Source organism: Salvelinus namaycush, chromosome 9 (assembly GCF_016432855.1).
Source record: "Salvelinus namaycush isolate Seneca chromosome 9, SaNama_1.0, whole genome shotgun sequence".
NCBI classification, from domain to species: Eukaryota; Metazoa; Chordata; class Actinopteri; order Salmoniformes; family Salmonidae; genus Salvelinus; species Salvelinus namaycush.
The window spans coordinates 5,468,911-5,540,999 of NC_052315.1; the positions used below are offsets into that span (position 1 = coordinate 5,468,911).

The 72,089-nt window shown below is 42.0% G+C and overlaps 1 protein-coding gene and 1 non-coding gene across 2 annotated transcripts; both read left to right on the top strand.

Annotated features, from left to right (window-relative positions):
• The first annotated feature begins 18,070 nt into the window (after positions 1 to 18,070).
• Positions 18,071 to 31,921, top strand: LOC120053341 (neuromedin-U receptor 1-like). Its single transcript, XM_039000464.1, has 2 exons — positions 18,071 to 18,179; positions 30,077 to 31,921. Exons 1-2 carry the CDS (start codon positions 18,155 to 18,157, stop codon positions 30,436 to 30,438), a joined length of 387 nt encoding a protein of 128 aa, XP_038856392.1. The 5' UTR covers positions 18,071 to 18,154; the 3' UTR covers positions 30,439 to 31,921.
• Positions 31,922 to 70,528: 38,607 nt separating this feature from the next.
• Positions 70,529 to 70,581, top strand: LOC120054219. Its single transcript, XR_005477590.1, has one exon. It is a non-coding gene; the product is annotated as a U7 small nuclear RNA (small nuclear RNA).
• The last annotated feature ends 1,508 nt before the right edge of the window (positions 70,582 to 72,089 follow it).

Here is a 72,089-nt window from a genome sequence, read left to right on the forward strand (position 1 = left end):
CATGACCAGCCAGAGCCGTCATCCAGCCATGACCAGCCAGAGCCGTCATCCAGCCATGACCAGCCAGAGCCGTCATCCAGCCATGACCAGCCAGAGCCGTCATCCAGCCAGAGCCGTCATCCAGCCATGACCAGCCAGAGCCGTCATCCAGCCATGACCAGCCAGAGCCGTCATCCAGCCAGGATCCGCCAGAGCCAGCCAGCCAGGATCCGCCAGAGCCAGCCAGCCAGGATCCGCCATCCAGTCCGGTGCTGCCGTCCCTCAGTCCGGAGCTGCCGTCCCTCAGTCCGGAGCTGCCGTCCCTCAGTCCGGAGCTGCCGTCCCTCAGTCCGGAGCTGCCCCTTATCCCGGTGCTGCTCCTTATCCCGGTGATGCTCCTTATCCCGGTGATGCCCCTTAATTTAGGTGGGGTTATTTGGAGGGTGGTCATTGTGAGGGGGATAAAGAAGCGGGGATTTATTATGGTGGGATGGGGACCACGCCCAGAGCCTGAGCCGCCACCGTGGACAGATGCCCACCCAGACCCTCCCCTAGACTTTTGGTGGTGCGTCCGGAGTTCGCACCTTGAGGGGGGGGTTCTGTCACGTTCCTGACCTGTTTTCTGTTAATTTTGTATGTGTTTAGTTGGTCAGGGCGTGAGTTGGGGTGGGCATTCTATGTTTTATGTTTCTATGTTTAGGTTAGTGGTAATTAGCCTTATATGGTTCTCAATCAGGGACAGGTGTTTGACGTTTCCTCTGATTGAGAACCATATAAAGGTAGGCTGTTCACACTGTTTGTTTGTGGGTGATTGTCTTCCGTGTTTGTGTCTGTGCACCACACGGGACTGTTTCGTTTGTTCGTTCGTTTGTGTAGTCTGTACCTGTTCATGCGTTCTTCGAGTTATATGTAAGTTCTCATAGTTCAGGTCTGTCTACGTTCGTTTTGTTATTTTGTAATCATTTCAAGTGTTCTTCGTGTTTCGTCTTTTTCTTTAATAAACGTAATTATGGATTCAACACATGCTGCGCTTTGGTCCAATCCCTACTCCTCCTCTTCGTCCGAAGAGGAGGAGGACAACCGTTACAGATGGAGATAGATAAGATAAATAGATATAGATAGATAAGCCTAAAGACCTGACTAATATGTCCTGTGTAATCTATTTGATGATGTCTGTTAAGCATCTTTATAGCTGTTCGTTGAAAATACCCATCATATCCAGTTCTATTCCTTATCATTTCCTTTGGGAAGTATTTAAAGGAAAGAACCAATACACAATATATGCTCTTCAAACAGACTCATATATTGAAGATGAGATGGGGGGAAACCACTGCTCCGATAGATAAATGAATTAATTTAGCATGGTAGTATCATTATGACAGTCCGTTTGTCATTCAAAGTAATGTTAAGAAGGTTCCAACAACACTAGACTACTGACATAACCCCTCATACTAGACTACTGACATAACCCCTCACACTAGACTACTGTTATAACCCCTCACACTAGACTACTGACATAACCCCTCACACTAGACTACTGACATAACCCCTCACACTAGACTACTGTAACACCATATCCCCTGACATAACTCCTCACACAAGACTACTGTCATAACCCCTCACACTAGACTACTGACATAACCCCTCACACTAGACTACTATCATAACCCCTCACACTAGACTACTGGCATAACCCCTCACACTAGACTACTGTAACACCATTTCCCCTGACATAACTCCTCACACAAGACTACTGTCATAACCCCTCACACTAGACTACTGACATAACCCCTCACACTAGACTACTGACATAACCCCTCACACTAGAATACTGACATAACCCCTCACACTAGACTACTGATATAACCCCTCACACTAGACTACTGACATAACCCCTCACACTAGACTACTGACATAACCCCTCACACTAGACTACTGACATAACCCCTCACACTAGACTACTGACATAACCCCTCACACTAGACTACTGTCATAACCCCTCACACTAGACTACTGACATAAATCCTCACACTAGACTACTGACATAACTCCTCACACTAGACTACAACACTGTCTCCCCTGATATAACCCCTCACACTAGACTACTGTCATAACCCCTCACACTAGACTACTGACATAACCCCTCACACTAGACTACTGACATAACCCCTCACACTAGACTATAATCATAACCCCTCACACTAGACTACTGACATAAATCCTCACACTAGACTACTGATATAACCCCTCACACTAGACTACTGTCATAACCCCTCACACTAGACTACTGCTATAACCCCTCACACTAGACTGCTGTAACACTGTTTCCCCTACTATAACCCCTCACCCTAGACTACTATCATAACCCCTCACACTAGACTACTGACATAACCCCTCATACTAGACTACTGTAAAACCGGTTCCCCTGACATAACCCCTCACACTAGACTACTGACATAACCCCTCACACTAGACTACTATCATAACCCCTCACACTAGACTATAATCATAACCCCTCACACTAGACTACTGTCATAACCCCTCACACTAGACTATTGTCATAACCCCTCACACTAGACTACTGACATAACCCCTCACACTAGACTACTGTTATAACCCCTCACACTAGACTACTGACATAACCCCTCACACTAGACTACTGTCATAACCCCTCACACTAGACTACTGACATAACCCCTCACACTAGACTACTGTCATAACCCCTCACACTAGACTATTGTCATAACCCCTCACACTAGACTACTGACATAACCCCTCACACTAGACTACTGTTATAACCCCTCACACTAGACTACTGACATAACCCCTCACACTAGACTACTGTTATAACCCCTCACACTAGACTACTGTTATAACCCCTCACACTAGACTATTATCATAACCCCTCACACTAGACTACTGACATAACCCCTCACACTAGACTACTGTTATAACCCCTCACACTAGACTACTGACATAACCCCTCACACTAGACTACTGTCATAACCCCTCACACTAGACTACTGTTATAACCCCTCACACTAGACTATTATCATAACCCCTCACACTAGACTACTGACATAACCCCTCACACTAGACTACTGACATAACCCCTCACACTAGACTATAATCATAACCCCTCACACTAGACTACTGCTATAACCCCTCACACTAGACTACTGACATAACCCCTCAAACTAGACTACTGTTATAACCCCTCACACTAGACTACTAACATAACCCCTCACACTAGACTACTGACATAACCCCTCACACTAGACTACTATCATAACTCCTCACACTAGACTACTGACATAACCCCTCACACTAGACTACTGACATAACCCCTCACACTAGACTACTGACATAACCCCTCACACTAGACTATAATCATAACCCCTCACACTAGACTACTGCTATAACCCCTCACACTAGACTACTGACATAACCCCTCAAACTAGACTACTGTTATAACCCCTCACACTAGACTACTAACATAACCCCTCACACTAGACTACTGACATAACCCCTCACACTAGACTACTATCATAACTCCTCACACTAGACTACTGACATAACCCCTCACACTAGACTACTGACATAACCCCTCACACTAGACTACTGTCATAACCCCTCAAACTAGACTACTGTCATAACCCCTCACACTAGACTACTGTCATAACCCCTCACAATAGACTACTGACATAACCCCTCACACTAGACTACTGTCATAACCCCTCACACTAGACTACTGATATAACCCCTCACACTAGACTACTATCATAACCCCTCACACTAGACTACTGTCATAACCCCTCACACTAGACTACTGTCATAACCCCTCACACTAGACTACTGACATAACCCCTCACACTAGACTACTGTCATAACCCCTCACACTAGACTACTGACATAACCCCTCACACTAGACTACTGATATAACCCCTCACACTAGACTACTGACATAACCCCTCACACTAGACTACTGTTATAACCCCTCACACTAGACTACTGACATAACCCCTCACACTAGACTACTGTCATAACCCCTCACACTAGACTACTGTTATAACCCCTCACACTAGACTACTGACATAACCCCTCACACTAGACTACTGTCATAACCCCTCACACTAGACTACTGTTATAACCCCTCACACTAGACTATTATCATAACCCCTCACACTAGACTACTGACATAACCCCTCACACTAGACTACTGACATAACCCCTCACACTAGACTATAATCATAACCCCTCACACTAGACTACTGCTATAACCCCTCACACTAGACTACTGACATAACCCCTCAAACTAGACTACTGTTATAACCCCTCACACTAGACTACTAACATAACCCCTCACACTAGACTACTGACATAACCCCTCACACTAGACTACTATCATAACTCCTCACACTAGACTACTGACATAACCCCTCACACTAGACTACTGACATAACCCCTCACACTAGACTACTGACATAACTCCTCACACTAGACTACTGATATAACCCCTCACACTAGACTACTGACATAAACCCTCACACTAGACTACTGTCATAACCCTCACACTAGACTACTGTCATAACCCCTCACACTAGACTACTGTCATAACCCCTCACACTAGACTACTGTCATAACCCCTCACACTAGACTACTGATATAACCCCTCACACTAGACTACTATCATAACCCCTCACACTAGACTACTGTCATAACCCCTCACACTAGACTACTGTCATAACCCCTCACACTAGACTACTGACATAACCCCTCACACTAGACTACTGTCATAACCCCTCACACTAGACTACTGACATAACCCCTCACACTAGACTACTGATATAACCCCTCACACTAGACTACTGACATAACCCCTCACACTAGACTACTGTTATAACCCCTCACACTAGACTACTGACATAACCCCTCACACTAGACTACTGTCATAATCCCTCACACTAGACTACTGTTATAACCCCTCACACTAGACTACTGACATAACCCCTCACACTAGACTACTGTCATAACCCCTCACACTAGACTACTGTTATAACCCCTCACACTAGACTATTATCATAACCCCTCACACTAGACTACTGACATAACCCCTCACACTAGACTACTGACATAACCCCTCACACTAGACTATAATCATAACCCCTCACACTAGACTACTGCTATAACCCCTCACACTAGACTACTGTCATAACCCCTCACACTAGACTACTGTCATAACCCCTCACACTAGACTACTGTCATAACCCCTCACACTAGACTACTGTCATAACCCCTCACACTAGACTACTGATATAACCCCTCACACTAGACTACTATCATAACCCCTCACACTAGACTACTGTCATAACCCCTCACACTAGACTACTGTCATAACCCCTCACACTAGACTACTGACATAACCCCTCACACTAGACTACTGTCATAACCCCTCACACTAGACTACTGACATAACCCCTCACACTAGACTACTGATATAACCCCTCACACTAGACTACTGACATAACCCCTCACACTAGACTACTGTTATAACCCCTCACACTAGACTACTGACATAACCCCTCACACTAGACTACTGTCATAACCCCTCACACTAGACTACTGTTATAACCCCTCACACTAGACTACTGACATAACCCCTCACACTAGACTACTGTCATAACCCCTCACACTAGACTACTGTTATAACCCCTCACACTAGACTATTATCATAACCCCTCACACTAGACTACTGACATAACCCCTCACACTAGACTACTGACATAACCCCTCACACTAGACTATAATCATAACCCCTCACACTAGACTACTGCTATAACCCCTCACACTAGACTACTGTCATAACCCCTCACACTAGACTACTGACATAACCCCTCACACTAGACTACTGATATAACCCCTCACACTAGACTACTATCATAACCCCTCACACTAGACTACTGTCATAACCCCTCACACTAGACTACTGTCATAACCCCTCACACTAGACTACTGACATAACCCCTCACACTAGACTACTGTCATAACCCCTCACACTAGACTACTGACATAACCCCTCACACTAGACTACTGATATAACCCCTCACACTAGACTACTGACATAACCCCTCACACTAGACTACTGTTATAACCCCTCACACTAGACTACTGACATAACCCCTCACACTAGACTACTGTCATAACCCCTCACACTAGACTACTGTTATAACCCCTCACACTAGACTACTGACATAACCCCTCACACTAGACTACTGTCATAACCCCTCACACTAGACTACTGTTATAACCCCTCACACTAGACTATTATCATAACCCCTCACACTAGACTACTGACATAACCCCTCACACTAGACTACTGACATAACCCCTCACACTAGACTATAATCATAACCCCTCACACTAGACTACTGCTATAACCCCTCACACTAGACTACTGACATAACCCCTCAAACTAGACTACTGTTATAACCCCTCACACTAGACTAATAACATAACCCCTCACACTAGACTACTGACATAACCCCTCACACTAGACTACTATCATAACTCCTCACACTAGACTACTGACATAACCCCTCACACTAGACTACTGACATAATCCCTCACACTAGACTACTGACATAACCCCTCACACTAGACTACTGATATAACCCCTCACACTAGACTACTGACATAACCCCTCACACTAGACTACTGTCATAACCCCTCACACTAGACTACTGTCATAACCCCTCACACTAGACTACTGTCATAACCCCTCACACTAGACTACTGACATAACCCCTCACACTAGACTACTGTCATAACCCCTCACACTAGACTACTGATATAACCCCTCACACTAGACTACTATCATAACCCCTCACACTAGACTACTGTCATAACCCCTCACACTAGACTACTGTCATAACCCCTCACACTAGACTACTGACATAACCCCTCACACTAGACTACTGTCATAACCCCTCACACTAGACAACTGACATAACCCCTCACACTAGACTACTGATATAACCCCTCACACTAGACTACTGACATAACCCCTCACACTAGACTACTGACATAACCCCTCACACTAGACTACTGATATAACCCCTCACACTAGACTACTGACATAACCCCTCACACTAGTCTACTGACATAACCCCTCACACTAGACTACTGTCATAACCCCTCACACTAGACTACTGCTATAACCCCTCACACTAGACTACTGTAACACTGTTTCCCCTACTATAACCCCTCACACTAGACTACTATCATAACCCCTCATACTAGACTACTGTAACACCGTTTCCCCTGACATAACCCCTCACACTAGACTACTATCATAACCCCTCACACTAGACTACTGACATAACCCCTCACAATAGACTACTGACATAACCCCTCACACTAGACTACTGACATAACCCCTCACACTAGACTACTGACATAACCCCTCACACTAGACTACTGTTATAACCCCTCACACTAGACTACTGACATAACCCCTCACACTAGACTACTGTCATAACCCCTCACACTAGACTACTGTTATAACCCCTCACACTAGACTACTGACATAACCCCTCACACTAGACTACTGTCATAACCCCTCACACTAGACTACTGTTATAACCCCTCACACTTAGACTAGTATCATAACCCCTCACACTAGACTACTGACATAACCCCTCACACTAGACTACTGACATAACCCCTCACACTAGACTATAATCATAACCCCTCACACTAGACTACTGCTATAACCCCTACACCTAGACTACTGACATAACCCCTCAAACTAGACTACTGTTATAACCCCTCACACTAGACTACTAACATAACCCCTCACACTAGACTACTGACATAACCCCTCACACTAGACTACTATTATAACTCCTCACACTAGACTACTGACATAACCCCTCACACTAGACTACTGACATAACCCCTCACACTAGACTACTGACATAACCCCTCACACTAGACTACTGATATAACCCCTCACACTAGACTACTGACATAACCCCTCACACTAGACTACTGTCATAACCCCTCACACTAGACTACTGTCATAACCCCTCACACTAGACTACTGTCATAACCCCTCACACTAGACTACTGACATAACCCCTCACACTAGACTACTGTCATAACCCCTCACACTAGACTACTGATATAACCCCTCACACTAGACTACTATCATAACCCCTCACACTAGACTACTGTCATAACCCCTCACACAAGACTACTGTCATAACCCCTCACACTAGACTACTGACATAACCCCTCACACTAGACTACTGTCATAACCCCTCACACTAGACTACTGACATAACCCCTCACACTAGACTACTGATATAACCCCTCACACTAGACTACTGACATAACCCCTCACACTAGACTACTGACATAACCCCTCACACTAGACTACTGATATAACCCCTCACACTAGACTACTGACATAACCCCTCACACTAGTCTACTGACATAACCCCTCACACTAGACTACTGTCATAACCCTCACACTAGACTACTGCTATAACCCTCACACTAGACTACTGTAACACTGTTTCCCCTACTATAACCCCTCACACTAGACTACTATCATAACCCATCACACTAGACTACTGACATAACCCCTCATACTAGACTACTGTAACACCGTTTCCCTGACATACCCCTCACACTAGACTACTATCATAACCCCTCACACTAGACTACTGGACATAACCCCTCACAATAGACTACTGACTAACCACTCACACTAGACTACGGTCATAACCCCTCCACACTAGATACTGCTTCATAACCCCTCACACTAGACTACTGAACATAACCCCTCACACTAGACTACTGACTAACCCCTCACACATAGACTATGACATAACCCCTCACACTAGACTACTGATCATAACCCTTCACACTAGACTACTGACATAACCCATCACACTAGACTACTGTCATAACCCCTCACACTAGATACTGTATCATAACCCCTCACACTAGACTACTGACATAACCCCCTCACACTACTAGACTACTGACATAACCCCTCACACTAGATACTGACATAACCCCTCACACTAGACTACTGACATAACCCCTCACACTAGACTACTCTTATACCACCTCACACTAGACTACTGCCATAAACCCCTCACACTAGACTACTGACATAACCCCTCACACTAGACTACTGGTTATAACCCTCACACTAGACTACTGTATATAACCCCTCACACTAGACTACTGACATAACCCCTCACCACTAGACTACTGTTATAACCCCTCACACTAGACATACTGACATAACCCCTCACACTAGACTACTATCATAACCCCTCACACTAACTACTGACATAACCCCTCACACTAGACTACTGTCATAACCCCTCACACTAGACTCAATAACTACGTGACATAACCCTCACACTAGACTGCTATCATCCCCTCACACTAGACTACTTGACATAACCCTCAACTAGACTACTGACATACCCCTCACACTAGACTACTGACATTAACCCCTCACACTAGACTACTATCATAACCCCTCACACTAGACTACTACATACCTCACACTAGACTATACTCATAACCCCTCACACTAGACTATGCTATCATAACCCTCACACTAGACCTACTGACATAACCCCTCACACTAACTACGACATAACCCCCTCACACTAGACTACTGACATAACCCCTCACACTAGACTACTGACATAACCCCTCACACTAGACTACTGTTATAACCCCTCACACTAGACATAACCCCTCACACTAGACTACTGTTATAACCCCTCACACTAGACTACTGTTATAACCCCTCACACTAGACTACTGTTATAACCCCTCACACTAGACTACTGACAAACCCCTCACACTAGACTACTGTATAAAACCCCTCACACTAGACTACTGACATAACACCCTCACACTGACTACTACAACCCCTCACACTAGACTACTGACATAACCCCTCACATAGACTACTGTCATAACCCCTCACACTAGACTACTGACATAACCCCTCACACTAGACTACTGCATAACCCTCACACTAGACTCTGACATAACCCTCACACTAACTACTGCATAACCCCTCCACTAGACTACTGCCATAACCCCTCACTACCTACTACTATCACTAACCCCTCAAACTAGACTACTGACATAAACCCCTCACACCTAGACTACTGACATAAATCCTCACACTAGACTACTGAATAACCCCTCACACTAGACTACTGCATAACCCTCACACTAGACTACTGTAACACGTTTCCCCTACATATACCCCTCACACTAGACTACTATCATAACCCCTCACAACTAGACTACTGACATAACCCCTCATACTAGACTACTGTAACACTTCCCCTGACAAACCCTCACACTAGACTACTGACATAACCCCTCACAGCTAGACTATAATCATAACCCCTCACACTAGACTACTTCTCATAACCCCTCACACTAGACTACTGTCTAACCCCTCACACTAGACTACTGACATAACCCCTCCACACTAGACCTACTGTTATAACCCCTCACACTAGACTACTGACATAACCCCTCACACTAGACTACTGTCATAACCCTCACACTAGACTACTGTCATAACCCTCACACTAGACTACTGACATAACCCCTCACACTAGACTACTGTCATAACCCCTCACACTAGACTACTGTTATAACCCCTCACACTAGACTACTGTTATAACCCCTCACACTAGACTACTGTTTAACCCCTCCACACTAGACTACTAACATAACCACTCACACTAGACTACTGACATAACCCCTCACCACTAGACTACTAATCATAACCCCTCACACTAGACTACTGACTTAACCCCTCACACTAGACTACTGACATACCCCTCACACTAGACTACTGACATAACCCCTCACACTAGACTACTGATATAACCCCTCACCTAGACTATGTCATACCCCCCTCACACTAACTACTGCTATAACCCCTCACACTAGACTACTGTAACACTGTTTCCCTACTATAACCCTCACACTAGACTACTATCATAACCCCTCACCTAGACTACTGACATAACCCCTCATACTAGACTAAACTGTACACCCTTCCCTGACATAACCCCTCACACTAGACTACTGACATAACCCCTCACACTAGACTATAATCATAACCCCTCACACTAGACTACTGTCATAACCCCTCACACTAGACTACTGTCTTAACCCCTCACACTAGACTACTAACATAACCCCTCACACTAGACTACTGTTATAACCCCTCACACTAGACTACTGACATAACCCCTCACACTAGACTACTGATATAACCCCTCACACTAGACTACTGACATAACCCTCACACTAGACTACTGTCATAACCCCTCACACTAGACTACTGTTATAACCCCTCACACTAGACTACTGTTATAACCCCTCACACTAGACTACTGTTATAACCCCTCACACTAGACTACTGACATAACCCCTCACACTAGACTACTGACATAACCCCTCACACTAGACTATAATCATGACCCCTCACACTAGACTACTGCTATAACCCCTCACACTAGACTACTGTTATAACCCCTCACACTAGACTACTAACATAACCCCTCACACTAGACTACTATCATAACCCCTCACACTAGACTACTGACATAACCCCTCACACTAGACTACTGACATAACCCCTCACACTAGACTACTGACATAAACCCCTCACACTAGACTACTGACATAACCCCTCACACTAGACTACTGACATAACCCCTCACACTAGACTACTGACATAACCCCTCACACTAGACTACTGACATAACCCCTCACACTAGACTACTGTTATAACCCCTCACACTAGACTACTGATATAACCCCTCACACTAGACTACTGTCATAACCCCTCACACTAGACTACTGACATAACCCCTTACACTAGACTACTGTCATAACCCCTCACACTAGACTACTGCTATAACCCCTCACACTAGACTACTGTTATAACCCCTCACACTAGACTACTGTTATAACCCCTCACACTAGACTATTGACATAACCCCTCACACTAGACTACTGACATAACCCCTCACACTAGACTATAATCATAACCCCTCACACTAGACTACTGCTATAACCCCTCACACTAGACTACTGACATAACCCCTCACACTAGACTACTGACATAACCCCTCACACAAGACTACTGTCATAACCCCTCACACTAGACTACTGACGTAACCCCTCACACTAGACTACTGTCATAACCCCTCACACTAGACTACTGTTATAACCCCTCACACTAGACTACTGTTATAACCCCCACACTAGACTACTGTTATAACCCCTCACACTAGACTACTGACATAACCCCTCACACTAGACTACTGACATAACCCCTCACACTAGACTATAATCATAACCCCTCACACTAGACTACTGCTATAACCCCTCACACTAGACTACTGACATAACCCCTCACACTAGACTACTGACATAACCCCTCACACTAGACTACTGTCATAACCCCTCACATTAGACTACTAACATAACCCCTCACACTAGACTACTGCTATAACCCCTCACACTAGACTACTATCATAACCCTCACACTAGACTACTGACATAACCCCTCACACTAGACTACTGACATAACCCCTCACACTAGACTACTGACATAACCCCTCACACTAGACTACTGACATAACCCCTCACACTAGACTACTGACATAACCCCTCACACTAGACTACTGACATAACCCCTCACACTAGACTACTGACATAACCCCTCACACTAGACTACTGTTATAACCCCTCACACTAGACTACTGATATAACCCCTCACACTAGACTACTGTCATAACCCCTCACACTAGACTACTGACATAACCCCTCACACTAGACTACTGTCATAACCCCTCACACTAGACTACTGATATAACCCCTCACACTAGACTAGTATCATAACCCCTCACACTAGACTACTGTCATAACCCCTCACACTAGACTACTGACATAACCCCTCACACTAGACTACTGACATAACCCCTCACACTAGACTACTGTCATAACCCCTCACACTAGACTACTGACATAACCCCTCACACTAGACTACTGATATAACCCCTCACACTAGACTACTGACATAACCCCTCACACTAGACTACTGACATAACCCCTCACACTAGACTACTGATATAACCCCTCACACTAGACTACTGACATAACCCCTCACACTAGACTACTGACATAACCCCTCACACTAGACTACTGATATAACCCCTCACACTAGACTACTGACATAACCCCTCACACTAGACTACTGATATAACCCCTCACACTAGACTACTGACATAACCCCTCACACTAGACTACTGTCATAACCCCTCACACTAGACTACTGTTATAACCCCTCACACTAGACTACTGTTATAACCCCTCACACTAGACTACTGTTATAACCCCTCACACTAGACTACTGACATAACCCCTCACACTAGACTACTGACATAACCCCTCACACTAGACTATAATCATAACCCCTCACACTAGACTACTGCTATAACCCCTCACACTAGACTACTGTTATAACCCCTCACACTAGACTACTAACATAACCCCTCACACTAGACTACTGCTATAACCCCTCACACTAGACTACTATCATAACCCCTCACACTAGACTACTGACATAACCCCTCACACTAGACTACTGACATAACCCCTCACACTAGACTACTGACATAACCCCTCACACTAGACTACTGACATAACCCCTCACACTAGACTACTGACATAACCCCTCACACTAGACTACTGACATAACCCCTCACACTAGACTACTGACATAACCCCTCACACTAGACTACTGTTATAACCCCTCACACTAGACTACTGATATAACCCCTCACACTAGACTACTGTCATAACCCCTCACACTAGACTACTGACATAACCCCTTACACTAGACTACTGTCATAACCCCTCACACTAGACTACTGTTATAACCCCTCACACTAGACTACTGTTATAACCCCTCACACTAGACTACTGTTATAACCCCTCACACTAGACTATTGACATAACCCCTCACACTAGACTACTGACATAACCCCTCACACTAGACTATAATCATAACCCCTCACACTAGACTACTGCTATAACCCCTCACACTAGACTACTGACATAACCCCTCACACTAGACTACTGACATAACCCCTCACACTAGACTACTGTCATAACCCCTCACACTAGACTACTGACGTAACCCCTCACACTAGACTACTGTCATAACCCCTCACACTAGACTACTGTTATAACCCCTCACACTAGACTACTGTTATAACCCCCACACTAGACTACTGTTATAACCCCTCACACTAGACTACTGACATAACCCCTCACACTAGACTACTGACATAACCCCTCACACTAGACTATAATCATAACCCCTCACACTAGACTACTGCTATAACCCCTCACACTATACTACTGACAAAACCCCTCACACTAGACTACTGACATAACCCCTCACACTAGACTACTGTCATAACCCCTCACATTAGACTACTAACATAACCCCTCACACTAGACTACTGCTATAACCCCTCACACTAGACTACTATCATAACCCCTCACACTAGACTACTGACATAACCCCTCACACTAGACTACTGACATAACCCCTCACACTAGACTACTGACATAACCCCTCACACTAGACTACTGACATAACCCCTCACACTAGACTACTGACATAACCCCTCACACTAGACTACTGACATAACCCCTCACACTAGACTACTGACATAACCCCTCACACTAGACTACTGTTATAACCCCTCACACTAGACTACTGATATAACCCCTCACACTAGACTACTGTCATAACCCCTCACACTAGACTACTGACATAACCCCTCACACTAGACTACTGTCATAACCCCTCACACTAGACTACTGATATAACCCCTCACACTAGACTAGTATCATAACCCCTCACACTAGACTACTGTCATAACCCCTCACACTAGACTACTGACATAACCCCTCACACTAGACTACTGACATAACCCCTCACACTAGACTACTGTCATAACCCCTCACACTAGACTACTGACATAACCCCTCACACTAGACTACTGATATAACCCCTCACACTAGACTACTGACATAACCCCTCACACTAGACTACTGACATAACCCCTCACACTAGACTACTGATATAACCCCTCACACTAGACTACTGACATAACCCCTCACACTAGACTACTGCTATAACCCCTCACACTAGACTACTGATATAACCCCTCACACTAGACTACTGACATAACCCCTCACACTAGACTACTGACATAACCCCTCACACTAGACTACTGACATAAATCCTCACACTAGACTACTGACATAACTCCTCACACTAGACTACTGTCATAACCCCTCACACTAGACTACTGCTATAACCCCTCACACTAGACTACTGTAACACTGTTTCCCCTACTATAACCCCTCACACTAGACTACTATCATAACCCCTCACACTAGACTACTGACATAACCCCTCATACTAGACTACTGTAACACCGTTTCCCCTGACATAACCCCTCACACTAGACTACTATCATAACCCCTCACACTAGACTACTGACATAACCCCTCACACTAGACTACTGACATAACCCCTCACACTAGACTACTGACATAACCCCTCACACTAGACTACTGACATAACCCCTCACACTAGACTACTGTCATAACCCCTCACACTAGACTACTATCATAACCCCTCACACTAGACTACTGACATAACCCCTCACACTAGACTACTGACATAACCCCTCACACTAGACTACTGACATAACCCCTCACACTAGACTACTGACATAACCCCTCATACTAGACTACTGTTATAACCCCTCACACTAGACTACTGACAGAACCCCTCACACTAGACTACTGTCATAACCCCTCACACTAGACTACTGACATAACCCCTCACACTAGACTACTGTCATAACCCCTCACACTAGACTACTGATATAACCCCTCACACTAGACTACTATCATAACCCCTCACACTAGACTACTGTCATAACCCCTCACACTAGACTACTGTCATAACCCCTCACACTAGACTACTGACATAACCCCTCACACTAGACTACTGACATAACCCCTCACACTAGACTACTGTCATAACCCCTCACACTAGACTACTGACATAACCCCTCACAATAGACTACTGATATAACCCCTCACACTAGACTACTGACATAACCCCTCACACTAGACTACTGACATAACCCCTCACACTAGACTACTGATATAACCCCTCACACTAGACTACTGACATAACCCCTCACACTAGACTACTGACATAAATCCTCACACTAGACTACTGTCATAACCCCTCACACTAGACTACTGCTATAACCCCTCACACTAGACTACTGTAACACTGTTTCCCATACTATAACCCCTCACACTAGACTACTATCATAACCCCTCACAATAGACTACTGACATAACCCCTCATACTAGACTACTGTAACACCGTTTCCCCTGACATAACCCCTCACACTAGACTACTATCATAACCCCTCACACTAGACTACTGACATAACCCCTCACACTAGACTACTGACATAACCCCTCACACTAGACTACTGACATAACCCCTCACACTAGACTACTGACATAACCCCTCACACTAGACTACTCTAACACCGTTTCCCCTGACATAACCCTTCACATTGGATACTGATTAGCGATTGTCAAGGACACACAGAAATTCCAAAATGTGTGGAGTTTTTTTTTTTTGTTCAGATTATTTGTTTGCAATATGTGAACTATAGAGAGAGCTTCATCAGCTGTGTATTGATTGTGGGGGTTGAATAGTGTGAGAAGACAATATCACAACATGGGGTACAAAATCTATTCTAGCTCTTAAAGGGACAGTAGCCTATATTGGGTGGACAATTTTCAATTACAGCATTATTTAATCTGCAGTTATTCTATTGCTATTTATTAAGTTAATCAAATAGTTAATTGTTAATAGTATCTTCTGATTACATTTATTATGCCTCATATTTTAACTTAACGCAATCTATTAGCTTCTAAAATGGATGTAGGTATATCTACAGTAGCTGCCTGATAACACATTCTGATTTGTATTTGTATTTATTATGGATCCCCATTAGCTGCTGCCAAAGCAGAAGCTACTATTCCTGGGGTTCAGCAAAATTAAGGCAGTTTATACAATTTTAAAACATTACAATACATTCACAGATTTCACAACACACTGTGTGCCCTCAGCCCCCTACTGGCTTGTCCTGCACTTTGTAAAAAACCCAGAATGCATGTAGGAAAAAGATCTTGGTTCATTTCTAAATATAGCAATGTGAATGTAAAGAGGACTCGGACCACAAACTAGATCAAGTGAACTGGCAAAAGAGAGTTGAGTCCTCATTCAAAAGCAGTTTGAATAGAAAGACAACTGAGTTCTCATGCTTTTTTTTCACGTTAAAGAGGACTGAGATCGTTTCTTTTAAAGAGGACTATATGTGAAAACACCTCAAACACTGGGAATCTTTTTAACCGTTATCTGCCCCGTGTGTTTACTATCGTTACTATAAAAAAGGTCCCGGGGTAAAAAAAAATTGATTTCAGTGGCACCAGGGGTGCTGTTTATTTGTGTGTGTAATGTGGATTCAATTAAATTAGGTGGGGGGGTTATGGTGCTTCTGGGAACGTTCCAGAAAGAACTTTCCAACCGAAGAACGAACTCAGCTAAGCTACCAATGTAGTCAACACTGAAACATTTATTAAGGTAATATAAAAAGCTGTCACGAATGAGAACCCTTGATTACTCTGGCTGTGTATCCTGCTTTTTTAAATTAAAAACAAATCTAATGCAAAATGCTGTTAGTGAATGATGTCTTAAACGCAAGTTTGGAGGAAATCTCACAGCCAATTTACATGTTTGCGTACGCACAGTACAAAACAGCTACAGACTCCTCATCTTAAACAGTGCATTGTAATCACTCGACCAGCGGATCTAGAAAACCTCTGTTTATGACTGATATCGGATCTTTCAGTCTCACTCACAACCCTGGTAAAAGATGCCGTGGATGCGGCTTTGTCTCCCATCGTTACCACCCTGGCCGGAATGCAAACTACAATACAGGAGCAAGGTACGAAAGTAACAGAGTTGGAGAATGGCTTGTCTAGTTGCAGTGAACGAATTGTTGAGCTAGAAAAAAGGCTATGAAACTCTAAAAACAGAAAAAAAACTATTGTAAGAGAGAGTGGGCAAGATTATTGCAAATACACCAGAAGGATCCAGTTAAGTTTATCGGCAGGTTTTTCGAGGAGGTCCTGGGTAAAGAGTTCTTTGACACTCCCTTGGCCTTGGAACGGGCTCACTGCCTAGGCCGTGAATTCACTGGAATAGGCAGAGAGATCTCCAAATCACGACCATTCGTTGTGTGTTTCGATGACTTTCAAGATAAGGAGCGCTTCATGCAGAAACGGAGAGAACATACAGTGCCTTCGGAAAGTATTCAGACCCTTTGACTTTTTCCACATTTTGTTACATTACATCCTTATTCTAAAATTTATAAAATATTTTTTCAATTGACCTTAACCCCACCTTTGGGATGAATTGGAACGCTGACTGCGATCCAGGCCTAATCGCCCAATATCAGTGCCCGACCTCACTAATGCCCGTGGCTGAATGTAAGCAAGTCCCCGCAGCAATGTTCCAACATCTAGTGGAAAGCCTTCCCAGAAGAGTGGAGGCTGTTATAGCATAAAAAAATGGGGGACCAATTCCATATTAACGCCCAGGATTTTGGAATGGGATGTTCGACGAGCAGGTGTCCACATACTTTTGGTAATTTGGTGTGTTCATATACTGTGTATATATATATATATATATATTACTTTGCCTTGTGCTTCTCCGAGCATGCGCTTCATATAGCCTAGGTCTATAGCCTATAGTATAGTCTACGGATCATTTGATTGAGACCACAAAAGGCGCACTTGATGTGCCCCCCAGCAGAGAATCAAGGCTGAGTGGCAGTGTAACAGTATAACTTTAAACCGTCCCCTCGCCCCGACCTCGGGCGCGAACCAGGGACCCTCTGCACACATCAACAACTGACACCCACGAAGCGTCGTTACCCATCGCTCCACAAAAGCCACGGCCCTTGCAGAGCAAGGGGAAACCCTACTTCAGGTCTCAGAGCAAGTGACGTAACCGATTGAAATGCTATTAGCGCGTACCCGCTAACTAGCTAGCCATTTCACATCCGTTACACTCACCCCCCTTTCGACCTCCTCCTTTTCCGCAGCAACCAGTGATCCGGTTCAACAGCATCAATGTAACAGTATAACGTCCCCTCGCCCCGACACGGGCGCGAACCAGGGACCCTCTGCCCACATCAACAACTGACACCCACGAAGCGTCGTTACCCATCGCTCCACAAAAGCCACAGCCCTTGCAGATCAAGGGGAAACCCTACTTCAGGTCTCAGAGCAAGTGACGTAACCGATTGAAATGCTATTAGCGCGTACCCGCTAACTAGCTAGCCATTTCACATCCGTTACAGCAGCGTAGGGCACACATCAAGATATAATCAGCAACTAATTCCCAAACAATGAGCAATATGACATCTAATCGATTATAAATTACGTGGCACTCCCCTGGACTAAATAAATAAATAGTAAACCCTCCCCTGGACTAAATAAATAAATAGTAAACCCTCCCCTGGACTAAATAAATAAATAGTAAACCCTCCCCTGGACTAAATAAATAAATAGTAAACCCTCCCCTGGACTAAATAAATAAATACTAAACCCTCCCCTGGACTAAATAAATAAATACTAAACCCTCCCCTGGACTAAATAAATAAATACTAAACCCTCCCCTGGACTAAATAAATAAATACTAAACCCTCCCCTGGACTAAATAAATAAATACTAAACCCTCCCCTGGACTAAATAAATAAATACTAAACCCTACCCTGGACTAAATAAATAAATACTAAACCCTCCCCTGGACTAAATAAATAAATACTAAACCCTCCCCTGGACTAAATAAATAAATACTAAACGATCCCCTGGACTAAATAAATAAATACTAAACGATCCCCTGGACTAAATAAATAAATACTAAACCCTCCCCTGGACTAAATAAATAAATACTAAACCCTCCCCTGGACTAAATAAATAAATACTAAACCCTCCCCTGGACTAAATAAATAAATTCTAAACCCTCCCCTGGACTAAATAAATAAATTCTAAACCCTCCCCTGGACTAAATAAATACATGCTAAACCCTCCCCTGGACTAAATAAATACATACTAAACCCTCCCCTGGACTAAATAAATACATACTAAACCCTCCCCTGGACTAAATAAATACATACTAAACCCTCCCCTGGACTAAATAAATACATACTAAACCCTCCCCTGGACTAAATAAATACATACTAAACCCTCCCCTGGACTAAATAAATACATACTAAACCCTCCCCTGGACTAAATAAATACATACTAAACCCTCCACCTGGACTAAATAAATAAATACTAAACCCTCCACCTGGACTAAATAAATAAATACTAAACCCTCCACCTGGACTAAATAAATAAATACTAAACCCTCCCCTGGACTAAATAAATACATACTAAACGATCCCCTGGACTAAATAAATAAATACTAAACCCTCCCCTGGACTAAATAAATAAATACTAAACCCTCCCCTGGACTAAATAAATAAATACTAAACCCTCCCCTGGACTAAATAAATACATACTAAACCCTCCCCTGGACTAAATAAATACATACTAAACCCTCCCCTGGACTAAATAAATACATACTAAACCCTCCCCTGGACTAAATAAATACATACTAAACCCTCCCCTGGACTAAATAAATACATACTAAACCCTCCCCTGGACTAAATAAATACATACTAAACCCTCCCCTGGACTAAATAAATACATACTAAACCCTCCCCTGGACTAAATAAATACATACTAAACCCTCCCCTGGACTAAATAAATACATACTAAACCCTCCCCTGGACTAAATAAATACATACTAAACCCTCCCCTGGACTACATAAATAAATACTAAACCCTCCCCTGGACTAAATAAATAAATACTAAACGCTCCCCTTGACTGAAATGGAAAAAAACATGACCTTCGCCCACTTTCCTCTGGGTAATAATTGTGTACATTTCAACCGCTGCCTTATTGATTTGGACACTTCGAAACTGTGTTTTGACATTGGGATATTTATCAAAAGTTATTGTCAACGGAAAGCAGCGATAGCATCATTTTCAACTTATGTTTTAGCAATATAAATGGAACTTCCAATATTAAATTCCAAATAGTATTCTACTTATTTAGGTAAAAACTGCTGAATGAGTCCAAAAAGGTGGTGTTTGTAACGGCTGTCTAATTCCTCCTCCTCGGATGAGGAGAAGGAGTAGGGATCGGACCAAAACTTAGCGGTAGATGAATACATGAATGAATTTATTTAAAGACAAGACGAACACGAAAAAACACTTTGAAAAATTACAAAACAACAAAACGACGTAGACAGACCTGAACTTGAGAACTTACAATATAACACGAAGAACAGGAACAGACTAACCAAACACGAAACAGTCCCGTGTGGTGCGACAGACACAGACACAGGAACAATCACCCACAAACAAACAGTGAGAACAGCCTACCTTAATATGGTTCTCAATCAGAGGAAACGTCAAACACCTGCCTCTAATTGAGAACCATATCAGGCAACACATTTAACCCACCATAGAAACACATAACATAGAATGCCCACCCCAACTCACGCCCTGACCAACTAAACACATACAAAAACAAGGAAAACAGGTCAGGAACGTGACAGAACCCCCCCCTCAAGGTGCGAACTCCGGGCGCACCACCTAAAGTCTAGGGGAGGGTCTGGGTGGGCATCTGTCCACGGTGGCGGCTCCGGCTCCGGACGTGGTCCCCACCCCACCATAGTCAAACCCCGCTTCCGTAGCCTCCTCCAAATGGCCACCCTCCAAATTAACCCCACTGGATTAACGGGCAGCACCGGACTAAGGGGCAACACCGGAATGAGGGGCAGCTCCGGACTGAGGGGCTGCTCATGGCTGGCTGACGGCTCTGGCTGCTCATGGCTGGCTGACGGCTCTGGCTGCTCAAGGCTGGCTGACGGTCTGGCTGCTCATGGCTGGCTGACGGCTCTGGCTGCTCATGGCTGGCTGACGGCTCTGGCTGCTCATGGCTGGCTGGCGGCTCTGGCTGCTCATGGCTGGCTGGCGGCTCTGGCTGCTCATGGCTGGCGGCTCTGGCTGCTCATGGCTGGCTGGCGGCTCTGGCTGTTCATGGCTAGCTGGCGGCTCTGGCTGCTCATGGCTAGCTGGCGGCTCTGGCTGCTCATGGCTGGCTGGCGGAAGGCTCTGGCTGCTCCTGTCTGGCGGAAGGCTCTGGCTGCTCCTGTCTGGCGGAAGGCTCTGGCTGCTCCTGTCTGGCGGAAGGCTCTAGCGGCTCCTGTCTGGCGGAAGGCTCTAGCGGCTCCTGTCTGGCGGAAGGCTCTAGCGGCTCCTGTCTGGCGGACGGCTCTAGCGGCTCCTGTCTGGCGGACGGCTCTAGCGGCTCCTGTCTGGCGGACGGCTCTGAAGGCTCAGGACAGACGGGCGGCTTTGCAGGCTCAGTACAGACGGGCGGCTTTGAAGGCTCAGTACAGACGGGCGGCTTTGAAGGCTCAGGACAGACGGGCAGTTCAGGCGGCGCTTGGCAGACGGACAGCTCAGGCGCCGTTGGGCAGACGGGCAGTTCAGGCGCCGTTGGGCAGACGGGCAGTTCAGGCGCCGCTGGGCAGACGGCAGACTCTGGCCGGCTGAGGCGCACTGTAGGCCTGGTGCGTGGTGCCGGAACTGGAGGTACCGGGCTAAGGACACGCACCTTCAGGCTAGTGCGGGGAGCAGCAACAGGACGCACAGGACTCTGGAGACGCACAGGAGGCTTGGTGCGTGGTGTAGGCACTGGTGGTAATGGGCTGGAGACACGCACCATAGGGCTAGTGCTTGGAGGAGGAACAGGGCTCTGGAGACGCACAGGAGGCTTGGTGCGTGGTGCCGGAACTGGTGGTACCGGGCTGAAGACACGCACCATAGGGCTAGTGCGTGGAGGAGGAACAGGGCTCTGGAGACGCACAGGAAGCCTGGTGCGTGGTGTAAGCACTGGTGGTACTGGGCTGGGGCGGGGAGGTGGCGCCGGATATACCGGACCATGCAGGCGTACTGGATCCCTTGAGCACTGAGCCTGCCCAACCTTACCTGGTTGTATGCTCCCCGTAGCCCGACCAGTGCGGGGAGGTGGAATAACCCGCACTGGGCTATGTAGGCGAACCGGGGACACCATGCGTAAGGCTGGTGCCATGTATGCCGGCCCGAGGAGACGCACTGAAGGCCAGATGCGTTGGGCCGGCTTCATGACATCTGGCTCAATACTCAATCTAGCCCTGCCAGTGCGGGGAGGTGGAATAACCCGCACTGGGCTATGCACAAGTACAGGAGACACCGTGCGCTCTACCGCATAACACGGTGTCTGCCCGTACTCTCGCTCTCCACGGTAAGATCGGGGAGTGGGCGCAGGTCTCCTACCTGACTTCGCCACACTACCCTTTAGCCCCCCCCCCCCCCCAAGACATTTTTGGGCTTGACTAACAGGCTTCCTACCGCGTCGTCGTGCTGCCTCCATTCGCCGATATCCCTCCTCACACTGCGCCAGAGAATCCCAGGCGGGCTCCGGCACTCTCCTTGGGTCGATCGCCCACCTGTCGATCTCCTCCCACGTAGTGTAGCCCAGATCCTTCTCCTGCTTCCGTGCTGCCTCCTCATACCGCCGCCTCTCGGCTTTAGCTGCCTCCAGCTCTTCACGAGGGCGGCGATATTCTCCAGGTTGTGCCCATGGACCTTTACCGTCCAATATTTCCTCCCATGTCCATGAATCCTGCGATCGCTGTTGCTTTCTCCCACGCCGCTTGGTCCTTTGTTGGTGGGTGATTCTGTAACGGCTGTCTAATTCCTCCTCCTCGGATGAGGAGAAGGAGTAGGGATCGGACCAAAACGCAGCGGTAGATGAATACATGAATGAATTTATTTAAAGACAAGACGAACACGAAAAAACACTTTGAAAAATTACAAAACAACAAAACGACGTAGACAGACCTGAACTTGAGAACTTACAATATAACACGAAGAACAGGAACAGACTAACCAAACACGAAACAGTCCCGTGTGGTGCGACAGACACAGACACAGGAACAATCACCCACAAACAAACAGTGAGAACAGCCTACCTTAATATGGTTCTCAATCAGAGGAAACGTCAAACACCTGCCTCTAATTGAGAACCATATCAGGCAACACATTTAACCCAACATAGAAACACATAACATAGAATGCCCACCCCAACTCACGCCCTGACCAACTAAACACATACAAAAACAAGGAAAACAGGTCAGGAACGTGACAGTGTTATTGATTGATTTTAATGATCTACCCGAAATCATGAAAACGGGGTGGACTTGGGCGCATATATTTAGCGATAACAAACAAGAAAAAACATTTATCACCTGCTATAACAATACAGTGACTCAAAAACAATATACAAACTGCTATACCTTAGCTAGCTAGCTAAGCTGACAGGAAAAATGTAGCTAACAGTACTTCCATAGCTAGCGCAAAAATAAGTGCAAAAAATGCTACACCATGACAAAAATGTGAAAAAAACATTGACAACTTCATCAGGAAACAAATATTGTATTAAAGTTCTAGCATTCACACACAGTGAAGGATAAAAGTGAGAATAATAATTCTAGAAAACCGAAGATTATCTGCACAGCCACAGGCGTCAAGCTGAACTTGGGATTTAGGTTAATTAACACTGGAGCTGGTGCTAGCTGTGACGTACTTCATTAGTCAAAGGACAGACTTCTTTCAGGTAAATAAAACAGATAAAAAAACTGTTGTTTCTGTTCAATGAAAATGTTTCAAGTTTTTATATCACATGTACAGTGAAATGCCATTCTTGCAAACCCAACAATGCAATAATCAATAACAATGTATTACTAGAAAAAAACACGAGAAATAATAATAAGAAATATGAAATACACAATAAAATAAGTAAGTAAGCAAGTAAGCAAGCATACTATATACAGGAAATATTTAAAAAGTCAGCTCCAATACCATATTTACATGTGCAGAGATACTGGAGTGATGGAGGTAGATATGTACAGGGTGTGTAGAGTCAGTATAAATGTATGTGATTGGGTGTGCGGCTGTGTGGAGTCAGTATAAATGTATGTGATTGGGTGTGTGGTTGTGTAGAGTCAGTATAAATGTATGTGCATATTATGTATAAGTGAGCAGATTATGCAGTGAGTGTTTGTGTGTGTGTTGGAGTGAAAGTGTGTGTGTGTGTGTGTGTGTGTTGGAGTGACAGTGTGTGTGAGTGTGTAGGGCCCTGTGAGCGTGCATAGAGGTAAATAAAGATACAGGGTAAGCTCGGTCTGTGTAGCTATTTTGTTAGCTATTTATCAGTCGTATTACTTGGGGATAGAAGCTGTTCAAGAGCCTGTTGGTGTCAGACTTGATGCACCGGTACCTCTTGCCGTGTGGCAGCAGAGAAAATAGTCTATGGTTTGGGTGGTTGAGGTCTTTGACGATTTTCTGGGCCTTCTATTCACGCCGCCTGATATAGAGGTCCTGGAAGGTAGGGATCTCGGCCGCAATAATGTACAATTACCCTCTGTAGTGCCTTGCGGTCGGAGGCTGAGCAGTTGCCGTACCAGGCAGTGATGCAAACAGTCAGGATTTCCCTTCGATGTTGCAGCTCTAGAACCTTTTGAGGATCTGAGGACCCATGCAAAATCTTTTTAGTTTCCTGAGGCTTTGTCATTCCCTCTTCACGACTGTCTTGGTGTGTTTGGACCATTCTAGTTTGTTGGTGATGTGGACACCAAGGAACTTGAAGCTCTCAACCTGCTCCACTACAGCCCCGTCGATGAGAATGGGGGCATGCTCGGTCATCCTTTTCCTGTAGTCCACAATCATCTCTTTTGTCTTGATTGCGTTGAGGAATAGGTTCTTATTCTGGTACCACCCGGCCAGGTCTCTGACCTCCTCCCTATAGGCTGTCTCGTCGTTGTCAGTGAGCCGGCCTACCACTGTTGTGTTGTCTGCAAACTTAATTATGGTGTTGGAGTCGTGCCTGAGCATGCAGTCGTGGGTGAATAGGGAGTACAGAACAGGACTGAGCACGCACCCCTGAGGGGCTCCAGTGTTGAGGATCAGTGTGGCAGATGTCCGGGAACAGCTGATGCTCTCATGCATGCCTCAGTGTTGCTTGCCTCGAAGCGAGCATATAAGTGATTCAGCTCTTCTGTTAGGCTCGCGGCTGTGCTTCCCTTTTGTAGTCTGTAATAGTTTGCAGGCCCTGCCACATCCGGTGAGCGTAGAAGCCGGTGTAGTACGATTCAATCTTAGCCCTGTATTGGCGCTTTGCCTGTTTGATGGTTCGTCTGAGGGCGTAGCGGGATTTCTTATAAGCGCCCAGGTTAGTGTCCCGCTCCTTGAAGGCGGCAGCTCTACCCTTTAGCTCAGTGCGAATGTTGCCTGTAATCCATGGTTTCTGGTTGGGGCCTGTACAAACAGTCACTGTGGGGATGACGTCATCGATGCACTTATTTATGAAGCCAGTGACTGATGTGGTGTACTCCTCAATGCCATCGGAGGAATCCAGGAACATATTCTGTGCTAGCAAGTCCTTTCGGTTACTGGCCCAACGCTCTGACCACTAGGCTACCTGCCGACTCTTTTCCTCTCATGTATGCTAAGTCATCTTGGAAAACAAATCAGTCAGTATCTAACTATTTCTGTTGATATTGTACATTGTTTCTATATCTATTTTGAAGCAGCTCTTCTGCATACCTCAGCGACCTTTGTATGGCCTTGTGATCAAATACAATTTATTTTAAAAAACGTTTTTTTTTTTAAAGACCTAGAAGACAACCAGGTGTTCCTAACTAATCAATTACCTTAATTGACCAATCAATCACAAGGGAGGAGTAAAAACCCAGCAGACACTTGGTCCCCCAGGAATTGAGTTTTACACCCCTGCCTTACACATACAATACTACAGCCACATAGAGAGCACAGGAATAGTATCTCGTCAATGAATGGGGTAGGTAGCCAAGAGCATTGGGCAAGTAACCAAAATGTTGCTGGTTCAAATCCCTGAGCTGTTCTACCGTTGAGCAGTTAACCCCCAACAACAATTGTCACCTTCACCTTATTCATAGGAGTTGAGTTAAATATGGAAGACACATTTCGGTTGAATGCATTCAGTTGTGCAACTGACTAGGTATCCCCCTTTCCCCAGTTCGAATCCCGGGTCTGACGGGAAAAATCTGGCACGAAGTCAGCATGCAAACCGAAGAGTTGCTGTTATCGAATCCTAGATGCCATTGCCTGCTGTTGTGCCTTTGAGCAAGTCACTTAACCCACCACAACAGATATACTGAAACACTGGAACCGTCGCGCAATGACCATACCACGCTCAAAGTCGCTTAGTGTCACTTGTTTTGCCCATTCTAACGTTCAATGGAACAGTAACTGAATGCCTTAATGCCTGTCTGCCTGCTTTATATAGCAAGCTACAGTCACGTGACCCATTGTCTGTAGGAGTGAACCTGTTTGTTATTATCTCACTCTATCTCCCTTCATCGTGATATAGTCTATCCCTCTTATTTAGTTGGGAGGTCCTTGGGTGTAAGTCTGCCGCAGATAGATAGTTATAATTTAGCGGTGTACTCCAAGGCTTCACCCAGACTCCCAACTTGGTATTTAATGCATAAATTCATTAAGAGTGGATCTTCTCATAAATAATCCCTGAGACACTCTGTGTTTACCAAGACCATAAATTACACTGAGGTACAGTCAATAATAGAGTAACCTGAGTTTAAAAAAAATACATCTCTGTTCACATACAGTACCAGTCAAAAGTTTGGACACACCTACTCATTCCAGGGGTTTTCTTTATTTTTTACTATTTTCTACAATGTAGAATAATAGTGAAGACGTCAAAACTATGAAATAACACATATGGAATTTTATTTTACTAGGCAAGTCAGTTAAGAACAAATTCTTATTTTACACTGACGGCCTACCCTGGCCAAACCAACCCGTAACCCAGACGACGCTGGGCCAATTATGTGCCGCCCTATGGGACTCCCGATCACGGCCAGTTATGATACAGCCCCGGATCGAAACAGGCTCTGTTGTGACACCTCTAGAACTGCGATGCAGTGCCTTAGACCGCTGTGCCACTCGGGATTACAGACTCCTGATTAAATCTACAGGGGTTATTAAACTAGTTGCACCGTAGTGCTCAAATCGAATCAAAGTTTATTGGTCGAGCACACAGATTTGCCGATGTTATCACAGGTGCAGCGAAGTGCTTGTTTCTAGCTCCAACAGTGCAGTAACATCTAACAACTTTATGTATTGCTACACAGTCTTCAGAACAAAATAGTGGGTGATCTAGAGTAACAGTCAAAGGTTTAGACACACCTACTCATTCAAAGGTTTCTTTATTTTTACTGTTTTCTACATTGTAGAATAATATTGAAGACATCAAAACTATGAAATAACACATATGGAATCATGTAGTAACCAAACAAGTGTTAAACAAATCAAAATAAATGTTATATTTTAGATTCTTCAAAGTAGCCACACTTTGCCTTGATGACAGCTTTGCACACTCTTGGCATTCTCTCAAACCAGCATCATGAGGAATGCTTTTCCAACAGTATTGAAGGAGTTCCCACATATGCTGAGCACTTGTTGGCTGCATTTCCTTCACTTTGCAATCCAACTCAGGTCAGGTGATTGTGGAGGCCAGGTAATCTGATGCAGCACTCCATCACTCTCCATCCTGGTTAAATAGCTCTTACACAGCCTGGAGGTGTGTTTTTGGTAATTGTTCTGTTGAAAAACAAACGATAGTCCTACTAAGCGCAAACCTGATGGGAGGGCGTATCGCTGCAGAATGCAGAATGCCAGCAAAGCACCCCACACCATCACACCACCACCTCCATGCTTCACGGTGGGAACCACACATGCGGAGATCATCCGTTCACCTACTCGGCGTCTCACACAGACACGGCAGTTGGAAACAAAAATCTCAAATTTGGACTCGTCAGACCAAAGGACAGATTTCCACCAGTCTAATGTCCATTACTTGTGTTTCTTGGCCCAAGAAAGTCTCTTCTTCTTATTGGTGTCCTTTAGTAGTGGTTTCTTTGCAACAATTCGACCATGAAGGCCTGATTCACTCAGTCTCTGAACAGTTGATGTTGAGATGTGTCTCTTACTTGAACTCTGTGAAGCATTTATTTGGACTGCAATTTCTGAGGCTGGTAACTAATGAACTTCTCCTCTGCAGCAGAAGTAACTGTGGGTCTTCCTTTCCTGTGGCGGTCCACATGAGAGCCAGTTTCATCATAGCACTTGATGGTTTTTTCGACTGCACTTGAAACTTTCAAAGTTCTTAAAATTGTTCAGATTATCTGACCTTCATGTCTTGAAGTAATGATGTACTGTCATTTTTCTCTGCTTATTTGAGCTGTTCTTGCCATAATATGGACTTGGTCTTTTACCAAATAGGGATATCTTCTGTATACCACCCCTACCTAGTGACAACATAACTGATTGGCTCAAACGCATTAAGAAGGAATGAAATTCCACAAATTAACTTCTAATAAGGCACACCTGCTAATTGAAATGCATTCCAGATGACTACCTCATGAAGCTGGTTGAGAGAATGCCAAGTGTGTGCAAAGCTGTCATCAAGACAAAGGGTGGCTATTTGGAAGAATCTCAAATATAAAATATATTTTGATTTGTTTAACACTTTTTTGGTTACTACATGATTCCATATGTGTTATTTCATAGTGTTGATGTCAATACAATATGAAAATAATAAGAATCTCTCTCTCTCTAGTTGTTCTGGTGGTGGTTTTTGGAATCTGCTGGGCTCCGTTCCACACCGACAGACTCATGTGGAGCTTCATCGACGAGTGGACCAGCATCCAGCTGGAGGTGTACAAGTACGTCCACGTGGTCTCTGGCGTCTTCTTCTACCTCAGCTCGGCCGTCAACCCGATCCTCTACAACCTCATGTCCACCCGCTTCCGAGAGATGTTCAAGGAAGTGATGTGTCATCGGCCACGGCACCCCGTGCCCAGGAAGCAGTCACTCAGTGTTACCCGGGTAACACTCCGCAGCATTCTCAGTGAGGCCACGCCCATTAATGGCATTGCGGGCCTACATGAAGACAAGGAGCATGAGACCACCTTTCCTTGAAAGGACTTCCTAGGAGAGGAGGGAGCTTAATACATAAAACTGATCCGATGGACGATGATTCTGGGATGATCGAGATGTATTGTTATAAGGGATTTTAAGGATCTAAGGATGTGCTTATCCAATCTATGTTATTGCACGCTTTGGTCACCAAACCACAGTAGAATTCTCCTGTCACTAAACTCCCTAAACATAAGAAGAAGAAAAAATAATTAAAACCTGATGCTTTGACGTATTATTTGAGCAATTCTATGAAAAAAATATCTCAGGAGATACAGACAAATCGATATTTCTCATCTAGAAGACATTGGTAGATTCTGCATCACTGCTTTTGCACTCCTGTTTAGCAGTTCATGTTCAACAGCACACAAACTTTTGAACATCCAGTCTCAAGAGATGGCTAAAAAGCTGATTTTCCTTACAGCTCAGATTGAAAACCAGGCAGAGATGCCCTGTCAAAAGCTCCTTCAAAGATGATGTCCGACGTGGTTGTTTGACGAATGTATATAGTTCTCAAATCACTGAGTGGTTTACAATGGTGCAAAGGATTCGCAGTACGTACTGAATAGAACTTGAGATGGCAGCTTCAAATCAAATTTCATTTGTCACATGCGTCTAATACAACAGGTGTTGACCTTCTAGTGAAATGTAACATCTACACCTGCTTTCTGAGCATAATAATACATATCTTGGTATTAAAAAAGTTAACCTGTACTGGAGTACAGGTTAAAAAACAACAACAATTGCTTCAAAATAGATGTAGCTGCACCGTCAACTGCATATTTTCAGAAATGTATGTCATTGCACGAGCCGTTGGATATTGCCAGTGAATTTGGCGCCTCCCTTCAAGAGAGTTTATCACATTATTAACAGAGATATGCAGATTGGCATTTTGAAAAAGTAGCTTTTAAATTCCCAGACACTGTATGTCTCCATCAACAATCTGGTGAATGATCTCTGATGATCTGTTTCACTAATGTGAAACGTACAATCATGACCGCGACTATGTACAAAAATAATGTATAGATTCACAGTAGATAAACACATATTTAACAATTCTATATATTCATAAAAAAAAAAAAAATTAAACACCAGGAACATTTTAATCTGAATCTCTAATAAAGGACTGATTTAGACCTGGGACACCAGCTGGGTGCAATTAATTATTAGTAAGTAAGAGTATATAGCCTTGCACGAGCCTTGGGTTGTGAGAGCCAGAACGATTCATAATTATCAGGTAGAACAGAAAACCAGCGGTACTCCACACCTGGCTCGGATCTAAATACCACTGGTCTAGACAGATGAAAAAGATACACTGTCTGGAACCGCCAAAATGATGGACAATCATTAGGAGGTAAGAGCACTGACATAATGTGAATGGGGAAAGTTCATCTTTATAGCCGAGGGTATTTGGCTTCATGAAATAAAGGACCTCGTGTTAATTCCAAAATCAAACTGAATTGTTTTAACTTTTTGTACCATCATAATTATTTTATTATTTTGGCCTTTACATTTACATTTTTGAACATTAAAGTAGACACACTTATTCAGAGTGACTTAGTCAGTGCATTGACTTATGACTTTGATTTGCCTTTATCTGAAACTATTAATTCCAAGTCATAACTCTTAAAGGTATTTTGTTAAGGAAGTCCTTTATCTACTTTCCCAGAGTCAGACGAACTCATGGATACAATGTTTATGTCTCTGCATCCAGTATGAAGGAAGTTAGAGACAGCTTTGCGAGCCAATGATAACTAGCGTTAGCACAATGACAGGAAGTCTATGGTACAGCAAGCTAGCAGTTACCATAGACTTCCAGTCATTGCTCCAATGCTAGTTAGCAGTTGTGCTAATGCTAGTTAGCAATTTCCTTCAAACTGCATGCAGAGATATAAAAAAAAAGGTATCTACAAGTTCAAGACTCTGAAAAAATAGATAAAGGGCTTCATTGCCAAAATCCTGAAGTATCCCTTCAAGAGTTTAAGCTTCAGATGAATATTAATCTTCTTTCCAGTCAAGTCAGTGTGTTGTTGTGATTCTGGACGGCCAGATGACAAGAAAGTGGGGACTCGTAGGTAGGTCGTTTCAGCTAGTTTTATCTTGTTCTTGATACCATGTCTTGTTTTGAGTTGTTTTGACTGATGTCACTTCTATGCTAACGTTGCAAAAAAATTGCTAGCTAGCTTACCAACAACTGTAACAGTGTATTTCAGAGACAACAAGTGCTCATTGTGCAACTTAAATATTGGAGACAAAATATAGTTTACACGTTGTCAACAATCTAAGACAACCCTGTCTGTTTTGCACCATAGTTGCACACGTGTTGTTTTTGTTACTAAACAATCAATCTTTCTATTAAGGAGTAGACTACTCCACTAAAGGCATGTATTTATTTACCTTTATTTAACTAGGCAAGTTAGTTAAGAACAAAATCTTATTTACAATGACAGCCTGGTTAACTGGGTTAACTGCCTTGTTCAGAACGACAGATTTTCACATTGTCAGCAGGGGATTCGATCTTGCAACCTTTCGGTTACTAGTCCAAGGCTCTAACCACTAGGCTACCTGCCGCCCCTGAATGTATACATTTTTACAGTTAAGATGTACAGGATAGCAAATAACAATATTTATTTATATTTTTTATTATCCTTGAAACGGGTATTGATTTTCTGAGAGTGTACACTGCCGAATGGGTGCTTCAACAGATCTGTGGAAAAAAACTGGCCTTCTGAAGATGTGCACTGAAGTCCTGTGGGGAAAACATCAAATCTTCTGAACGCAATTTCACCAAACAAACCTTTTATCGAGGTTGGCCTCATTGAACTGTAATCCCAGCAGCTGCTAATTTCCATCTACTCTTGGAGGTGATGTGTGAGCCAGGAATGTGTAAATCTGTCAGTCCTTCTGCAAGGAGCTGTCGTACCACCTCACGTTCTCATCCATCATCGCCCGAGCGACAACACGTGTGTCAGGCACAGTAAATGACCGTTTCGCTGCTCTGACAAAACATAGACTGTACATGCAAGCAGGCAGTTACAGCTAACAAACTGATTCATCCCTCTGACCACGCTATCTGATTTTGGGGGGGGGGGTGTACATTTTCACATTTCACAAACCAAAGGAGAGTGACCATCTGGTCAACAGTGGGTACAGACTGATCAACAATCGTGTACAGACTCTCACTGTGGAGATTTTGACTGAATGCAGCTGCATGATTCCAGCTCTTTGCTTCTTCTTCTTGTAAATGTATACCTGTGTGATTGTTTCAGTGCGGAAACGACTCTCCAGTGGAGCGGAGATTTGTGCTGTAGTGCCACTACTGTATAAAAAAGAGAGGAATATTGTACATTGGAAAACAATGGGTGAATTAAAAAAAATATATAAAAAAAATGCTTGACTTTTTACCGGCACCTAAAATAGTCTACTGCTTGAGCACCTGTTCCTCTTATAAAATATTAGCTCAAAAGTGTTGTATAGCTCCTGCACCTAAATGTAAAAAGTACCGGCTGCCAAAATCAGTACGGGAATCTGTTTCAGTCCAAGTCAAGCGCTGTACTGAGTTATTGTGTTCAACAGGGTATTTAACGAGGACAAAATGAATTATTTGTTTTTGCTTAAAATATGCGTTGTGCTTCTGTTTTGCTATATGTCATGGAAAACTGGAACATGTCGTGGAAAAGCTTTACCAAAATGCAAAGCTTTACCCAAACAGTTTATGCCAAAAATAATCTAAACTCATACAATGTAATGTCACATTTGTAAGACGACTTCTGTGTTTGAATGCATTATAAAAGTGATGTTGATCTATTGGTAACATCAGGAACTTCTGAGAACTCACCCCCCCCCCCCCCCCCCCCCCCCCCCCCCCCCCCCCAAAACAATAATCATTACATTAACTGTCAGTAAAATACGGACCTGTATTGACACGGTTTTGTTAAAAAGTTGTTTTCTTTATTGTCGAAACTAGTCTACAAATATTGTGTAGGTTGATTTGAGCTGGATTTTAGTATGCAAATGACAGAGGCTACTACCAACCATAAAGCAACAAAACTTTATTTTATGTATTAAAGGTATGGTATTTTTCTTTCTGGAAAATAAAATTAATATACCTAAATGTTCCTCTAATTCCTTTGTTTGAAAGACATTTTAATTGTACCTGACAAACTATAAAAGAGGACTTTGACCCACACACCATTATTTTACTGATGACAAAATATTCTCCATATTTCTAAATTACAGACAGTTAAATATGCATCTCTGCTGTAAGGCCATTTTTTTTTGTCTCAGCAGTGATAGTTCAGCTTTTTTTTATGACCCAAGCTCCAAACTGTACCCAAGGGGAATTTGTAAATCAATGGTAAAGGGCACAGAGAACAGTTGTCTCTTTTCTTCAGACAAATGGTGTTTTTTTTTGTTTTTTGGGGGGGGCAATGACTCAAGCTTCCACCATGTTTCTATTTTAGGTGGACTGATGAGGTCAAGGCAATGGTGTACTAACCACTGGGACTTCATACTGCAGTATATGTAATAGTTCACTAACAACATTTTATCTAAAGTGTGTTTGACCATCTCATCTTCTACTCTCCCGTTGGACAAAGATGACTCAGGCCCACTGGAATGAAACCAAAGCAGATTCTTGCAACGTGTTATTAAAAAAAATCATCAGAGACTGAGAAGTACCTACTCTTTAATACATTTTATTGAAAAATAAGCCTTTACATTATGTGGAGCCACTGTCAGAAGAACTAATAGGGGAGGATTTGCGCACAGTGGGCCATATTCTGAAAAGGTACAGTATTTCAACAAACCACTTTAGACTGCTGAACCTTGGCAGTCACGTAGACCCTATCCAAATGAAGGTCTGTCCTTGGGGGTTCTTCCTGTTTTCTATTCGTATACAAAGACTGCTAAATCTCTGTCACCCTGGGTTTCCTTTCAGGAACAAATCAGTTAGTCATTCAGTGTTGATACCTATGAAAAAAACATTTTTGCAAAATGTCCATTCAATATCCCAGAATATTAGCCAGAATACACAAGTGGCAACAATAACCTTTATTCGATTCTCACAACGTCAGATAAAGGTACATAGTTTATCCCCCAGGCTACCCGTTTTGCCCTACAGCTTGTCCTCTTCTTGTTCCCCCTGAGAACCATCTCTCTGAACTGTATCCTACTGATAACTGCCCTTGTAAAGTCAGAGTGCAAATTTCAGTTCACACCAGCAGAAATTCAATGAGTAATTTACTTTTCAAGCTTTGCCTAAATCTTCTTTTACATTACACCATTTTCTAAATCCATCTTATTATATTTCACACTATGCCAATCTTACAGTGTTCCAATACCATTTCACACTATGCCAATCTTACAGTGTTCCAACCTTCGGGAACCCATAGACAGTGCTTTTTAAAACCTTTCATTATTCCACACATTTTTCCCTGACAGTCCTATAGGGGATGTCCCAAACTTACTTAGAATATCAGGATGTCGTGGTGAATATTGTGTGAAGGCAGCACAGAGAACAGATGGCTTGTTTGTTTGTTTTGCAATGTGGGATGTTTGCCAAGAAGTCAAACTGTGGAGTGTGGAATGCAAATGACGTTCAACTCGATCATCACTAATGAATATAAACACTAACTGACCACGTTTCCATCCACAGAGTCTATTCAAGTAAAGTCATACCGTATAAAAAAAATATATAAAAAGACCGCTGTTACGGAAAGAGGAAGTTTCAGAACAAATTGTATTAGAGAAATGGCGATGGAAACACCTTTATGAGCAAATATTGATATAATAGTTTTAGGCTACAGATGAAATAAGTTAACATTATCTTCACAGGGTGGTGAAAGTGCACAATATTTTACTTTATTTAACCCTTATTCTACCAGGTAAATTGACTGAGAACACATTCTGATTTTCAGCAATGACCTGGGGAATAGTTACAGGGGAGAGGAGGGGCGATATGAGCTTGATGCTCCTTTCCAATAAATGTTGAGGGTCTTCTTTCTGGTGACGTGATGATGATTGATGCTTGACAAATACACATATTCTCGCTCTTTTCCATAATAATCTCATCATGTATTGTAGACTAGCCTGTACCTGCACTGTAGCCTATCTGCATATCTGTTGGCTAGAGAGCACGTGCCCGAGACCAGACTAGGCACATTTGCTATTTAACGCAACAGTTTTTGGTGACAAAATGATTGGTAGAGTTGAAAATGCAATAGAAAAACACTGAACATTAGATTTTAATTCGGTTTATGAAAAATGAAGTTAAAAAAGTACATTTTGTGTACACTACTTCATCACGCACAGATCTTATCCGCAACAATTCAGTTTGGCGAAAACACACCACTGGGTAGAAAATGTGCATATTTTCTGTCATCAGTTGGATGGAAACCTAGCTAATGACATTAATATTTGCAGTTACGAATAACCTTTTCTCTTGTGTCTAATTACAATTCCACTTCTAATTTGATAAACAATGCAGATACAGATTTTGTCTCAGAGTAGTCCTTTGTAGGTCAGTTGGTAGAGCGAGGCACTTGTAACATGGCTACTTGTAACGCCAGGATAGTGAATTCGATTCCCGGGACCCACCCATATGTAAAACGTATGCACACATGACTAAGTGACTTTGGATAAAAGCGTCTGCTAAATGGCATATATTATATATTACAGTAATCATCTACAGTATTTAGATCATCTGATTTCTATTTGAGAAAGCATTCATGGAGGATGCATCACGTTGTCACTGTGATAGATACTGAATATTGTAAGCTGTTAAAGATTAAGGGGCCAGTCAAGTGATTTGCCAACATTTTCTGTGATATTTGCGGCATGTGAGTGAAGATTAGTCCACCATTGATAGCCCCCCTGCTGGCTACACCATTAAAAACAACCTCTTGTGATGAACAACAACAAAAAACATGGGTGAAGTGAATTAATGATGTGTGCTAAGGACCACTGGTTGTTTCCTAATTTTCAGTAACGTTTTATAGTGGTACATTGTACATAATGACCTTAGTGACTTGATAGTCCAGGGATAAATAATACTTGATTCCATATGAGAAGTGAACACAGTATGCCATTAATTGATCTGCTTTTTCATGCAACGATTCTTCCCAGACCAAACTAATGTTTTTTTTTTTCTCCCCCTTTGTGTAACATCAACGGTAATGGCAATGTGTGAGAGGGCTGGCCGATGCCCTTCACATAAAGGGATTTACTAAAACAATTGGACCAGTTTCTTACAAATTTGGAGATATTCAATAATATTGAAATACGAAAACAGGCTTCGGAATGGCAAAACATTAAAATCAAGACCAAGAATAATTTTTGCCGGTCTATCCCTGCTTACCTCTCTTCCCACTGGCACTCTCCCACAAACACAAGTGTAGCTCATTATCTCATTTACAGTAGGGAGAGGGGCCTACAATGACCACTTTAGCCAATACCAATTCAGACACAAACACTCAATTACTAGACACTTAACTGGTTCAGGTGAAATGTGATCACAACTATGGCATGATAGGAATAACGTATGTTAAACAGGAACCTGGAATACAATACAAACACAAATACAATATAAATAAGTAGCAACGTTCAAAGGATTGTGTTGGCATCACACATCATTCCCTTCTTCCTAGCTAGACAAAAGTGATGTGAAGCTACTCTTAGCCTGTAACAAACAGGCCACACAGATACAGCTCTTGCCATTTGATGGTATGGTGGTGATGACATGCACCTCTCGCGAGGCACGTTGCCTAAGACAACTACATTGTCCCGCGGCAGACAGCTCCTCACGCCAGACGACGAGTGTCAGCCCCACCAGCTCGCCCTCTGCAGAATTAACTGGGGTTTCCCAAGCTGGGCCTCCAGACTAGACCATTAGGCTGCCTCCCTCTGGAGCCCCGGGAAACTGCCCCCATGGACCTTTGAGCGTCACCTGATAAAGCCGCGGAAGTAGCTCTCCTCCTAGCTCGTTTTAGCACCAGTGGACTCATGAACGGCTCACCCCTTGGGCACTGGCCACGCTCCATTCTCCAGACAAACCACTCCTCAGGTCCAGCAACCTCCTGAATGAAGTCCTGTCACCCACCATATTGCTTTACACCGTTGAATAGCACACTGTTCTTTACAAACCTTTTCTTCGAAAAATGTTAATTCTTGGGTCTTGCCGTTGGGTAATAGTGAACCTATCTCACCACTGCCACCACGTGTGAGAGAGCTGGCCGATGCCATTCACATAAAAATGGTTGAACTAAAAGAACTGGAACAGTTTCTTCTAAATTATGAGATATATTTTTCTGTATATAATGTACCAGTCAAAAGTTTGGACACACCTACTCATTCAAGGGTTTTTGTTTATTTTTTACTATTTTCTACATTGCAGAATATTAGTGAAGACATTGAAACTATGAAATAACACATATGGAATCAAAAAAAGTGTTAAACAAATCAAAATATATTTTAGATTTAAGATTCTTCAAAGTAGCCACCCTTTGCCTTGACAGCTTTGCACACTCTTGGCATTCTCTCAACCAGCTTCATGAGGAATGTTTTTCCAACAGTCTTGAAGGAGTTCCCACATATGCTGAGAACTTGTTGGCTGCTTTTCCTTCACTCTGCGATGAAGGAAACCATCTCAATTGAGTTGAGGTCGGGTGATTGTGGAGGCCAGGTCATCTGATGCGGCACCATCACTCTCCTTCTTGGTCAAATATCCCTTACACAGCCTGGAGGTGTGTTGGGTCATTGTCCTGTAGAAAAACAAATGATAGTCTCACTAAGCGCAAACCTGATGGGATGGCGTATTGCTGCAGAATGCTGTGGTAGCCATGCTGGTTAAGTGTGCCTTGAATTCTACATAAATCACCAACAGTGTCACCAGCAATGCACCCCCACAACATCACACCTCCTCAATGCTTCACGGTGGGAACTACACATGCAGAGATCATCCGTTCACCTACTCTGCGTCTCACAAAAACACGGCGGTTGGAACAAAAAATCCCTCAGTTTGGAGTCATCAGACCAAAGGACAGATTTCCACCGGTCTAATGTCCATTGCTCGTGTTTCTTTGCCCAAGCAAGTCTCTTCTTATTGGTGTCCTTTAGTAGTGGTTTCTTTGCAGCAATTCAACCATGAAGGCTTGATTCACAAAGTCTCCTCTGAACAGTTGATGTTGAGATGTGTCTGTTACTTGAACTCTGTGAAGCATTTATTTGGGCTGCAATCTGAGGTGCAGTTAACTCCAATGAACTTATCCTCTGCAGCACAGGTAACTGTGGGTCTTCCTTTCCTGTGGTGGTCCACATGAGAGCCAGTATCATCACAGCGCTTGATGGTTTTTGCGACTTTCGAAGTTCTTGAAATTTTCCAAATTGACTGACCATGTCTTAAAGTAATGGTAGACTGTCATTTCTCTTTGCTTATTTGAGCTGTTCTTGCCATAATATGGACTTGGTCTTTTACCAAATAGGGCTGTCTTCTGTATACCACCCCTACCTTGTCACAACACAACTGATTGGCTCAAACGCATTAAGAAGGAAAGAAGTTCCACAATTGAACTTCTAACAAGGCACACCTGTTAGTTGAAATGCATTCCAGGTGACTACCTCATGAAGCTTGTTGAGAGAATGACAAGAGTGTGCAATGCTGGCCTTCTAGGCAGAGTTGCAAAGAAAAAGCCATATCTCAGACTGGCCAATAAACAGAAAAGATTAAGATGGGCAAAAGAACACAGACACTGGACAGAGATATGGCTTTTTCTTTGCAACTCTGCCTAGAAGGCCAGCATCCCGGAGTTGTCTCTTCACTGTTGATGTTGAGACTGGTGTTTGGCAGGTACTATTTAATGAAGCTGCAGTTGAGAACTTGTGAGGCGTCTGTTTCTCAAACTAGACACTCTAATGTACTTGTACTCTTACTCAGTTGTGCACCGGGGCCTCCCACTCCTCTTTCTATTCAGATTCTTGGTTCCAACCGCTGTGTCTTTGTGAAACACGGTGTGAGTGAACAGATGATCTCTGCATGTGTATTTTCCACCGTAAAGCATGGAGGAGGAGGTGTTATGTTGTGGGGGTGCTTTGCTGGTTACACTGTCTGTGATGTATTTAGAATTCAAGGCACAATTAACCACCATGACTACCACAGCATTCTGCAGCGATAAGCCATCCCATCTGGTTTGGGCTTAATGGGGCTATCGTTTGTTTTTCAACAATGACCCAACACACTTCCAGGCTGTGTAAGGGCTATTTTAACCAAAAAGGAGTGATGGAGTGCCGCATCAGATGACTTGGCCTCCACAAATCATCAAATCACATTTATATAGCCCTTCTTACATCAGCTGATATCTCAAAGTGCTGTACAGAAACCCAGCCTAAAACCCCAAACAGCAAGCAATGCAGGTGTAGAAGCACGGTGGCTAGGAAAAACTCCCTAGAAAGGCCAAAACCTAGGAAGAAACCTAGAGAGGAACCAGGCTATGAGGGGTGGCCAGTCCTCTTCTGTCTGTGCCAGGTGGAGATTATAACAAAACATGGCCAAGATGTTCAAATGTTCATAAATGACCAGCAGGGTGAAATAATAATAATCACAGTAGTTGTCGAGGGTGCAACAAGTCAGCACCTCAGGATTAAATGTCAGTTGACTTTTCATAGCCGATCATTAAGAGTATCTCAACCACTCCTGCTGTCTCTAGAGAGTTGAAAACAGCAGGACTGGGACAGGTAGCACATCCGGTGAACAGGTCAGGGTTCCATAGCCGCAGGCAGAACAGTTGAAACTGGAGCAGCAGCACGGCCAGGTGGACTGGGGACAGCAAGGAGTCATCATGCCAGGTAGTCCTGAGGCATGGTACTAGTGCTCAGGTCCTCCGAGAGAGAGAAAGAAAGAGAGAATTAGAGAGAGCATACTTAAATTCACACAGGACACCGGATAAGACAGGAGAAGTACTCCAGATATAACAGACTGACCCTAGCCCCCCGACACAAACTACTGCAGCATAAATACTGGAGGCTGAGACAGGAGGGGTCAGGAAACAGTGGCCCCATCCGATGATACCCCCGGACAGGGCCAAACAGGCAGGATATAACCCCACCCACTTTGCCAAAGCACAGCCCCCACACCACTAGAGGGATACCTTCAACCACCAACTTACCATCCTGAGACAAAGCCGAGTATAGCCCACAAAGATCTCCGCCACGGCACAACCCAAGGGGGGGGGGGGGCAACCCAGACAGGAAGATCACGTCAGTGACGCACCCCTCCTAGGGACGGCATGAAAGAGCACCAGTAAGCCAGTGACTCAGCCCCTGTAATAGGGTTAGAGGCAGAGAATCCCAGTGGAGAGAGGGGAACCGGCCAGGCAGAGACAGCAAGGGCGGTTCGTTGCTCCAGAGCCTTTCCGTTCACCCTCACACTCCTGGGCCAGACTACACTCAATCATATGACCCACTGAACAGATGAGTCTTCAGTAAACACTTAAAAGTTGAGACCGAGTCTGCATCTCACATGGGTAGGCAGACCATTCCATAAAAATGGAGCTCTATAGGAGAAAGCCCTGCCTCCAACTGTTTGCTTAGAAATTCTAGGGACAATTAGGAGGCCTGCGTCTTGTGACCATAGCGTACGTGTAGGTATGTACGGCAGGACCAAATCGGGAAAGATAGGTAGGAGCAAGCCCATGTAATGCTTTGTAGGTTAGCAGTAAAACCTTGAAATCAGCCCTTGCCTTAACAGGAAGCCAGTGTAGGGAGGCTAGCACTGGAGTAATATGATCACATTTTTAGGTTCTAGTCAGGATTCTAGCAGCCGTATTTAGCCCTAACTGAAGTTTTAGTGCTTTATCCGGGTAGCTGGAAAGTAGAGCATTGCAGTAGTCTAACCTAGAAGTAACAAAAGCAAATTAATTTTTCTGCATCAGTTTTGAACAGAAAGTTTCTGATTTTTGCAATGTTACGTAGATGGAAAAAAGCTGTCCTTGAAACAGTCTTGATATGTTTGTCAAAAGAGAGATCAGGGTCCAGAGTAACGCCGAGGTCCTTCCCATTTTATTTGAGACGACTGTACAACCATCAAGATTAATTGTCAGATTCAACAGAAGATCTTTGTTTCTTGGGACCTAGAACAAGCATCTCTGTTTTGTCCGAGTTTAAAAGTAGAAAGTTTGTAGCCATCCACTTCCTCATGTCTGAAACACAGGCTTCTAGTGAGGGCAATTTTGGGGCTTCACCATGTTTCATTGAAATGTACAGCTGTGTGTCATCCACATAGCAGTGAAAGTTAACATTATGTTTTCGAATGACATCCCCAAGAGGTAAAATATATAGTGAAAACAAGTGGTCCTAAAACGGAACCTTGAGAAACACCGAAATGTACAGTTGATTTGTCAGAGGACAAACCATTCACAGAGACAAACTGATATCTTTCCGATAGATAAGATCTAAACCAGGCCAGAACCTTTCCGTGTAGACCAATTTGGGTTTCCAATCTCTCCGAAAGAATGGTGATCGATGGTATCAAAAGCAGCACTAAGGTCTAGGAGCACAAGGACAGATGTAGAGCCTCGGTCTGATGCCATTAAAAATAAATGTACCACCTTCATAAGTGCAGTCTCAGTGCTATGATGGGGTCTAAAACCACACTGAAGCATTTCATACACATTGTTTGTCTTCAGGAAGGCAGTGAGTTGCTGCGCAACAGCTTTTTCTAAAAATGTAGAGTAATGGAAGATTCGATATAGGCCAATAGTTTGTTATATTTTCTGGGTCAAGGTTTGGCTTTTTAAATCCCCCGACCTCAACCAAATTGAGATGGTTTAGGATAAGTTGGACCGCAGAGTCAAGGAAAAGCAGCCAACAAGTACTTAGCATATGTGGGAACTCCTTCAAGACTGTTGGAAACGCATTCCAGGTGAAGCTGGTTGAGAGAATGCCAAGAGTGTGCAAAGCTGTCATGAAGGCAAAGGGTGGCTACTTTGAAGAATTTCAAATCTAAAATATATTTTGATTTGTTTAACACTTTATTGGTTACTACATGTGTTATTTCATAGTTTTGATGTCTTCACTATTATTCTACAATGTAGAAAATAGTAAAAAAAAAAAAAAAAACTTGAATGAGTAGGTATTCTAAAACTTTTGACCAGTAGTGTATATAAATAAAAACAGGTTTCAAAATGGCAAAGAGTTAAATGGTAAAAACAAGGACTAAAAGATGAAGACCAAGAATAAAATAATCTTCGCTGTTCTAGCGCTGCTTTTTATGAATGTGCAGGCACCAATACATCTTCTCCTTGACACAGTCAAATGTATAATAACGGCAGTCTTCTGCCGGGTGCTTAAAACAGATTATTCTTCAAATTCTCATCATTACTATGAGTTGTGTTAATGAGTCATGTTAATGAGTCGTGATAATGAGTCGTGTACTGTTTTATTGTATCTAACTGCCTTGGCAGCAGTTAATGGGGATCCTTAATAAAATACAAATTACAATGACAGCCTTCCCCATGTGAGAGTTGTCAAATAACTGTCCTTATGCAGTTCCTGACGTACAGGTCTCCTATCTTCATTTGATAACTGCAGTGTATTCGAGGTTTGAAAAGGCTTGCACTTGAACCTTTTCTCAATATGGGGGCGCTGTTTTCACTTTGTAAAAATTAGTTCCCAAATTAAACTGCCTCATACTCAATTCTTGCTCGTACAATATGCATATTATTATTACTATTGGATAGAAAACACTCTAGTTTCTAAAACCGTTTGAATTATATCTGTGAGTAAAACAGAACTCAAGTTGGAGCAAACTTCCTGTTAGGAAGTGAGAAATCTGAAATCGGGCACTCTGTTCTAGGGTCAGTTTATTAATTTGCATGTATTCTATTGGTCGACATGCACTGCATACGCCTTCCCCTTGATGTCAGCAAGCAGTGAGAATTGGAATGGAGTTGCTAGGCAGATCTGAGGCCATATAAAGGGTCTTGGTACGTGGGGTGCACTCTTTTCAACGTTCGCCATGATGCGAGACAGACCTCAGGATGGCGTTCTGGAAAGCTCTCGTTATAGGCCTTAGATATATCCGGCTCTGATTTTATTCGATATAGGTGTTAAAAACGTCATAATGTAGTTATTTTAAACCGAGTTATATCATTTTATATCAGTATATTGCGATTTTTGGAATTTTCTTAGTGCTGCGTTATAGTGAGTTGGACACGTCTTCGCCACATGGCTAATGTTTACTGCTAATTCCAAAGTTGAAGGCGACAATATTCAACCGAGCAACGATTCTTCTGGACAAAGGACAACTTGCCCAAGATTCTGATGGAAGCTCATCAAAAAGTAAGAACTATTTATGATGTTAATTCGTTGTTCTGTTGAAAAATGTAAAACTACTATTCCGCCATTAATTTCATTGCGGTCTCGCTTTAACTTCTTATGGCTGCAGCCCGACGTCGGTACACTTATGACAACAGCCAGCTCAAAGTGCAGGGCACGAAATTCAAAAGATATTTTTTTTTTAATATTTAACTTTCACACATTAACAAGTCCAATACAGCATATGAAAGGTACACATCTTGTGAATCCAGCCAACATGTCCGATTTTTAAAATGTTTTACAGGGAAGACACAATATGTAAATCTATTAGCTACCCACATTAGCAAAAGACACCACTTTTTTTACTCCACCAGTTTTTTACTCCATCAGTAGCTATCACAAATTCGTCCAAATAAAGATATAAATAGCCACTAACCAAGAAACAACTTCATCAGATGACAGTCTGATAACATATTTATTGTATAGCATATGTTTTGTTAGAAAAATGTGCATATTTCAGGTATAAATCATAGTTTACATTGCAGCTACAATCAGAAATTGCACCGAAAGCAGACAGAATAATTACAGACACCAACGCCAAATAACTAAATACTCATCATAAAACATTTCTGAAAAATACATAGTGTACAGCAATTGAAAGACAGGCATCTTGTGATTCCAGACAATATTTCCGATTTATCAAGTGTTTTACAGCGAAAACACAATAGAGCGTTATATTAGCTTACCACAATAGCCAAAAACACAAGCAATTTCCCAGTAGCAAAAGTTAGCGATCGTAACAAACAAGCAAAAGATATAATTTTTGACTAACCTTGATTTTCTTCATCAGATGACAGTCCTATAACATCAGGTTATACATACACTTATGTTTTGTTCGAAAATGTGCATATTTAGAGCTGAAATCAGTGGTTACACATTGTGCTAACTTAGCTACTTTTCCCACAACGTCTAAACAGCAACGATATTTTTCTGACACACATATTCTGACCAAATAGCTATTCATAAACATAAGTAAAAAATACATGTTGTATAGGAAATGATAGATCCATTAGTTCTTAATGAAATCGCAGTGTTAGAATTCTAAAAAATAACTTCATTACGACATCCAGCTTCGGTATAGCTGAGTACCCCAAAGTTGGGCGCCCACGACTAATTCACATGCACGACAGATATATGAATTAGCATCATAAAATGTTTCTTACTTTTGGTGATCTTCCATCAGAATGTTGTAGAAGGTGTCCTTTGTCAAGAACAGTCGTTGTTTGGATTTAAAACGTTCATTTTCCCTCTCGATTTAGCACGCGCACTTGCCAAGTGGCACAAAGCTCTCCAAGTCAACAAACGGAAGAGAACGGAACACGGCAAAACTCCCGAAAAATTTTCAATAATCTGATGAAACTATATTGAAAAAACATACTTTACGATGATATGGTCACATGTATCAAATAAAATCATAGCCGGAGATATTAGTCGTCCATAACGACAGCTAAACAGAAGGCAAATCCATGTCCCCTTTCGCGCGCTCCAGAAAACAGAAAATGGACGGTCACGTCATACAAAGAGCTTTTATTCCACCTCAGACCAAGATAAACACGAAATTTCTTCTCTCACCGCCTCTTGACATCCAGGGGAAGGTGTATGAAGTGCACGTAGACTCTTACGTATCATGCCCATGTATAGGCAGGAAGTAGAACAGAGCATCGATTTCAGATTTTCCACTTCCTGGTCAGGAAGTTTGTGCCAAATGAGTTCTGTTTGACTCACAGATATAATTCAAACGGTTTTAGAAACTACAGAGTGTTTTCTATCCAATAGTAATAATAATATGCATATTGTACGAGCAAGAATTGAGTACGAGGCTGTTTGAAATGGGCACCTTTTATCTGGCTACTCAATACTCCCCCTGCAGCCCAAACAGGTTAACGCACGCTGTATGTCGTAGTAACGTTAATTTTAAAAATCTAACACAGCGATTGCATTAAGAACTAATGTATCTTTCATTTGCTGTCCAACCTGTATTTTGTAGTCAAGTTAATGATTAGTTATTGATTAGATTAGGTGCCTCTCCCAAGATTTCTCCCGACATTTTCTTTGCAGCTTGGCTACTATTCTCATTCTATAACCACGATTTGTGCCGCTAAATATGCACATTTTCGAACAAACAATATATGTATTGTGTAATATGATGTTATAGGACTGTCATCTGATGAAGTTTTGAGAAGGTTAGTGAAAAATGTAATATCTTTTGCTGGTTTATTCGCTATCGCTAACGTGCATGAATCAATGCTGCTGTGTGGTTGGCTATTGTAGTAAGCTAATATAATGCTAAATTGTGTTTGCTGTAAAACACTTAAAGAATCTGAAATATTGGCTGGATTCACAAGATCTTTGTCTTTCATTTGCTGTACGCTGTGTATATTTCATAAATGTTTTATGATGAGTATTTAGGTAATTCACGTTACTCTGTAGTTATTCTAGTTGCTTTGGTGAGAGTTGTGATGGTGGCTGCAATGTAAAACTATGATTTATACCTGAAATATGCACATTTTGCAAACAAAACATATGCTATACAATAAATATGTTATCAGACTGTCATCTGATGAAGTTGTTTCTTGGTTAGTGACTATTTATATCTTTATTTGGTCGAAATTGTGATAGCTACCTATGCAGGAAAAAAATGGTGGAGTAAAAAAAGTGGTGTCTTTTGCTAATGTGGGTAGCTAATAGATTTACATAGTGTCTTCCCTGTAAAACATTTTAAAAATCAGAAATGATGGCTGGATTCACAAGATGTGTATCTTTCATCTGGTGTCTTGGACTTGTGATTTCATGATATTTAGATGCTAGTATTTACTTGTGGCGCTATGCTAGTCAGCTTTTTTACTGATGAGGGTGCGCCCGGATCCGGGATTGTGACCAAGTAGAAATTAATATTTCAGACATTTTCCCTAATGAAAAATCTATCAACCCCTACAAAAATGTCCATTAATTACTGTTACGAATCCCTTTGGCCTGGCAGTCTAGGGGGGGGATGGTAACAAGACCCGTAACATAACCCATGCAAATTATAGTAGTGAAAAAGTAACAGCGAGAACGAAATAACCACAGACAACTAAATTACCATCAAACACTCAGGGTTTATTTCTAAACACACGGTAAAGGAGGGCAGGAAAAGGGGCTGAGCTGGACCCAAGGAAAGAAACAAATATCCAAAAACACCCCTAAGCAAAACTAGCCTACTTCAATACAGCTAACTAACTAACCAAAAATACAGTGGGTGGTCCACCCAGTTCTAACTAGTGTTCTTAGACAAAGTATTCCTACGGGTAGTGTATGCCCATGGGCGACTTGTCTTGGTACCCCCTTTAACCCACCATCAAACAAACACCATAACAAAACAATACTCACAGGGTAACGGACAAAGTGACACGTAGTTGCAACACACAAGCGATCTAGAGAGAGATTGCATGACAGAGATCGAGCTCTAGAGAAAACAACTGACAGGGTTTTTAAACCAAGGGAAAGGGAATGTGATTGGGTAAGGGAAAAGGAGCAGGTGTCTTCTGATTAGCGACTGATTGGTGACTGATGATTGCCACCTGTTAGGGGAGAAGGAGAGAAAATAAATACACACACAGGATACACACACAGGATACCTGTATCCGTAACAATTACGATCCACATAATAATTCACATTTCCTGTTGCTGCAGATTTATTTTCGGGCTGTGAGAAATTGCTCTAATTAAGTTAGATATCGGTTGGATTGTCCTCGCAGAATTGAGGGTCTGATCTGGAGGATTACTTCAAAGGCTCTTGACCTCTTTAACTTTTACCGAACCTCAACCCCGTATCCGGGATCACCCCCCACCCCCCACACACTGATTAGCATAGCTAGCATAGCTTCACAAGTAGATAGTAGCATCTAAATATCATTAAATCACAAGTCCAAGACACCAGATGAAAGATACAGATCTTGTGAATAAAGCCACCATTTCAGATTTTTAAAATGTTTTACAGGGAAGACAAAATATGTAAATCTATTAGCTAAACACGTTAGCAAAATACACCACTATTCTAACTCCATCAGTTTCTTACTCCTTCAGGTGCTATCACCAATTCGGCTCAACTAAGATATTGATAGCCAATAACCTATAAAAAAAACCATCAGATGACAGTCTGATAACATATTCATGGTATAGGATAGTTTTTGTTAGAAAAAAGTGCATATTTCAGGTAGAAATCACAGTTTACAATTGCACCGACCATCACAAATCGACTAGAATTACTAGATAGAGCAACGTGTATGACCAATTTACTCATCATAAAACATTTCATAAAAATAGACAAAGCATAGCAATGGAAAGACCCAGTTCTTGTGATTTCAGACCATATTTCAGATTTTCTAAGCGTTTTTCAGCGAAAACACAATAAATCGATAAGTTAGCATACTACATGTGCAAACGTTACCAGAGCATCGATTCCAGCCAAAGAGCGCTATAACGTCAACATCGCCAAAAGATATTAATTTTTTCACTAACCTTCTCAGAATTCTTCCGATGACACTCCTGTAACATCATTTTACAACATACATATACAGTTTGTTCGAAAAGGTGCATATTTAGCCATACAAAACCGTGGTTACACAATAAAAATACTAGGAAATCAAGCCTCAATATGTCTGACGTCATCTATCAGAGTGATCTAGTTTAATTGAAAGCTAATCATATACTTGACTAAAAAATACAGGGTTGACAGGAATCGAAAGACAAATTAGTTCTTAATGCAACCGCTGATTTACATTTGTAAAATTATCCTTACTTTTCAATACAGGGTTCGCCAAGTGAAGCTACACCAAACAAAATGGCGAAATATGCGTTTAAAATATTTCGACAGAACAACAATTTATCATATTAAATATTGCTTACTATGAGCTGTTCTTCCATCATATTCTTGGGCAATGTATCCTTTCTATGTTATAAACGTCTTTTGGTCGATAGATGTCCTCTGTCCTTCGAAATATCCACTAACGATCGAACGGGACCCCAAAACGTGTCCAAAGTTTCAGAGTGCACAACAAAGAAATTCCTCAAAATCGCACTAAACGGATATAATTTCCTATAAAACGGTTTAAATTAACTACCTTATGATGTTTCTAAGTCCTATATCGAATTAAATTACAGACGGATACATTTCAAGTTGATAACCGAGCCTGTGAAAATGGCGTCCGGAGGTCCCTTCCTGCGTAAGGGCGAGCGTCGAAAGGGGGGCTACTCTCACTCCTTGGTCTTTTATAACCTCTGAGAGCTACGGAGAAGGCCCATTCCACTTCTCATTGGTTACTGACATCCAGGGGAAGGCGGGTGCAGTTCGTGTCGTTCCATAGGATAGACAGAGACCTTAAAAACTGATCTGAAACCAGAGCTTCGCTCTCAGACCTTTCACTGTCTGTCATGGATTTCGCTGTAGAAAGAGTTCTGGGTCACCCACAGACATCATTCCAACTTTGTATGAAACTAGAAAGTGTTTTCTTTCCAATAGAATTAATAATATGCATATTGTACGAGCAAGAATTGAGTACTAGGCAGTTTAATTTGGAGACGACAAAATGCTAATTCGGAACAGCACCCCCTGTAGTCGCAAGAAGTTAACTAGCCACCCCAACCTTCACCCCCTCAAAACCATGTCAACCATGTCAACTGTTCGTGCCTCAGTGAGGGATTAGATACAAAGTTGGCATCTACACTTTCTCCAAGGGGCCTTTCTCGCCCCGTGACAGCATATCGTTCACTCGTGACTGCACGGCCAGGCACGACTCCAACGCCATCATTAAATTTGCTGATGACACAACAGTGGTAGGCCTGATCACCGACAACGATGAGACAGCCTATAGGGAGGAGGTCAGAGACCTGACCGTGTGGTGCAAGGACAACAACCTCTCCCTCAACATGATCAAGACTAAGGAGTTGATTGTGGACTACAGGAAAAGGAGGACCGAGCACGCCCCCATTCTCATCGACAAGGCTGTAGTGGAGCAGGTTGAGAGCTTCAAGTTCCTTGTTGTCCATATCACCAACAAACTAACATGGTCCAAGCACACAAGACAGTCGTGAAGAGGGCACGACAAAACCTATTCCCCCTCAGGAGACTGAAAAGATTTGGCATGGGTTCTCAGATCCTCAAAAGGTTTTACAGCTGCACCATCGTGAGCATCCTGACTGGTTGCATCACTGCCTGTTACGGCAACTGCTCGGCCTCCGACCGCAAGGCACTACAGAGGGTATTGTGTACGACCCAGTACATCACCGGGGACAAGCTTCGTGCCATCCAGGACCTCTATACCAGGTGGTGTCAGAGGAAGGCCCTAAAAATGGTCAAAGACTCCATCCACCCTAGTCATAGACTGTTCTCTCTGGTACCGCATGGAAAGCGGTACCGGAGCACCAAGTCTAGGTCAAGAGGTTCCTAAATAGCTTCTACCCCCAAGCCATAAGACTCCTGAACAGCTAATCAAATGGCTACAAAACTATTTGCTTTGCACCCCCCCAGGAACGCTGCCGCTACTCTGTTATTATCTATAACTTTAATAACTCTACCTACATGAACATATTACCTCAATTACCTCGACTAACCGGTGCCCCGCACATTGACTCTGTACCGGTACACCCTGTATATAGCCTCCACATTGACTCTGTACCGGTACCCCCTGTATATAGCCCTGCTATTGTTATTTACTGCTGCTCTTTAATCATTTGTGATTCTTATCTTTTACCTTTTTTTGTTGTTGGTATTTTTTTTAAACTGCGTTGTTGGTTAAGGGCTTGTAAGTAAGCATTTCACTGTAAGGTCTACACCTGTTGTATTCGCCACATGTGACAAATACAATTTGATATCGAGGGCGATCATCAGCAGCTCAGAACATCATCTGGGATGACAACCTACAGCCTTTGACAGAGACTTAGGAGCTTCAGCCAGGTCAACCTTCCCCAAACATTCTCTGCTGTCACTGCAGAATCTATCCTTACCTCCCTGAGCCTATTAAAGGTTTCTGCCCCCTAGCTGGAGAACTGTATGCAACTATGCCCTCTTGAATGCAGACACACAGCGCTGAATGGGATACATCAGTAAAATAAATAAATAAATACGTAACAATCTTCGGATTTGGGACGCTAGTGACAGCCATCTTCCAGAGATCTCAGGAGTGCAACTACAAAAGTATACAAACCATGTTTGGTTACCTGCTGGAAAAAATCTGTGGTCTAAAAATGTACCAAAAACATTCTGTTTTATGAATGAATTACACACAGCTGTCTGTTTATTTATATACACATTGGCCACTGACTTTCCAAATAAATACCAATACGTTCTTATCATTGAGCTCTGACTACTTACATATTGTAGAATACCTTACTCTGGGAAAAATGTATTCGATATAGGCAACAATTCATACATTTTATTTACATTGAGATGCAGCTTGTTGCAGTATGAAGTTGGGAGTAAGTAAAAACAACAGAGGGCTGGTTGGGTCCAAAGGGGAACAAAATAAAAAGTGACATAGGTGAGGTCACCACATGAGCGGTTTCCAACTCGGGCCAGCCCAAAAAATTGCTAACAATCTTGAGACACCCTGATGAAGGCATAAGCCTGGTGTATTTTAATAATGTCTTAGCCCATACAGTAAATGATTTTTAACTTTCAAACCCAAACAAGCACCTGGACTTGGATTTGTTTTGCCACTTTTTTGTAGTTTGAATTTTTCTTTCTGCTTTTCAATTCTGATTGCCCTCCAGGAGCACCTGTGGTTGTTTTGGAATGACTGAAGCACCCCTCTGCTATTTCTTTTCTTCAAGAATCTGGCAACACAATTGGCCACATACACCAGCCATCGTAAGAAAAAGAAACACCAAAATGTCCATCATCAAAGTGGGGCATGCTTCAGAAACAAACAAGTTGATTAAACCTTGTGCCCTGTGTACTTGGGCACCGAGATGATTTATTAAGGAGCCACTACAACGCAGTCCCCTGTGGCCCCAAGAGGCCTATTCATAGTACATTGGGCTACATTGTTCTGTGTAGCGATGCTTTGTCTCTGCTCCTAGAAAGGTTGACTCACATCTATATAAATTAAAATGCACCCTGCTTGGCAATGACACACCCTGTTTAACAACGACATGGCAGACAAATATAGAGAGACAGAGGTCTCTGAGTGTTTTAACTCAAACGCTGCCAGTGCCTGCTTGGACAAACTCTTATGGAACCATAGGAAGATGACAGCAGGGTGGACTGGACATCTGGTATATTGGGAAAATGCCAGATGGACTAGTACATTTTTAGCCCTGTGGGCCTGTCTAACAAATGATCATTTTCTGGCTCATAATGGAGGCCTCAAGGGAAAAAAATTGGTTGATGTGGGGGCCTCAAAAAACAAAACAAAAAAGTGTCTGGTCCCAGTCCACCCCTGTCAGGGTGTATTTGTCATCATCATCACAGCATGGAGGTTACATGTGGGGACAACTGTGATAAAGTGACAGCAATCTATCCCAATGCAGAGGCTTGGAGGATAGCGGGTGGTGATGTTTGGGGATAAGAGTTGCAAATGATCAGAATGACTTAAGTGTGTACCAGAAGCTAGACTGAAAAAAAAATAAAGGTTAGCTCTTAAGGTTCCTAGGAGAACTCTTGCCTGATAAATAACCTTTGAGCTAAGCGTGTAGTTCTTGACATGGCATCTATGGTTCTTTAGAATTCTAAAAGGTTCTGGAGGTCTGCCGATGTGTCCCTTTCATAGCACACAGCAAAATGGCCAGTGTTAACTAGCGTTGATTTTTCAATGTAACATTTCTAGTGTTGATTCAAGAGTTAAATTAACACTGTAAAGAGTTCAATTAACACCCAGTAGTGTAAAAGAACCCCAGTGTTGGTGTTAATAACCAAAGTTGAACCAAAACCATGCCCATCATATTTCCCAGCATGCTCTATTGCAGGTAGATTTTTTTGAATTGCTTGTTTCAATATCTGTGTTTTTGCATGTACATTGATTGATTAATTAATCTTATGCAACTCAAAAATAAATAACATATTTTTCTAAACTATTCCAATCAGTTACTTGGACTTATTGCATCCGCTACTGAAATGGTTGGTCCAGTTTAGATGTTTAAGGTAGTCTTATATCGTAATCTTCCCAATCCTGGCAGTAATTATGAATGCACCTTGCGGGTGGATAAAACATTTTAAATGTTTAATATGCCCACTCCGGCTGGATTCCAATTGGAATTATTACATATCACTTTACAAACCAGCAGAATGTGCTTTGCAGGCCTGATGTGGCCTGTAAACTATGACTTTCAGGCCACTGTATTAGGGGAAAAACTAGTAGTGATGAGAATTTATTTAGACTTGTTCAGTCAAAATAATTCATCTTTCAACTAATTTAGTTTATTTGAGTCAGTAATGCCCAGAGCATGCAGGACCGCCTACCGGCAAACGATGAACTGAAAACTCAAAATAGTAGCCAGTAGCGGCGTATGGGTAAAATCCCTTAGGAAGCCAAGACAGTTATAATAAAGCAATATTACAACCTATGTTGTGTTGTTTGCTCTAAAATCCATTAATTAATTCATTTATTGTTATTTTACTAGGCAAGTCAGTTAAGAACAAATTCTTATTTAAAATGACGTCCTACCCCTGCCAAACCCTAACCCGGACGACACTGGGCGCCGCCTTATGGGACTCCCAATCATGGCCGGTTGTGATACAGCCTGGAATCAAACCAGGGACTGTAGTGACACCTCTAGCACTGAGATGTAGTGCCTTAGACTGCTGCACCACGTTCATACACCGTGATATACAATAAGGCCCGTGACAACAAAAAGACAACAGTCACACAGTGTCGGAATAAAATCAGCAACACATACGTTTGTGTCATCACATTGTTAGTGTCAGCTATATATAGTACTCTGTATTTGTGTAAATATTAGGTTACTCGGTCCAACACTCAAAGGTGTGGGGGGGGGGGGGGTGTTCGAACAGCCTCATTATTGCAATAATTAATCAATATTAAATAAAGATGATTGGCTGAAGAAATGACCAAATCTCTCTCAGTACTGAATTTCCACGACACACCCAAATGACATCCAGCCAACTTGACACAACTGTGGGATGCATTAGAGTCAACATGGGCCACTATCCCTGTGGAACATTTTAGACACCTTGCCTAGACGAATTGAGGCTGTTCTGAGTGCAAGAGGCGGGGTGCAACTCAATATATGGTAAGTGTTCCTAATGTTTTGTAAATTGTATATCAACTCAGCAAAAAAAGAAAAGTCTTTTCACTGTCAACTGCATTTATTTTCAGCAAACTTAATGTGTAAATATTTGTATGAACATAACAAGATTCAACAACTGAGACATAAACTGAACAAGTTCCACAGACATGTGACTAACATAAATTGAATAATGTGTCCCTGAACAAAAGGGGGGTCAAAATCAAAAGTAACAGTCAGTATCTGGTGTGGCCACCAGCTGCATTAAGTACTGCAGTGCATCTCCTCCTCATAGACTGCACGAGATTTGCCAGTTCTTGCTGTGAGATGTTACCCCACTCTTCCACCAAGGCACTTGCAAGTTCCCGGACATTTCTGGGGGGAATGGCCCTAGCCCTCACCCTCCGATCCAACAGGTCCCAGACGTGCTCAATGGGATTGAGATCCGGGCTCTTCGCAAGTCGTCAGTGAAGAGCACTTTTTGCCAGTCCTGTCTGGTCCAGCAACGGTGGGTTTGTGCCCATAGGCGACGTTGTTGCCAGTGATGTCTAGTGAGGACCTGCCTTACAACAAGCCTACAAGCCCTCAGTCCAGCCTCTCTCAGCCTATTGCGGACAGTCTGACACTGATGGAGGGATTGTGCGTTCCTGGTGTAACTCAGGCAGTTGTTGATGCCATCCTGTACCTGTCCTGCAGGTGTGATGTTCGGATGTACCGATCCTGTGCCGGTGTTGTTACACGTCGTCTGCCACTGCGAGGACAATCAGCTGTCCATCCTGTCTCCCTGTAGCGCTGTCTTAGGCATCTCACAGTTCGGACATTGCAATTTATTGCCCTGGCCACATCTGCAGTCCTCATGCCTCCTTGCAGCATGCCTAAGGTACATTCACACAGATGAGCACGGACCCTGGGTATCTTTCTTTTGATGTTTTTCAGAGTCAGTAGAAAGGCCTCTTTAGTGTCCTAAGTTTTCATAACTGTGACCTTAATTGCCTACCGTCTGTAAGCTGTTAATGTCTTAACAACCGTTCCACAGGTGCTTTATCATTAATTGTTTATGGTTCATTGAACAAGCATGGGAAACAGTGTTTTAACCCCTTTACAATGAAGATCTGTGAAGTTATTTGGATTTTTACGAATTATCTTTGAAAGACAGGGTCCTGAAAAAGAGAAGTTTCTTTTTTTTTGCTGAGTTTATGCTTTGGTTAATACACTGAAAACAAACTTAAAGATACCAAAAAACGATTTAGTCCAATCAATGTTGCTAAAAGTTCTTATTTCTGTTTGTATGTAAGTAAAACACTTTTTTGGGGACTTGCAGACTAGTTGAACGCCAATGCCATTCTCCTCTCTTTCATGTTGGTGAAACGGTCTGTGGCTCTGCCATAAATCAAATCAAATCAAATGTATTTATATAGCCCTTCTTACATCAGCTGATATCTCAAAGTGCTGTACAAAAACCCAGCCTAAAACCCCAAACAGCAAGCAATGCAGGTGTAGAAGCACGGTGGCTAGGGAAAAAGGAAGAAACCTAGAGAGGAACCAGGCTATGAAGGGTGGCCAGTCCTCTTCTGGCTGTGCCGGGTGGAGATTATAACAGAACATGGCCAAGATGTTCAAATGTTCATAAATGACCAGCATGGTCAAATAATAATAATCACAGTAGTTGTCGAGGGTGCAGCAAGTCAGCACCTACAGTACACTTTTAGTTTTTGTTGTCCTAGGTTACCTGGCTAAAACTCTTGCTAGCCTAACTTGTTCGCATGGGCAACAATGAACCAACTAAGCTAGCTAGCTAGTTAACGTGAGCCTACTAGGCTACATCCAGACTACATATTGAACTTCAATCGTCTCAGGACAGTGGCACAATATGTGAATTGATGGTTAGATCAGAATCGCCGTCATAATCATTGGCCTGTACAGAGAATTAAGTCCAAATCCCCATCTCCATCCATGGCTTAGGAAAGGATTGATTTAGCAAGTTAGCTACTGCTGCGCCAGGACAACCCACAATTGAGCTCAGCTCAACACTGATTGGCTAATTATTTCATAGTTTTTGTATCAAGTTAGGTCAAAAGCTTGCTGGCATCAATCTATCAAATGCTATGGCGGCAACATGTCATATGCTTTTGTTCCAGACAGTATCAGATACATGGTCTACCTATAAATGAGACAGAGGTGCGCTGTTTCCCTCGCTCTGATGATTTTTCAGGTGAGATTCAACCACTGAGAATTTACGGAAAATTATAAAAACACATACGGACAAAAGATAAATGATTTAATAAATTGTAAAAAAAAAAATATTGGTCAAATATTTAGGGGAGCCTGGCTTCCTTTGTCATCCATGAATACACGCCACTGGATTCTACACGCCTTTCATTCACGTCGTTCACCATAAGGGGCTTATTGGAGTAATTTGTGACTGCGACTTATAAAAGCGTTCTTTAAACTATGTTGATTGTTTAAATTGCTAGGCTTACCAATAATATTATTTCTTGTACATTTGAAACGATGTCTAGTTGTGGCCGCAACTGGACCAGATTGTGAACGACTCTTGGAGGAATGCATTGCTTGACTGCCGTGAGGGTGGGGGTGAGGGTGGTAAGCACAATATCATTCCAACTGCAGCAAATCATCATCATTCCTTCTGGAGTTTGAGTTTGTTGAGCAGTGGCTGTGTAAGTTTTGGTTCTACAAAGCTGTATATCTATCTGTACAGGGCCGGCTCCAGGCATAGGCGACATAAGCGGTCGCTTAGGGCCCCCGGCCGCTAGGGAACTCAGTTGGAACTTACTGTTGAGAGTTAGAATAGTAGAATACACAAGATGCGAGTTCGAAATTTGGTGGTGCGTAAGCAGTTCTTCTCTTGTTTTGTCAGTCACTGACAGTCACTCAATTAACCATGTCAGCTAAACATTTTTAGATTGGTGAGTTAGTCTAGCCAGCTATCTAAACTTGTAGTAATCATAGCTGAATACCGACCGGGGGGTCCTGACCTCCAGGGGGGTCCTGACCTCCAGGGGGGTCCTGACCTCCAGGGGGGTCCTGACCTCCAGGGGGCCCCCATTGATTTTGTTAGTCACTCTCTCAGATATCATTAACATGGCACTAGTCATGACAAAATTTGTAGAATTGCAGGAAATTAGCTTTAAAACTGCAAAGATATTCTCTGTCCCATGGCAAAATGAGTAGAGTTGCATAACATTTGTTATAAATTGCACAATCTTGTCTCCACCCCATGGCAAAATGTGTATAACTGCAGAAAACATACTTTAAAATGTAAACATTTTCTCTACACCACATGGCAAAAAGTGTAGAATTGCGGGAAATGTACTTTAGCATTTTTCTCTCCACCATCAAGAGGGGGGCCACCAAAAAATGTGGTGTATCTGTACATTATAGTATTATCACAGAATTTCTAAACCTAGAGACGCAACATTGCGACTTCCAGGAACGCTTGCGAAGCAGACTAAGGGTGTGTTCGTCAATTGCCACCAGCGTGTCAGAGTGGCCATTTGTAAATTCAGAGTGTTCTCTCGGAGCGTTCAGAGCGCACACTGGACGCTTTGGTCGAGGAGTAGGGTTGATCCGAGGGTTCTGACCTCATCAGGGGCGATTTTAGCATGTAAATCTTGGTGCGGAAAAACCAAAAAAGAAAATGTGGGATCCATGCCAGCAAAGCCATTACACAGCACAACACAATACATGAATTGCACTATGACGGTGACAAACGGTGCCCACAAACTGTTAGGGCCTACATAAAGCTGTCCCAACACCTTACCACTGCTACACCTGGCTATCAGTGGAGCCTTGTCTGGCAGCAAAACAGTTAATTCAGACTCATTTACTGACTTTAAAAAAACCATAGTTGATATGGCTGACTTGATTAAAACAAAATGTGGTTTCTACTGACAATTTAGATGTACAAACTATGGCATAAGGGGACGACAAGCGGATAAGAGGCAATCCGTAATTTCGATTAAGACATTAATGAGCGAGCCAGGATGAACATAGTCAATATAACTATTTGTTCAGCACTTTTGAAATGTACAGCGACAGAATTCATAACATTGGCCGTCCTTACAGTGTTCTCCCTGTACACCAAGTCAGAACCGTTGGATAAATAAATCAGACAAGCTCTTACAAGCTCTTACAATATTTGATGATTACATTTCTCTTAAACAGGTTATAGGCTACATGTGCACCACCAAGTCAGAACGATAGGCAAAATTAAGAGAGAAAAATAGACGAAATTATTAGGGTGAGGCACATGGGCTACTAACAGCTTACTAGACAACATACACTTAGTATTACTTTCTTAGCTACAGTATACATATCTCCCTGGCATATTACATCATTAATACAGCAGCATACAATACATTGTTGGACCTTGATGTGCTGTGCTCACTTGAACAGGAAGGTGTCACAGCGGTCCTTCGTGGGCAAATTTTGTCATCAAACTTTGTCGTCAAAGTCTGGCATTCTCTGAATTTATGGTGCTTTCAAGACGACTGGGAACTCTGAAAAATACAAGGTTGAATCATGATGATGTCAGTGATCTTTAGGTCGCAGCTCTAGAAAGAGGCCTGAGGTCCCAATTTACAATTCCGAGTTGGATGACCGCTTAAAACGTATTTTCCCAGTCGGATATCGTTCCCCCCCCCCCCTGAGTTCCCAGTTGTCTTGAACTCACTGAAGTCAGATTTCACAGTTCCGACTTAACAGTTGTTTTGAGCGAGGCACAAATCATGCTTCATTGACAGCATGGCCAATGTTGAATGTTTATCCTTTTAAGCTTGGAAAATAGACCCTTAATCCCAGACTCGAGACCACACAGCCACTCCACTGAATAGCAGGCTAGTGACTGCATTGCAATGCTTGCAGTTAGCCACTGATTCCTTCCAAACCACTCATTGTTGAATTTACGATTTCCAACTTGCTGAGTAATGTTTATGTCCAATGGCCGACGAGCACAGTTACGTTTTATCTATAATTTCCCTTCATTATTTATCTTCATATGACAAGGATAAAAAAGGATCTGCCAGTAGATTGTCGACTTGATTCATGATGATGACTGCTAGCTAAGATTTTTAAAGTGTGATGTTGACATACAGTCCAATCAAAGCTACTGTAGATATAACGTGATTTGATGGCATTTTAAATGTGGCCAATGATCTTGAACCTTCTTGGATGAGCACTTCTAATGTAACGCTATGAATTTTTGAGCTATACCCTTAGACTTGGTGGTGACGTAGTGTCCCCACGACTGACAGAACACTGAGCCAATCACAGCGCAACTAGAGAACATTACCAACCCCTATGCTTCGTATTTTCTGCTGGCTGCCCCACCATCACAGAAAGCACTGAGCTAGGCTGAAACACCTGCATTTTGGAGCTGCCTTACTCAGGAAAGCAAAAAAAGACATGTTTGTATGCAGCATTATTAACCGAATGACGGGTCGCCACTGAACCTCACAATGGCTGTCAAGCACCCAAGCTAACTGGCTAAAGTTGGCAAGCTTGCTAGCTACTTCCAGACAGAAATGTGAGAACACCTCACTCTGACCATTTTACTCACCCTAGCAGAGCTGTTTAGACTGTGTTCATGTACGCTAATGACTAACTGTACTGCTAGCAAAAATGTAATTCCATTTTTTTGCAGACCTTCACTAACTGACACCTGTCATATTCAACAGGGGTTGAGCATTCTTAAATTGATCAGTTTTCTACGATCTGCTCTGAATTAGACGTAGATAGCCAGGCCGGGGTTTGGGGTTTGAGAAGTCAATGAGAGAAGTGACAAATTCCTCCTTAGTTGTTCATTTTCTCCAAATCTAAAGGCACAACCTAGATTTGAGCCAATGTCTTAAGTATTTCAACATGTTATTACTCCAACTTCGTGAAAATGACACCGACATGTTTTATTTTCGTTTAAAAAACAACAACATTATATTGAAGGGATGGATGCCTTTGATTTGACGGCCTGCACATGCGCGGTTCTTCCTACCTTCATACTTTACTTCGGTATTGCCCTATAGCTCTCCACTTCCATCTAGTGGCAAAATGTAATATTGTCGCTTTAAATCAGCTAACTTTCTGTTCAAGAGCTCATCACTCCTATCCAATCAGATCTGAAGAGAGGCAGCATCACAGACGAGCTCAATCTTTTTTGACTCCCTAGGCCCTTTGAAAGATAGTCTGTAAGTAGATTACCTTTGTTTTCAAGTGTTTGGTATATGATTTTGTTAATTAAAGCTGTGCCTTCTAGAAGATTTAGTTACATTTTTACATGTTTATTCTAGCCTTTAGAGTCGCGATGATGCTAAGCTAATGTGTGCTAACTAATCGCCATAGGGAATACATTGGGTGTTATTATGTTAGCTATCGTTTCTACATGCAATTTAAGCTTCCTTTACTTTATAATGTATCTGGCTAATGTGAGTAACGTATCTTTGTGTTACAAGATTATACTGTTGTGATTATGTTGTATGTATACATAACTTGTGTATTGGTATTTTAGTCATTTTGTGGCACTTGTGAAGTCAATTCTGCAAGTAATTTGTTGTACTGGCTAGCTAGGCCACTATTATTAGCTTGTGATGATAGCTAAATGTATGGAGTCATGCTATTCTTTATTCGTATATGCATTTGTGAATGAATGTATGCAGAACAGTTTGGAAGACAACATTCTCTTTTCTGTATTTTACAGTTTTGCAAAAAAAAAATAATCTCACTGAAGATTCAATACGATACTCCTGCCTCCGTGGTCTTTATTGGGAGTTGTACAGTCTACCAAACTTTACACTTACGGTTCACATATTGAGGGCAGAATTCAATAATCAAATCATTCTTGCACCACGAGATCAATTATCAGTTCCAAACATGTCTATTTCTTCTCTACGTTGCCTGCAGCATGATCTATACTGTATGACAGACAGCACGTCTCCGCAGGCACTGGAGGAGTGCGTATTAAACCTACTGTAGAATTCATTGCGGCCAGCAGGTCAAACAAATGACTAAAATGAACAAGTGACTCTGAAAAACAAATCATGACTCGGGTCAGTAAAGAAAAGAACGAATCGTTGGCGATTCACTTAAAACTAGGCCCTCAAAATGAGGCCTTGTAAAATGTAGTGTTAATCCTTTTATTTGAATGACAACATATTCGCTTTGGCTCTCACTTGGTGAAGGCCACAGGACTGAAAATTAACCATGTCTGTCATTAGCAAACAGTCAACTCCAAAAAATATCACTTCAAAGGCACCCTGGGAAATATACAAATAAGGTTTAAAACCCTACAGCAGTGCTTTTCAATTCCAGTCCTGGAGGACCAAAACATTTATGGTTTTGGATTTTTGTATCTTTCGTCAAAGAACCATCCCATTTATGTCTCTTCAGAGACCATAAAATGATTCCCTTAAGGCATCGCTCCCAATAAACTTATTTGGATCCAACTTGCACCTTTATTTTTAAGAGTGTACAGTAAACCTGCTAAACAAAAGGAGTGAAAAGTGTACAGAATGGATGTTTGTATGTGCATATATATGGATTCAGGTTTGTTGTGCGTACATGTGTTTTTGACTGGAGGAGGGAGATTAGCAGCTGTGCTGTGACTTGTCTGTGGATGTGTAAACCTAAAGCCAGGAGGTGTGGGTGCATGGATGGGAGTATATTGAATGACTGTGCAGGGACACCTGTGCTCAGCCACTCAGTAGTCAGAGAACAAGAGCCCACTTATCCCCAGTGGCAGAATAAAATTTTAAAAAACACATTACAGTGCTCCTCAGTCTCAAAGTGATGCTTCCGCCCACTCTGCTGGAACGGAATGGCAGACGGAGGTGTCATTAAGAATCTCTTTAATCCACAAGGATTATCAGACTGCACGGGGAGCAGGAGAATTTATGGATTATTAGACAAACTTCATAACAGCGTTTGGCCCACATGAAAAAATGCTACAGTTCACTATAGAATACTACAGTACTTACTATAGAGTTCTCTAGTAAACTGTAGTATACACTACTACACACTGTAGCGTGTAGAACACTACAGTAAATACTACAGTGTACTACAGACAGCAAAAACACTACAGTAAATACTACAGACAGCAAAAACACTACAGTAAATACTACAGTATACTACAGACAGCAAAAACACTACAGTAAATACTACAGACAGCAAAAACACTGCAGTAAATACTACAGTATACTACAGACAGCAAAAACACTACAGTAAATACTACAGTATACTACAGACAGCAAAAACACTACAGTAAATACTGCAGACAGCTAAAACACTACAGTAAATACTACAGACAGCAAAAACACTACAGTAAATACTACAGACAGCAAAAACACTACAGTAAATACTACAGTATACTACAGACAGCAAAAACACTACAGTAAATACTACAGTATACTACAGACAGCAAAAACACTACAGTAAATACTACAGACAGCAAAAACACTACAGTAAATACTACAGTATACTACAGACAGCAAAAACACTACAGTAAATACTGCAGTATACTACAGACAGCAAAAATACTACAGTATACTACAGACAGCAAAAACACTACAGTAAATACTACAGACAGCAAAAACACTACAGTAAATACTACAGTATACTACAGACAGCAAAAACACTACAGTAAATACTACAGTATACTACAGACAGCAAAAACACTACAGTAAATACTACAGTATACTACAGACAGCAAAAACACTACAGTAAATACTGCAGTATACTACAGACAGCAAAAACACTACAGTAAATACTACAGACAGCAAAAACACTACAGTAAATACTACAGTATACTACAGACAGCAAAAACACTACAGTAAATACTACAGACAGCAAAAACACTACAGTAAATACTGCAGTATACTACAGACAGCAAAAACACTACAGTAAATACTACAGACAGCAAAAACACTACAGTAAATACTACAGACAGCAAAAACACTACAGTAAATACTACAGACAGCAAAACACTACAGTAAATACTACAGATAGCAAAAACACTACAGTAAATACTACAGTATACTACAGACAGCAAAAACACTACAGTAAATACTGCAGTATACTACAGACAGCAAAAACACTACAGTAAATACTACAGTATACTACAGATAGCAAAAACACTACAGTAAATACTACAGTATACTACAGACAGCAAAAACACTACAGTAAATACTGCAGTATACTACAGATAGCAAAAACACTACAGTAAATACTACAGTATACTACAGACAGCAAAAACACTACAGTAAATACTACAGACAGCAAAAACACTACAGTAAATACTACAGTATACTACAGACAGCAAAAACACTACAGTAAATACTACAGACAGCAAAAACACTACAGTAAATACTACAGTATACTACAGACAGCAAAAACACTACAGTAAATACTACAGTATACTACAGACAGCAAAAACACTACAGTAAATACTACAGTATACTACAGACAGCAAAAACATTACAGTAAATACTGCAGTATACTACAGACAGCAAAAACACTACAGTAAATACTACAGACAGCAAAAACACTACAGTAAATACTACAGTATAATACAGACAGCAAAAACACTACAGTAAATACTACAGACAGCAAAAACACTACAGTAAATACTACAGACAGCAAAACACTACAGTAAATACTACAGATAGCAAAAACACTACAGTAAATACTACAGTATACTACAGACAGCAAAAACACTACAGTAAATACTGCAGTATACTACAGACAGCAAAAACACTACAGTAAATACTACAGACAGCAAAAACACTACAGTAAATACTACAGATAGCAAAAACACTACAGTAAATACTACAGTATACTACAGACAGCAAAAACACTACAGTAAATACTACAGACAGCAAAAACACTACAGTAAATACTACAGTATACTACAGACAGCAAAAACACTACAGTAAATACTACAGTATACTACAGACAGCAAAAACACTACAGTAAATACTACAGACAGCAAAAACACTACAGTAAATACTACAGACAGCAAAAACACTACAGTAAATACTACAGTATACTACAGACAGCAAAAACACTACAGTAAATACTACAGTATACTACAGACAGCAAAAACACTACAGTAAATACTACAGACAGCAAAAACACTACAGTAAATACTACAGACAGCAAAAACACTACAGTAAATACTACAGTATACTACAGACAGCAAAAACACTACAGTAAATACTACAGACAGCAAAAACACTACAGTAAATACTACAGTATACTACAGACAGCAAAAACACTACAGTAAATACTACAGTATACTACAGACAGCAAAAACACTACAGTAAATACTACAGTATACTACAGACAGCAAAAACACTACAGTAAATACTGCAGTATACTACAGACAGCAAAAACACTACAGTAAATACTACAGACAGCAAAAACACTACAGTAAATACTACAGACAGCAAAAACACTACAGTAAATACTACAGACAGCAAAACACTACAGTAAATACTACAGATAGCAAAAACACTACAGTAAATACTACAGTATACTACAGACAGCAAAAACACTACAGTAAATACTGCAGTATACTACAGACAGCAAAAACACTACAGTAAATACTACAGTATACTACAGATAGCAAAAACACTACAGTAAATACTACAGTATACTACAGACAGCAAAAACACTACAGTAAATACTGCAGTATACTACAGATAGCAAAAACACTACAGTAAATACTACAGTATACTACAGACAGCAAAAACACTACAGTAAATACTACAGTATACTACAGACAGCAAAAACACTACAGTAAATACTACAGACAGCAAAAACACTACAGTAAATACTACAGTATACTACAGACAGCAAAAACACTACAGTAAATACTACAGTATACTACAGACAGCAAAAACACTACAGTAAATACTACAGTATACTACAGACAGCAAAAACACTACAGTAAATACTGCAGTATACTACAGACAGCAAAAACACTACAGTAAATACTACAGACAGCAAAAACACTACAGTAAATACTACAGTATACTACAGACAGCAAAAACACTACAGTAAATACTACAGACAGCAAAAACACTACAGTAAATACTACAGACAGCAAAACACTACAGTAAATACTACAGATAGCAAAAACACTACAGTAAATACTACAGTATACTACAGACAGCAAAAACACTACAGTAAATACTGCAGTATACTACAGACAGCAAAAACACTACAGTAAATACTACAGACAGCAAAAACACTACAGTAAATACTACAGATAGCAAAAACACTACAGTAAATACTACAGTATACTACAGACAGCAAAAACACTACAGTAAATACTACAGACAGCAAAAACACTACAGTAAATACTACAGTATACTACAGACAGCAAAAACACTACAGTAAATACTACAGTATACTACAGACAGCAAAAACACTACAGTAAATACTACAGACAGCAAAAACACTACAGTAAATACTACAGACAGCAAAAACACTACAGTAAATACTACAGTATACTACAGACAGCAAAAACACTACAGTAAATACTACAGTATACTACAGACAGCAAAAACACTACAGTAAATACTACAGACAGCAAAAACACTACAGTAAATACTACAGACAGCAAAAACACTACAGTAAATACTACAGTATACTACAGACAGCAAAAACACTACAGTAAATACTACAGACAGCAAAAACACTACAGTAAATACTACAGTATACTACAGACAGCAAAAACACTACAGTAAATACTACAGTATACTACAGACAGCAAAAACACTACAGTAAATACTACAGTATACTACAGACAGCAAAAACACTACAGTAAATACTGCAGTATACTACAGACAGCAAAAACACTACAGTAAATACTACAGACAGCAAAAACACTACAGTAAATACTACAGTATACTACAGACAGCAAAAACACTACAGTAAATACCACGGTAATGTCTGCAGAAAACACTACAGTAATTACAATAGTATATACAACAGTATTTAATTTGCATATAACCTGCCCATTCCCCTCCACCATATCCCAAATTGGGCCAGACAAACCTACAGCGCCTTCAGAAAGTATTCACACCCCTTGACTTTATCCACATTTTGTTGTTAGAGACTGAATTTAAAATGGATTAAATTAAGATTTTTTTCGTCAATGGCCTACAAACAATATGACACGATGTCAAAGTTTAAATATGGGTTTTGCTTCTTTAAAAAAAAATAATAATAATTCAAAATGAAAAGCTGAAATGTCTTGAGTCAATAGATATTCAACCCTTTTGTTATGTCATGCCTAAATAAATTCAGGAGTAAAAATGTTGCTTTACAAGTCACATTATAAGTTGCATGGACTCACTCTGTGCAATAATAGTGTTTAACATGATTTTTGAATGACAACCTCATCTCTGTACCCCAACACATACAATTATCTGTAAGGACCCTCAGTCGAGCAGTGAATTTCAAACACAGGTTCAACCACAAAGACCATGGAAGTTTACCAATATGTACCAATATGTGTACCAATATGTGCAATCTTTGCAACATATATTGAATATCCCTTTGAGCATGGTGAAGTCATTAATTACACTTTGGATGGTGTATACAGGTGTCCTTCATAACTCAACTGACAGAGAGGAAGGAAACCGCTCAGTGATTTCACCATGAGGACAAGGTCACTTTAAAACAGTTACAGGGTTTAAGGGCTGTGATAGGAGAAAACTAAGAATGGATCAACAACATTGTAGTTACTCAACAATACTAAAATAATTGACAAGAGTGAAAAGAAGGGACTTGTACAGAATACAAATATTCCATAACATGCATCCTGTTTGCAACAAGGCACTAAAGTAATACTGCAAAAAATGTGGAAAAGCAATTAATCTTTGGTCTTGAATACAAAATGTTATGTCTGGGGCAAAACCAATACAACACACATTACCACTCTCCATATTTTACAGCATAGTGGTGGCTGCATTATGTCATGGGTATGCTTGTAGTCGTTAAGTACTGGGGAGTTCTTCGGGGGGGGGGGGGGGGGGGGGTGGAATGGAGCTATGCACAGGCAAAATCCTAGAGGAAAACCTGGTTCAGTCTGCTTTCCACCAGACACTGAGAGATGAATTCACCTTTCAGCAGGACAATAACCTAAAACACAAGGCCAAATCTACACTGGAGTTGCTTACGAAGAAGACAGTGAATGTTCCTTATTGGCCGAGTTACAGTTTTGACTTAAATCTACTTGAAATTCTATGGCAAGACCTGAAAATGATTGTCTAGCAATGATCAACAACCAATTTGACAGAGCATGAAGAATATTGAAAATAATAATGGGAAATGTTGCAGAATCCAGATGTGGAAAGCTCTTAGAGACTTGCCCAGAAAGACTCACAGCTGTAATCGCTGCCAAATGTGCTTCAACAAAGTAGTGACTCGAACATTTATTAACCCAGGGGGTTGAATACTTACATTACAGAGTATTTTGTGTAGATCGTTGACAACAAAAAGACAATGAAATACATTTTATCCCACTTTGTAACACAACAAAATGTAGAAACAGTCAAGGTGTAAATACTTTTGGAAGGCTCTGTAATTGTATGTGTGGGCTACAGAGATGAGGTAGTCATTTAAAAATCATGTTAAACACTATTATTGCACACAGAGTCCAAGCAACTTGTTAGGCACATTTTTACTCCTGAACTAATTGAGGCTTGCCATAACAAAGGGGTTGAATACTTATTGACTCAAGACATTTCAGCTTTTCATTTTCTATTCATTTGTAAAAATGTCTAAAAACATAAATCCATGGGTATTGCACAATCCAATTGTGGAAAGCTCTTAGAGACTTACCTAGAAAGACTCACAGCTGTAAACTAAACGATGTGAATCAGTGGAGGCTGCTGAGTGCCCAAGAACACAAAGGTAATCTGCCTAAATGACAACCGACCCGTAGCACTCACGTCTGTAGCCATGAAGTGCTTTGAAAAGGCTGGTGATGGCTCACATCAACACCATTATCCCAGAAACCATAGACCCACTCCAATTTGTATACCGCCCTAACAGATCCACAGATGATGCAATCTCTATTGCACTCCACACTGCCCTTTCCCACCTATGTGAGAAAGCTATTCATTGACTACAGCTCAGCGTTCAACACCATAGTTCCCTCAAAGCTCATCAATATTTTTTTATTTTATTAACACAAATTCTTATTTACAATGACAGCCTACTGGGGAACAGTGGGTTAGCTGCCTTGTTCAGGGGCAGAACAACAGATTTTTACTTTGTCAGCTCAGGGATTCGATCCAGCAACCTTTCAATTACTGGCCCAACGCTACCTGCTGCCCAAATAAGCTAAGGACCCTGGGACTAAACACCTCCCTCTGCAACTGGATCCTGGAATTCCTGACGGGTCGCCCCCAGGTGGTAAGGGTAGGTACGTGGGTGCGTGCTCAGCTCGGGGATTCGTTTTTGCAACCTTCCGGTTACTAGTCCAACGCTCTAACCACCTGCCTTACATTGCACTCCACGAGGAGCCTGCGTGGCAGGCTGACTACCTGTTACGCGAGGGCAGCAAGAAGCCAAGGTAAGTTGCTAGCTAGCATTAAACTTATCTTATAAAAAACAATCAATCTTAACATAATCACTAGATAACTACTGTTGTATTTGGCGCATGTGACTAATAACATTTTATTTGAGGGGAGAACGGCTCATAATAATGGCTGTAAGTTAGCGAATGGAATGACATCAAACACATTGAACCCATGTGTTTGGTATTTGATACCATTCCACTTATTCCGCTCTAGCTATTACCACGAGTGTCACGAAAGCTAGGAGTGGTGGGTGTGGAGTCAGGCGCAGAGAGCAAAGCTTCCAATGTAGACGTATTTATTCAGCTGGGTCTAGCCAACATACAGGCAACAATGACCAATAAACAGTTAAGTCCCCCAAAACCAGGGAAAATAACGAACAGCAAAACTACGTATAAGCAAAACAAAACTCTACCACTGACAGAGAGGAATAAGCCCGCACAAAAGCAGGCGGGCCCTGGAAGTTTAAATATCACCGAATTAACAACAAATAAGGTACAGGTGAAAACAATCAAGACCAAACCAACAGAAAAGAAAAAGGAAGCTAGTAGACCGGTGACGACGACCGCCGAGTGCCGCCCGAACAGGGAGAGGAGCCCGTCCTCCCAAATTAAGTAGACACCAACCTCCTGTGGTGTGAATACTTATGTAAATGAGATTCTGTATTTAATTTTCAATAAATCTGCAAAAAAATTCTGAACGCATGTTTTCACTTTGTCCTTATGGGGTATTGTGTCTAGATGGTTGAGAAAAATAAGAAATATATATATATATATATATTCCATTTTGAATTCAGGCTGTAACACAACAAAATGTGGAATAAGTCAAGTACAGACCATATACTGTATACAGATTATAGAAAAGAGCAGAAGCTCTGAACTCTCCGTTCAGCCCTCAGTCCTACTGGTCAATTTTCAATTTTAATATTTCTCCAGTAGGTTTTCTTAAGAAGAAAGCCCCTACTGCTATGTCAAAAATAATAACACACTACACTGAACACGAACAGTATACTACAGTCCGCAAAAACACCAGTAATTACTGTAGTATATACACTACAGTTTTTTTTATACGGTATTTATACTATAGTAAACTGTAAATACTACAGTCATATCCGCAACACTACAGTAAATACTACAGTATTTATACTATAGCATTTCTTTCATGTGGGGGGGGGATAATGTATTCTCTTCACATACCATTTCCCCTATAGCACGATTTCCATCAGACATGGGAGAGAGTTCAGCTAGTTTGATGATGCTAATAGTGACAATGGCAAGGAGGTTAGAATTTTGATCTTCACATCCCAGCAGCCTCATGAAATTGCGATGTGCTACTGTTTCTCCTACCCCCTGCGATGTTGTTCTGTCTCTCCAACACTGCTAAAAATGTCCTCTGGGCTTTGAAAGCTTTTCTACTGTGAATCGAGTTCTCCCAAAATCAAGAGGAGTTACAGAGCCAACTTGTGATAAGGGCATAAAATTGCCAAAATGCCAGAATGAAGTAAACAGACAACTTGGCTTCTTCAGTTTAAATGCCACATGAAGAATATCTTACTTTGAAAAGCTGGTTTACATATCATCTTGAGGGAAAGTGTCTGCCATTTTAGTTATTTGAGGGGAATTTCATCGATCTCAGTGGGGACCGTGTGTGTTAAGTAAATAATGCCAAGCAAGGTCCCCATTCATCAACTAACAAATATTTAGATAACCTGGTTAGTGAAAGCTAATTGACATTTTTCCAACCTTTTTATGCGAGTAAAGTACAGTACATGACCAAGTACATGCTCGTGGAACATCTCATTCCAAAATCATAGGCATTAATATGGAGTTGGTGCCCCTTTGCTGGTATAAAAGCCTCCACTCTTCTGGGAACGCTTTCCACTAGATGTTAGAACATTGCTGCAGGGGATTAGGCCTGGTTCGCAGTCAGCATCCCAATTCAAAGGTGTTCGATGGGGTTGAGGTCAGGGCTCTGTGTAGGCCAGTCAAGTTCTTCCACAGCGATCTCGACAAACCATTTCTGTATTGACCTCGCTTTGTGCATGGGGGCATTGTCATGCTAAACAGGAAAGGGAAAAAATTCAACAACAAAAAACTGTTGCCACAAAGTTGAAAGCACAGAATTATCTAGAATGTCATTGTATGTCTTAAGATTTCCCTTCACTGGAAATAAGGGGCTTACCCCAAACAATGAAAAACAGCCCCAAACCATTATTCTTCCTCCACCAAACTTTACAGTTGTCACTATGCATTGGGGCATGTAGTGTTCTTCTGGTATCCCGCGAACCCAGATTTGTCCGTCGGACTGCCAGATGGTGAAGTGTGATTCATCACTCCAGAGTCCACTGGCAGCGAGCTTTATACCACTCCAGCCGACGCTTGGCATTGCGCATGGTGACGAACAGTTCTTGTGCTGACGTTGCTTCCAGAGGCAGTTTGGAACTGGGTAGTGACTGTTGCAACAGAGGAC

Bases quoted from the DNA above. Each gene is read 5' to 3' on its own strand.
- LOC120053341 (XM_039000464.1), top strand. From the start codon at position 18,155: ATGCAAACTACAATACAGGAGCAAG. The intron at 18,180-30,076 runs GTACGAAAGTAA...CTCTCTCTCTAG, and splicing joins AACTACAATACAGGAGCAAG to TTGTTCTGGTGGTGGTTTTT.